We start from the raw sequence: 53,570 nt of genomic DNA on the forward strand, positions 1-53,570 counted from the left end.
GTATCTGACAAATGGAAAACATGAAGAATCTAGTGTCCTTCCAGGAAGCTGACATTATTAACTTAAGGACAGTAACTAGGACAGTGGGTAAAGGATGAAAAGCATTAGTGTTGTTTTAGATTAACATTGTTAATATGCCATGCTGATCCTTACTCATTTCCCAAGAACGGTTCTTGGAAGGAACAGAACAGATTCTTCTTAATTTTAAAGCTTAGCCTTGACAGTCTATAACAAGAGGTTCATGGAAATTCAAGGAATATTAGATCTTTTCAACTAAAAACCACTCCAAAATAATAGGAATCATGCCTAATAACAGCATCACTTTTTCTAGGTGAATGCAGACAGTATTAATAACCAAAAATACAATGGTTAGTTTGTTGCTTCATTTGTATTAAATGATGGATGACCTCATCTAAGATACTTATGTTCTAGGTGTAATCAACTTTCCCAAATACATAATGGCACAGGATAGCCATTCAAGTGAGCCAGGATATTTAAATCTGCTACGGAAGGCATTAAGCTAAAGAAAACTGAGAGTGTTCAGCTCATAACCTGGGTTAGGAAGAGATTCATGATGCAAGCCTATGAAAATCAATGTAAGTATGGTGCTCCATTTTAAGATAGTGGATGGAAGGCATGTATCAAATTTGGTTTCCTCCCAAAACCCCAGTGAAAAATCTTTTTGAACAAAAGACAAAATAACAAGGACAGGGAGAACTAGAAAGCAGACAATGGTGACAAAATTTTGGAAGCCAGAAAGCGAAGAGGACTAATGTAAACCATTCAACCACCCCAAAAAGCTGAATTATAGCCAGTGGCTGGGAGAGCTGAGAACCATAATAATTTATTCTGAAATGCCCTGATCCCTTCCCAACACACCCATATGATTGGACTTTATTCTATAAAGACCCGGACTGGAAGGAATGTTAAGGATGGAGGTACTACACAGCAATGGAAGGATTAAGTGAACAGATGAAAGCTAAATGCTAATCACAGTAATTTTCAACTGTATGGGAGCTGTCACATAATCTAGCAAAGAACCCAAAACTGTTTACCCTGTATTTTGGGACTAGGTTTCTACTGGATGAACTGCACAATCTTAAGAAAGCCTATTATATATAAGTTGAACTTGGTTCTGACAATAGTCTAAACAATTACTAATTATGGAATCTCTAATGAATTCTCTATGAATTAACATAAGTAGGAAGGAGGAAGTGAGAGGAAACCCTGGGTGCTATGAGTGCCAATAGCCCCTAGGCTGGTTTCCCTCCTGGCCCCTGTATCTTCAACCTCTAAAGATAGCTCAAAGATAGGGCAATGACATGCTGACAGGCTTACCCAACTCCTCCTGTAGCAACACTTTTTTTGTGGTAACTACCACAGAAAGAGCTTAACAGCATTGATCCCAGGCTTCATCTCCCACCCAACCACCAGATACCAGGCAGTCAAATCTTTGCCCTTCAAACAAGGGACAGGAAGACCCTTTTCTGAGAAATCTAACCTGTCCAAAAGGGAAAAAAAAACTAAAAATAATGACAGTGGGAGGTCCCCAATTAAAGGGAACCATTACATAGACCAAGAATGGCTGTTTTTGGTTGGGTTGACTTCGCTCCCAGGGAACATTTGGTAATGTCTGGAAATATTTTTGACTTTTTTTTTTAAGATTTTATTTATTTATTGGACAGAGAGAGAGAGAGAGATCACAAGTAGGCAGAGCAGCAGACAGAGAGAGGGAAGCAGGTCCCCCACTGAGCAGAGAGCCTGATGCGGAACTCGATCCCAGGACCCTGAGATCATGACACAAGCCGAAGGCAGAGGGTTAATGCACTGAGCCACCAGGCGCCCCCATTTTTTACTGTCTTAACTAGATGGCTGTGGTTGGTACCCAGTTAGCATAGACCAAGAATGCTGCTAATCATTTTACAGTTCACAGGTCTATAACCTGCAGGCATATATTCATCAATTCCAATAATCCTTTTAGTGTCTCAATCCCAATCATGATCAGACAGCCAAAGGTTATAGGACAACTTAGCAAAGCCTTAAGAGCAAAAAAAGAAAAAAAAAAAAAAAAAAAAAAAACAGACCCAGCACAAAGAAACAAAAGCAGTTTGGAGGAAGAGAAATCTTGCAGCCAAAAAAAAGAAACAAAACCAAAAATTATCACTAATATTTCATATAAGTAAGAGTCCATACATCCATGAAACATGATAATGGCAGGGTTTTTGTTTGTTTGTTTGTTTTACAAAAAGGAAATACTGAGGAAAGAAAAAATGCTCTTGGAAACTAAGGTGGTAACAACAACAACAAAAAGGAATAACTTAGTAGAAAAACTGAGGAAAAATTTTTTTAAAGCTAGGGCAATCTCCCAGAATATAAAAAGATAAAGAGCTAAAAAATAGGAAAGAAAATAAGAGTCAGAATTCAGAGTACAGTTAACTCTTGAACATGGACTGGAACTGCATGGGTCCACTTATATGTGGATGTTTTTTTTTTTTTTTTAAAGATTTTATTTATTTATTTGACAGAGAGAGAGATCACAAGCAGGCAGAGAGAGAGAGAGAGGAGGAAGCAGGCTCCCTGCTGAGCAGAGAGCCCGATGCGGGACTCGATCCCAGGACCCTGAGATCATGACCTGAGCCGAAGGCAGCGGCTTAACCCACTGAGCCACCCAGGCGCCCCATATGTGGATGTTTTAAAGGACAGTGCTATAAATGTATTTTCTTTCTTTCTTTCTTTCTTTTTTTTTTTTTATTTTATTTATTTGAGAGAGGGAGAGAGAGAGAAAGTAAATGGGAGGGAGAAGGAGACAGAATCTGAAGCAGACAGACTCTACACTGAGGGCTGAGCCCAATTTAGGGCTCGATCTCACAACCTTGAGATCATGACCTAAGCCAAAACCAAGAGTCAGACATTCAGCCAAGTGAGCCACCTAGGCGCCCCTGTAAATGTACTTTCCTTATGATTTTCTAAACAGGCGTTTACTCTAGTTTACTGCATTTGAAGAATCCAGTGTATAATACATGTAACATACAAAATGTTTTAATTGCCAATCAAAAATATGCTACTACTAGTTCAATTTTGGAGGGTGGAGGGGGAGTCCAAAAGCTTGACAGATTTTCTACTGCACAGGAGGTCAGCGCTTCTAATACCCACATTGTTCAAGGGCCAACTATATTACTTCCTATTGCTGCTGTAAGCATATTATCATGAATTTTTTGTTTTAAACAATTTGTTATCTTACGGTTTGGGAGATTAGTCTGAAATGGGTTTCCCTGGGCCAAAACCGAGGTGTTGGCAGGGTCTTCCCTCCAGATGCTCTAGGGGAAAATGTTTCCTTGCCCCTTCTAGCTTGTGAAGGCTGCTGCATTCCTTGTCTCCCTCTTAAAAGGACCTGTGACAATACTACACTCACTAGGACAATTCAGAGTAACTTCATCTTGTTGATTCTTAACTTAATTATATATGCAAAGTCTCTTTGTCATATAAAGTAACATTCATAGGTTCTGGAGATTAGCACATGGACCTCTTGGGGCCGGGGACACTACTCAGCCTACCACAATCAAAATATGAGTTATGATAACCATGAAGTAGAATGAACAAGAAAGTGGGGAAAGACAGCAATGCAACAGTGAAGGATGTAAGTTTAAAGACAGAGGGGTTCAGGGCTAAGCAATATGGATAGAAATAGATCCACAATAAAATTTCACAATACCAAAAAAAAAAAAAAAAAAAAAAAAAGAAGATTCAACAAGCTTCCAGAGAGGAGGAAAGAAACATAACAAAAAACAAAAGATCACAATGGCTCTGACCTTGATACCAGCACGGGAAGCACCAATACAATGGAACATGGTCTTCAAAAATTTGGGAAAAAATTATTCCCCTGTTAAAATATTATACCCAGGCACTCAATCAAGTTTAACATTTTTATCTCTTATGGACTTTTTCTCAGGAAGCTACCGAAGATAAGAAACATGAAATATAGGAAAACAGAAGACCCAACACAGAAAGAACAGGGTAAATTACAGGACAACAGTGAAGGGAAATCAGAAAATACAAGGTAATGGGTCCAGATTAGAGCAATCTGACTCAAGAAAATTGAGGGCTGTTCCCACCAACATGTTTCTGCAATTATACCACTTTTTTTCAAAACCAGAGAATGCCAGATGAGCCTGAGCGAAATGGTCATTGATTCCTACTCTGTCCTTCATGCTGAGAAGCCTGCAATAGGTGGGTATCCTCATCTTACTCCCCCCAAAATGTCTAAGAGCCAGAGGTAGGCCATGATGAGCCTAGAAGTAGTCCCCCTTACCACATTACTACTGGTCATCCAGTCACTGGCTCATAGTGTTACTCTATAGTAGGACCAGTTTTCCTTTCCCTTTTATCCACTGAATTCCCAGGAGCTCTGTACATACTCAGGAAAGGTAAAGCCAGAGGCATTATGGTTCATCACCTCTGGGTGCTGTCACTCGGCTGTGGCAATAGTTATTACCTTTTTCTTCCCTGGCCAGCTGTTTGCTTATTATCCATTTTCCACAATGGAATAATATATAGCTAGAGATACATATATAAATTGCAAATAACCATAAAAATAATCAAAATAGTGACAAATGCAAAGGTCAGGATACTACCTCAGAAGGAAGATAGGACGACTACTATTTTTTTTTTAAGATTTTATTTATTTATTTATTTGACAGACACAGTGAAAGAGGGAACACGAGCAGTGGTAGTGGGAGAGGGAGAGGCAGGCTTCCCATAGAGCAGGGAGCCCTATGCAGGGCTTGATCCTGGGACCCTGGGATCATGACCTGAACCAAAGTCAGCCTCTCAATGACTGAGCCACCCAGGTGCCCCAGGATGACGACTATTAAACAGAAAATAAGTGGGGTGCCTGGATGGCTCAGTGGGTTAAGCCTCTGCTTTTGGCTTATGTTATGATCTCAGAGTCCTGGGATCGAGATCCGCATCGGGTTCTCTGTTCAGCAGAAAGCCTGTTTCCACCTCTTTCTCTGCCTACTTGTGATCTCTCTCTGTGTCAAATAAATGAATAAATAAATAAATAAATAAGTTGACTTATTAACACAAAATTAAGTATTGGCAAAAATGAGATATTTATTAGTCTTGTGCACGGTTAGTGGGAACGTAAAATGATGCAGCCACTATGGAAAACAGTATGGCAGCTCCTCAAAAAACTGAAAAATAGAATTGCTATATGATCCAGCAAATCCACTTCTCAAGGACGTACTCAAAAGAACTGAAAGCATGATCTCAAGGAGATACTTAACAACCATGTTCACGGAAGCCTTATTCACAATGGGCAGGAGATGAAGGTGTGAATGGATGGACAAAATTGGCATATACATTACAAGGGAATTTTTAAAAAATATTTTAAAAACCTTAAAAATGAAAAGTTCTGACACATTATAACAGGGATGCATGCTGAGGACATTATGCCAAGTGAAATAAGTTGGTCACAAAATGACAAATACTGCCTGGTTCTACTTATATTAAGTACCTAGAATAGTCTAATTCATAAAGAGAGAAAGTAGAATGGTGTTTCCCAAGCCTCAGTGGGAGGGGGGAGGAAGGAAATAGGTGCTTAATGGACATAAGAGTTTCAGTTTTATAAGATGGAAAGCGTTCTGGAACTGTGTTGGCAAATACAATCAACACTAGTGAAGTACATATTTCAGCATGGTTAAGATGGCAAATTTTATGTTATGTGTATTTTATCACAATTTAAAAAATTGGGGGGGGGGGTGCCTGGAGGGGTCAGGTCATGATCTCAGGGTCATGAGATCTAATGCCACATCCAGCTCCACAGTTAGGGTGGAACCTGCATGAGACTCTCTCTCTCCCTCTCCTGCTCACACACTTTCTCTCTCCCAGATAAATGAATAAATCCTTAAAAATTTTTTTTTTTTTTTAAGTGAGGATACTGGTTGGCTCAAGAGGGAAAAGTAGCACTGTAGTGGTTACTTTTATGACAATTTGGGTAGGTCACAGGGAGCTGAGATGTTTGGTCAAACATTATTCTAGTTGTTTCTGTGAGGGTATTTTAGATGAGATTAACATTTAAGTCAGTGGATATTAACTAAAGCAGATTGCCCTCCATAATGTGTGTGGGCCTCAATTCAATCAGCTGACCAAGCAGACTGCCTTCACATTTCATTTGCAAAATCAGCTCTCCCTGGTTCTACAATGGATTGCATTTGAACTCAAACTGGAAGACTGGCTCCCTGGGTCTCCAGCCTATGGGTCCAACCTTCATGTTTTCAGTTTGCCAGTCTTCATAATCACATGAGCCAATTCCTTACAGAAAATTTCTTTCAACATATATACACACCCTACTGGTTCTATTTCTCTGGAGAACCCTAATGCAAGTAGACTATTAGAAAGGCATACAGTAGTCTCCCTTATCCATGTGGGATATGTTCCAAGACCTCCCAGTGGATGCCTCAATCAGCAGACCGTACAGAATCCAAGGTATACTATTTCTCCTATACAGTCATACCTATGATAAAGTTTAATTTATAAATAGGGAATGTAAGAGATTAATAATACCATAACTATAATACACTGTAAAAAAGTTACACGAATGTGGTTCCTCTCTCAAAATATCTTATTGTGCTGTACTCACCCTTCTTTTTAGGATGATATGAGATGAGAAAATGCCTATGTGATGAGAAGTGAGGTGAATGATGTAGGCACTGTGATGCAGTGTTAGGCTACTACTGTCCTACTGACAATACGTCAGAAGGGAGATCATCGGCTTCCAGCCTGCAGTTGACCTCAGGTAAATGAAACCACAGAAAGTGAAGCCGCAGATAAGGGGGAACTACGGTATAGAAAGCTTCTAAGGTATCCATAATGTTCTATTTCTTAACCTGGGTTGTTGTAGAGGGTACACGTACATGGGGTCATTACTCTTTAAACTGTATATACATCTTATGCACTTTGGTACTTATGACTTACCACAACTAAAAACTTTTTTGGGGGGAGCGCCTGGGTGGCTCAGTGGGATAAAGCCTCTGCCTTCGGCTCGGGTCATGATCCCAGGGTTCTGGGATTGAGCCCCACATCCGGCTCTCTGCTCTGCAGGGAGCCTGCTTCCTCCTCTCTTTCTCTCTGCCTGCCTCTCTGCCTACTTGTGATCTCTTGTCTGTCAAATAAATAAATAAAATCTTAAAAAAAAAAAAAAACAACTTTTTTTTTTAATTTCTAAGATTGGGAAGAAATCAAATTATTTCCTGAAATTCACATCTAGATTTCTTAACACTTCCAGATTTTAAATAAGTAACCTGGACCTACTAAGCTCATCTGTATCTGGAGACAAGTGCTAACTTAGTTTAGTTGACTTAAAGTGGATCATGGGTGATAGATCTGCAAGGACTCAATAGGAGAACTTAGGAATGTTCTGAGATTGACATTATTAAAGAGGATTATTCCTCATGCTGCTGAGACACATGTAATCAAACCAATGTTTCATATGGTATTCCCTCACACAGCATATATTTTTTCCCATCATCCATCCTTACCTTATAGTTTCGGGTGAATTCTAATGACAGAAGAACATTTCCAAAGGGCAGAACCCGCATCACTCTTCCAATTCAACTAACAACCTAATAGGTACTAAGAACATAAAACCTGGAGGTGAGAATAAAAAATTATTCTCAGCCCTACAACATGACCAACTATTTTACTTACCCTGGATAACCTCTGGCAACACTTATTAAAACATCTTGAAACTGAGGAGCCTCGCTGACTCAGTCAAGAGAACATGCGACTCTTGATCTTGGGGATCATGAGTTCAAGCACCATGTTGGTTATAGAAATTACTTACATAAATAAACTTAAAAAAAAAAAACTTTTTGAAACCTCTATAACAAGTTTATAGTTCAAAGGCAACATTTTTTAAGTCCTATAATGAACCGGGGAAAACTTGAAATTGTTCCATGTTGCATGTTTGTCAAAAATCAGAATGAAGATGGGGTCCATAGAAAACAAAACAATTGTGGGAATGAGCTAAGCAATTTCATTTTGATATTAAATCAATTGTAAAAGAGAAAACTAGGGGCACCTGGGTGGCTCAGTGGTTTAGGCTGCTGCCTTTGGCTCGGGTCATGATCTCAGGGTCCTGGGATCGAGCCCCGCATCGGGCTCCCTGCTCCGCAGGAAGCCTGCTTCCCTCTCTCTCTCTCTCTCTCTGCCTGCCTCTCTGCCTGTTTGTGATCTCTGTCTGTCAAATAAATAAATAAAATCTTTAAAAAAAGAAAAGAAAAGAAAACAAACCAGAGAATTAGGTCAAGATGGCAGAGGAGTAGCAGACTGAGATGACATCAGGTCACGGGGGTTCAGCTAGTTATCAAACCATTCTGAACACCTACAAACCCAACAGGAGATTGAAGAGAAGAGCAGCAATTCTAGAAATGGAAAATCTACCACTTTCTAAAAAATAGGATGTGTGGAGAAGCAAATCCAAAGCAATGGGAACATAGACTGTGGGGGGAGGGGCTGGCTCCCGGCAAGCAGCAGAGCAACAGAGCACAAAATTTGAACTTTTATAAGTCTGCTCCACTGAGGGACATTGCTCCAGAGGCCAAACGGGGGTGGAGCCCTTGCAGGGACAGTGTGGTCTCAGGTCCCACGGGTTCACGGAAGGACTAAGTGTCTGATTACAGCAGAGCTCGCAGGTAACAGAGCGGGAAAGCTGACTAGAGACTAGACTAGAAATCTTTTTTTAAAGATTTTATTTATTTATTTGAGAGAGAGACAGTGAGAGAGAACATGAGCGAGGAGAAGGTCAGAGGGAGAAGCAGACTCCCCATGGAGCTGGGAGCCCGATGTGGGACTTGATCCCGGGACTCCAGGATCATGACCTGAGCTGAAGGCAGTCGTCCAACCAACTGAGCCACCCAGGCGCCCCACATTCATATATTCTTATCTAGAAAAAAAGACAAGGCAGAAAAACTCACTACAATGAAAAGAACAAGAGGCAGTTCTGAAGGCTAGGGACCTAATAAGTATGGACATTGGTAATACGTCAGATCTAGAGTTCAGAATGACGAGTATCAAGGTGCTAGCTGGCCTCGAAAAAGGCATGGAAGATATTAGAGAAACCTGTCTGGAGAAATAAAAGCACTAAAATCTAACCAAGCTGAAATAAAAAAAGCTATTAATGAGGTATAATAAAAAAATGGAGCCTCTTACTGCTAGGATAAATGAGGCAGGAGAGATAATATAGCGTGATACAGAAGACCAAATGATGGAGAATGAAGAAGTTGAGCAAAAGAGAGACTACTACTGGACCACAAAGGGAGAATTCGAGAGATAAGTGATACCATAAGATGAAATAATATTAGAATAATTGATATTCCAGAAGAAGAAGGGGGGTTTGCGGCAGAAGGTATATTGGAGCAAATTATCGTAGAGAATATCCCCAATATGGCAAAGGGAACAAGCTTCAAAATCCAGGAGGCACAGAGAACCCACCTCAAAATCAATAAAAATAGGTCCACACCCTGTCATCTAATAGTAAAACTTACAAATCTTAGTAGCAAAGATAAATCCTGAAGGCAGCTCGGGACAAGAGCTCTGTAACATACAATGGTAGAAATATTAGATGGGAGCACACTTATCCACAGAGACCTCACAGGCCAGAAAGGACTGGCATTATATATTCAGAACACTAAATGAGAAAAATATGCAGCCAAGAATACTATATCCAGCTAGGCTGTCATTAAAAATAGAAGGAGAGGGATGCCTGGGTGGCTCAGTTGGTTGAGCGGCTGCCGTCGGCTTGGGTCTTGATCCCAGGGATCAAGTCCCAAATTGGACTTCTTGCTTGGCGGGGAGCCTGCTTCTCCCTCTGCCTCTGCTGCCACTCTGCCTGCCTGTGCTCGCGCTCTCTCTCTGGCAAATAAATAAATAAAATCTTTTTAAAAAATTAAAATAGAAGGAGAGATAAAAAGCTTTCAGGACAGGGGCGCCTGGGTGGCTCAGTGGGTTAAAGCCTCTGCCTTCGGCTCGGGTCACGATCCCAGAGTCCTGGGATCGAGCCCCGCGTCGGGCTCTCTGCTCGGCAGGGAGCCTGCTTCTCTCTCTCTCTCTCTGCCTGCCTCTCTGCCTACTTGTAATCTCTGTCTGTCAAATAAATAAATAAAATCTTTAAAAAAAAAAAAAAAAGCTTTCAGGACAAACAAAAACTAAAAGAAGTTGCCAACACCAAACCAACCTTAAAAGAAATATTGAAAGGGGTCCTCTAAGCAAAGAGAGAGCCTACAAGTGGTAGATCAGTAAGGAACAGAGACAATATATAGTACCAGTCACGTTACAGGCAATACAATGGCACTAAATTCGTATCTTTCAATAGTTAGCCTGAATGTAAATGGGCTAAATGCCCCAATCAAAAGACACAAAGTATCAGAATGGATAAAAAAACAAGACCCATCAATATGCTGTCTACAAGAAATTCATTTTAGACTCAAAGACACCTGCAGATTTAAAAGTGAGGGGGTGGAAAACAATTTACTATGCTAATGGACATCAAAAGAAAGCTGGGGTGGCAATCTTCATATCAGATAAATTAGATTTTAAGCCAAAGACTATAATAAGAGGGTGCCTGGGTGGCTCAATTGTTAAGCATCTGCCTTCCACTCAGGTCATGATCTCAGGGTCCTGGGATTGAGTCCCATGTCAGGCTCCTTGCTTAGTGGGGAGCCTGCTTCTTCCTCTCTCTCTGCCTGCTGCTCCCGCTGCTTGTGGTCTCTCTCTCTCTCTGACAAATAGATAAATAAAATCTTAAAAAACCCCGCAAAACTATAATAAGGGATGAAGAAGGACACTATATCGTACTTTAAGGGTCTGTCCAACAAGAAGATCTAACAATTGTAAATATCTAAGTCCAGGATGCCTGGGAGGCTCAATGGGTTAAACCTCTGCCTTTGGCTCAGGTCATTATTTCAGGGTCCTAGGATCAAGCCCCATATCAGGCTCTCTGCTCAGCGGGGAGCCTGCTTCCTCCTCTGTCTGTCTGTCTCTCTGCCTACTTGTGATATCTGTCTCTCAAATAAATAAATAAATAAAATCTTAAAAAAAGAAAAAGAGTCAGTTTTAAATTAATTAATTAATTAAATATCTATGCCCCTAACATTGGACCAGCCAACTATATAAACCAATTAATAACAAAATCAAAACACATCAACAATAATACAATCATAGTAGGGGACTTTAACACCCCCCTCACTGAAATGGACAGATGATCTAAGCAAAAGATCAACAAGGAAATAGAGGCTATAAATGACGCACTGGACCAGATGGATATCACAGATATATCCAGAACATTCCATCCCAAAGCAACAGAATACACATTCTTCTCTAATGCACATAGAACATTCTCCAGAATAGATCACATCCTGGGTCACAAATCAAGTCTCAACCAATACCAAAAGATTGGGATCATTCCCTGGAGATTTTCAGATCACAACGCTCTGAAGCTAAAACTCAATCACAGAGGAAAGTTGGAAAGAATCCATATACATGGAGGCTAAAGAGCATCCTACTAAAGAATGAATGGGTCAACCAGGAAATTAAAGAAGAATTGAAAAAAATTCATGGAAACAAATGATAACACAACTGTTCAGAATCTGTGGGACACAGCAAAGGCAGTCCTGAAAGGAAAATATATAGCAATACAAGCTTTTCTCAAGAAACAGGTCTCAGGGCACCTGGGAAGCTGAGTGGGTTAAAGCCCCTGCCTTCAGCTCAGGTCGTGATCCCAATGTCCTGGGATCTAACCCCACATAGGGCTCTTTGCTCAGCAGGGAGCCTGCTTCCTCCTCTCTCTCTCTGCCTGCCTCTCTGCCTACCTTAGATCTCTGTCAAATAAATAAAGAAAATCTTAAAAAAAAAAAAAAAAAGAAAGAAAGAAAGAAACAAGAAAGGTCTCAAGTACACAACCTAAGCCTAAAGGAGCTGGACAGAAAAATAGCAAAGAAAGCCTAAACTCATCAGGAAAAGAGAAATCATAAAGATCAGAGCAGAACTCAATGAAATAGAAACCAAAAAAACCCAGAAGAACAAATCAACGAAACTAGGAGCTGGTTCTTTGAAAGAATTAAGATTGATAAACCCCTGGCCAAACTTATCAAAAAGAAAAGAGAAAGGACCCATATAGATAAAATCATGAATGAAAGAGGAGAGATCACAACAACACCAAAGAGATACAAACATTATATAAGAACATATCATGAACAACTATACGCTAGCAAATTTGACAATCTGGAAGAAAAGGATGCATTCCCAGAGATGTATAAACTACCAAAACTGAACCAGGAAAAAACAGAAAACCTGAACAGACCCATAACCAGTAAGGACACTGAAGCAGCCATCAAAAATCTCCCAGCCACCAAGAGCCCAGTGCCAGATGGCTTCCCAGGGTAATTCTACCAAACATTTGTTTTTATTTTTTTAAGATTTTATTTATATATTTGACAGACCGAGATCACAAGTAGCAGAGAGGCAGGCAGAGAGAGAGGAGGAAGCAGGCTCCCTGCTGAGCACAGAGCCCGATGCAGGACTTGATCCCAGGATCCCGGGATCATAACCCGAGCCGAAGGCAGAGGCTCTAACCCACTGAGCCACCCAGGCGCCCCTACCAAACATTTAAAGAATTAATACCTATTCTCCTGAAACTGTTCCAAAAAATAGAAATGGAAGGAAAACTTCCAAACTCATCTTATGAAGCCAGCATTACCTTGATCCCCAAATCAGACAAAGACCCCATCAAAAAAGAGAATTTCAGACCAATATCCTTGATGAACACAAATGTGAAAATTCTCACCAAAATACTAGCCAAAAGGATCCAACCATATATTAAAAGGATTATTCACCATGACCAAATGGGATTTATTCCTGGGCTGCAAGGCTGGTTCAACATCTGCAAATCAATCAATGTGATACATTAATCAAAGAAAGAACAAGAACCACATGATACTCTCAATAGATGCTGAAAAAGCAGCTGACAAAGTACAACATCCTTTCTTAATCAAAACTCTTCACAGTATAGGGATAGAGGGAATATACCTCAATATCAAAGTCATCTATGAAAAACCCACCGCAAATATCATTCTCAATGGAGAAAAACTGAGAGCTTTTCTGCTAAGGTCAGGAACACGGCAGGGATGTCCATTATCACCACTGCTATTCATTATAGTATTAGAAGTCCTAGCCTCAGCAATCAGACAATGAAAAGAAATTAAAGGCATCCAAATCGGCAAAGTTGTCTAACTATCACTCTTTGCAGATGATATGATACTTTATGTGGAAAACCCAAAAGACTCCACTCCAAAACTGCTAGAACTCATATGGGAATTCAGTAAAGTATCAGGATACAAAATCAATGCACAGAAATCAGCTGCATTTATACACCAACAGCAAGACAGTAGAAAGACAAATTAAGGAGTTGATCCCATTTACAATTGCACCCAAAACCATAAGATACCTAGGAATAAACCTAATCAAAGAGGCAAAGAATCTGTACTCAAAACTATAAAGTACTCATGGAATAAACTGAGGAAGACACAAAGAAATGGAAAAATGTTCCATGCTCATAGACTGGAAGAACAAATATTGTGAAAATGTCTATTCTACCTAAAGCAATCTACACATTTAATGCAATCCCTATCAAAATACCATCAATTTTTTGTAAAGAAATGGAATAAATAATCCTAAAATTTATATTGAATAACCAGAGGAATGCTGAAAAAGAAAGCCAAAGTTTGGGGTGCCTGGGTGGCTCAGTGGGTTAAGCCACTACCTTGAGCTCAGGTCATGATCTCTGGGTCCTGGGATCGAGTCCCGCATTGGGCTCTCTGCTCGGCAGGGAGCCTGCTTCCCTCTCTCTCTCTGCCAAATAAATAAATAAATTAAATTTTTTTTTTTTTTTAAAGCAAGCAAGCAAGCAAGCATGCCAGCCAAAGTTGATGGCATCACAATTCCGGATTTCAAGCTCTATTAACAAAGCTGTCATCAAGAAAGTATGGTACTGGAACAAAAACAGACACATTCATCAATGGAACAGAATAGAGAGCCCAGAAGTAGATCCCCAACTCTTCGGTCAACTAGTCTTTGACAAAGCAGGAAAGAATGTCCAATGGAAAAAAGATAGCCTCTTCAACAAATGGTGTTGGGAAAATTGGACAGCCACTTGCGGTAAAACGAACCTGGACCATTTCCTTACTCCACACATAAAAATAGACTCAAAGTGGATGAAAGCCCTCTATGTGAGACAGAAATCCATCAAAATCCTTCAGGAGAACACAGGCTGCAACCTCTTCCACCTCAGCCGCAGCAACATCTTCCTAGAAACATTGGCAAAGGCAAGGGCAGAAAGGGCAAAAACAAACAATTGGGACTTCATCAAAATCAAAAGCTTTTGCATAGCAAAGGAAACAGTCAACAAAACCAAAAGACCACTGACAGAATAGGAGAAGATATTTGCAAATGACATATTAGATAAAGGGCTAGTGTCCAAAATCCATAAAGATCTAATCAAACTCAATACCCAAAGAACAAATAATCCAATCAAGAAATGGACAGAGGACATGAACAGACATTTCTGCAAAGAAGACATCCAGATGGCCAATAGACACGTGAAAAGTGCTCCACAATACTCATCATCGGGGAAATAAAATCAAAACCACAATGAGACAACACCTCACACCAGTCAAAATGGCTAAAACTGTAAGTCAGAAAATGACAGATGCTGGTGAGGATGTGTAGAAAGGGGAACCCTCCTACACTGTTGATGGGAATACAAGCTGGTGCAGCCACTCTGGAAAACAGCACAAAGTTTCCTCAAAAAATTGAAAATAGAGCTACCCTATGACCCAGCAATTGTGCTACTGGGTATTTACCTTAAAGATACAAATGTAGGGGCACCTGGGTGGCTCAGTGGGTTAAGTGTCTGTCTTTGGCTCAGGTTATGATCCCAGGGTCCTGGGATCGAGCCCCGCATTGGGCTTTCTGCTTGGTGGGGAGCCTGCTTCCTCCTCTCTCTCTGCCTGCCTCTCTGCCTACTTGTGATCTCTGTCTGTCAAATAAATAAAGAAAATATTAAAAAAAAAAAAAAAGATTCAAGTGTAGTGATCCAAAGGGGCACGTCTATCCTAGTGTTTATAGCAGCAATGTCCACAACAGCCAAACTATGGAAAGAACCGAGATGTCCATCAATAGCTGAATGGATAAAAATGATGTGATCACACACACACACACACACTCACACACTCACTCACACACGAAATACTATGCAGCCATCAAAAGAAACGAAATCTTGCCATTTGCAACTGCGTGGATGGAACTAGAGGGTATTATGCTGAGCGAAATAAGTCAATCAGAAAAAGAAAATTATCTTATGATCTCCCTGCTATGAGGAAGTTGAGAGGCCATGTAGGGAGTTTGGGGGGTAGGGAAGGAAAAAAATGAAACAAGATGGTGTTGGGAGGGAGACAAACTATAAAAAAGGCTCTTAATCTCACAAAACAAACTGAGGGTTGCTGGGGGAAGGGGAGTAGGGTGAGGGTGGTTCGGTTATAGACATTGGGGAGGGTATGTGCTATGGTGAGTTTTGGAAAGTGTGTAAGCCTGATGATCACAGACCTATACCCCTGGGGCTAATACATTATATGTTAATAAAAAATAAAAAAATTTTTCAAAAACCCACAGCAATTAAAAAATAATTTAAAATAGAAGCTATGAAATTTCTGCTATGTACAAAACTCTCATGAATAAGTAATTTGGATTAAAGATGAAATTAAAATATTTGTGTTTTAAACAAATAAATAAAAATAAAAATAAAAATAAAAATAGAAAGAAAAAACCAACAAAACAAAATAAAACGCCTAAAATTGTTGAAAAAAAGAGTATGGGAAGACATCCAGCTGGCTCAGTTGGTAGTGCATCCAAGTGCCGGTCTGAGGGTCACTGAGTTCAAGCCCCACGTTGGGTGCAGAGCCTACTTAAAAAAAATTAAAATTTAAAGATAAATAAACCAATTACAAATATAGGAATTTTAACATCCAATTTCTGGAGATAGAATTAGGCACATTTAAATCCAATTTGCAATTAGGTACATATAAATTAATTTGCATGGCAAAATACAGAATTTCAGAAGTACTTAGGCTAAAGAAGTTACAGTAAGGACTAATTTATCCTTTTTAAAATTTTTTAAAGGCTCCCAGGTGGCTCAGTCAGTTAAGTGTCTGACCCTTGATTTCGGTTGGAATCATGATCTCCAGATTGTGGGAGTCCGCACGGAGTCAACTTATCCCTCTTCCTCTGTTCCTCCCTCAGTTGCACTCTCTCAAATAAATGAAAATCTTTTAAAATTTATTTCAAAAATATTAAATACTCATTATAGAAAACTCAGAAAATATTAAAAAATCATTTAGAAAAACCCACTTGTAATTCTACTTATGGAGGAAAACTCCTATTGTCTTTTGTCAGAAAGTATAGCTAGCTCAAGAGTGTATAAGCACAGGCTCCTCCACACACCCACAAGCTCTTCCTCTAGGCACTTGGTAAGTCCACTGCTACTTTCTGTCAATCACCTGTGCTCTAGGCATTTCCACAATATAACCTGTGAAATAGATAATATTACTCCCACTTAACCCTAAAAGGAAACTTGAAACTCAAAGAAAAAATAACTTGCCAGAAGCAAGCAATAGAACCACATTCGAAATCAGATTTGGCTGTTTCTTATTTGCTACACCTAATACGGTCCTCAAGTTAGAAAATTCTCTCTTGACTAATCTACACAGTTGAAGTAAAATCTACTGCCTTATTTAAGGCTAATGATATGATGTGGTTTACAAAGAGATAGAATTTAGACTCCAACAGTAATTTATCCCAAAGGTTTTATTGGACAGTTGAATGTTTCCTACTTCCTGCTGAAAGTGTCTCAAATGATTGTTATTTTATATTAAAACTCAAAATAAGCAAATATCTTTAACTACATAGGACAGTAGTTTAAACATGTAACAAAAATAGTCTGAGAAATATTTAAGATACATTCTGTTCTTCATACATTCAGGTTGATTGATCAAGCTCTTTTCCTTTTGGTAATGAATTTTTCCTAAATTCATTCTTGTGCCACAGACTGACACATTTAGGACCTGTTGGAATATATACCTGAGCTTTTGGTATGATCTGTGGATATACAGTAGAACAGAAAGTCTCACAAACTTGAATGTTTTATACATTGGGCTCATTAAAAGCATGCTCTAAAATTCCACACAACCTGAAGTCCATCATTAAAGAAACTAATAATTAAATAAATCGTGGTTCATTCACTGATATATATGCCGCCATCAAAGAATACCTAGGCCCTTCCCTTTGGTGCTCTGCGGGTAGGTTTGTGGTAGCTCCTGTGGCTGTTGGTGCAGTAGACTGTGTGGGCTAGGGGAGGGAAAGAGTGGTCTCAACTAGGTACAGTAACTGTCATGGTCACTGTCATAGGGGCCATGGCCCAGGTGTCAGAGATGCTCAATTGGCTCATGGAGGTCTCTGATGAGGGTAGCACGAACTGTGTGATCAGAATGGTTCTTATAGGTAACTTGAGCCAAGTGGTAAGGATATTAAGAATTACAGGAACTAGATTTCTCACGTCAGAGAATGGAGCTGCACAGAAAAGAATGGAGTGATTTGGCACTGAAGTATCAAAGTGAATTTGTTTCTTTTAGAGAGAGATGTCAGAAAAAGTCAAGATCATGAAAGAGAACACTGAATAACTGTTGCAGGTTGAATCCTAAACAAAATGGTAAGAAATTCCACAAAAAATCCTGGACTGGATAGATTTATAAAGGACATTACTGGCACAACACATGTGAATGGGGTCTGTGGACTAGATAACAGTGTATCAATGTTAATTTTTTGAGTCTGATGGTTTTATTATAGGGTTATGTGGAAGAGCATCTTGATTTTTAGGAATTATACACTGATGCTTATATAGCAGGTGGGTGACTTGGAATCATGTCTGCAATTTACTCTTGAACAGCTCAGAAAAAACAAAACATACTTTGTGTATGTAAAGAGAAAGAGAAAATGATAGGATAAATGTGGCTAAATGTTGATAACTGCGAACTATGGAAGGGGAATACAGACATTCTTGTGCTATTATGACAACTTTTCTGTTAAGATTGAAATTTCAGGGGCTCCTGATGGGCTTAGTCAGTGGAGCACAGGATTCTTGATCTCAGGGTTGTGAGTTCGAGCCCCATGTTGGATGTAGAGATCACTTAAAAATAAAATCTTAAAAAAAAGAAAAAGGATTGAAATTTCAAAGTGAATAGTAAAAACAAAACAAAACAAAACAAAACACATAGACATTCTTTATACTAATTTGGAATAAACTCTAAGGCATATAAAGTTTTTAAAAGCACAGAAAAATTTTTATTTTATGATGCTATTTGTATAAAGAAGGGATGGTGACATACACATGTAATGAGTGTATTTATCTTACTATACAGAGTACCTGCAGAAACATACCAGGATCTGATCTACATTGATTTCTTCCACAGATGGAAAATCAGTAGCTAGAGAAGAATGAGAAAGGTTTTTTACTTTGAAACTTTTCAGTTTTGTCCTATGTGCAATTAAATAACTTAAAAAAAAAAGGGGGGGGGGAGCTTTAATCCAGTGGTTGCCAAATCCAAGTACCAGGCTGCTTACTTTGGAAGCATCCAGAGAAAATTTATAACTAGATTAGCAGGTCTCAATTCCAGAAATTCTATTTCAGTGAGTCCAGGTTAGGGGTTAGGTACCACCAAAATTTCCCTAATTACAAAATATAACATGGTGTGGGAATTGGTCCTTTAAACAAATCATCCAAACCTGATTCTTTCTAAACCTAAAACTCTAAGTAAATTAGGAACTTAGAAATACTTTTTTTATAAGTACTTTTTGTCCAATGGATGACAAAATCATAATCTAGGGAAAGGATACCCCATAAGTGAAATCAGAAAACCAGGTTTCACAATGAACCCTCAACAGAAGCCAAGTCATACACCTCATTCTGCCATGCTGATTCCTTATTAAGGACCAAAAATATCCTTGAAGCTAAGGTCACTTCAATGTTACTCTGCATAGATAATACATTCAAATACTCTGCATTCTTCAGAAGGAACATCCTACATAAACATGTGTCAAAATTACATAGTTATTTTTAGTTAAAAAACAATCAGATGGCACAAGTAGATACAGTATCTGTAACATTCTAGGTCTCAAGTAGAGTTCACCAGGGTTCATTTTATTATTTATATCTCAGTAGATATCAACTGTATTTTCTTATATGCATCAGATGTTACATAAGAATGTAATTTTTAAAAATTAAAGCAACAAATAACAGTGAGTTTAGATGCTTGGTCCTTATGGTTATAAAGTAAATAAAAGAAAACTAAGCATTACCATGCCAGCAGTACATATTTATTATTCTTGAATGGCCAAAAGACTTACAAGGCCCATCATTATTAATATAACCACAGATATGAAATATCACTTAGTGACATGGAGTGAAAAGGACAGTTTTACACATATTAAAAAAATACATACACATACACACACACTCTCTGTCAATTGCTCACCATACACTGCTACAAAAGCAGGAGGCATCAGGCTACAGGAGTTCCAATATACATAACACGTTGAAATATCTCAAGCTTAAAAACTGCATGTAAGTTGCAAAAATAAAGTTTCTTTCTTCAAACATTTTGATCAGAGCTCAAGCAATGCAAATAATGAACACCAATGATTTCTGTACTACTTAACTCACTTTAAAACATAAAAAAGGTCAACATTTGCAAAAGTCCTGAAAATGTAGAGGTTATAGGAATGAATAATGCATTTCATCCAAGAGAAAGTCTACAGTAGATCTGTCTCATCCTGGCTTGTAAATATTTAAGAATCATAATTTACTATACTCAAACAAAGTTAAGCCAGAACAAAATGATAAAAAGAAAAATCATTACTTCAACTGTGGCATTATTGCCCTTAGTTTCTTTAGACAATTTCACTAGTGCAAGAGCATCATTTACCTGAAAGATCATGAGTCACAATTAAAGAGCACTCATACAAAACTATTTCCTTTTTTCTTTAAAAAGTGCCACATACTATACTTCTCAATTAAAAAAAAAAAAAACTGCACATACACTAATGAAAGACCGTTTGCCTCCATCTCTTGTCAATGAGGAAAGGCCAGAGTGATTCTTTGATTCCAATTCTAAATGGTGTTCTCTGGCCAATGCCCAAGGTCTCTAATTTGGTGCAGTCGAGCTGAGCATTTCTTGGACGTTGTGCTCCTAAGACGGGACTGTCAGTTATCTTTAAAGAAAAATAAAAACAAAAAAATTAAAAATAAATACATCTATGTTGCAGTTTTATAGTCTCTATTTCACTTTGCCCTTAACTGCAAATCTGATCTGATCCCTGGAAAAATACAAATAATCAAGATAAGACTTTTCCTATAAACTTCACCAATACCCATGGGCTTCCTTGTACAGGATAGAGATAAGTAACAATATAAACCACCAACTTACAAGTTCACTTTAATTAGTACCAAAAAATGAAGTTACCCAGTATTTCTAAAGCAACATGGAAAGTTTTATCAGTAATACAAAATATAAAAAAAAAAATACAAATATAGTGACAGATCTGGGCTTTCAACCAGTGAGGTTTAAAACACCATGTACTTACAGGTCGTAAGTGACTGCTGGGAAGGTTGAAGGCATCTGCAATTGCACATGCCATTTCATACTTAGTCATCTGTTCATTGCCAGACCAGTGAAAGGTTCCCTTAATTGATGGATCCTAATAACGACATAAAAATTCAAAACAGTTTCAACTTTTTGAGTTGAGTGGAACAGACTGCACAAAAAAACTAATTTAGAAGTGCAGGAACTAAAATGCATCCCTCCTTTCTAGAATGCTGCCCAGGAGATATCTAAAATCAAATTCCTATAAATATACCCAGCTAAGCATGAGAAACAATTTCTAGAACTTAGGCTTAAGAATTTTTTTTTTAATAAAAATATAAATGGCTCCAAATTTTATTTAGTGGGAATCATAAGAATGATTATAGATTTTTACAGAAACACAGGCCAATTTAATGAGTATTTCTAATTATCCTCAGCTAAATCAAAATGTAACGGAACCATTTTGCAGTATGAGCTAATTAGTCACGATATCCTTAAATAGTTCCATAGTACCTATTTAAAATATACATTTTTATATGTTAAAAAACTACAAACCATTATTAACATCTTAAAATCAATCACTCTCACCTTTCTATTAATATTCTAGTCAGAGACAGAGTCCATAGTGTATGAAAAAAAAAATTCAAATACAAGAGCATAATATTTTTACTATTCACAAATATAGCCTACTATCTGCAAACTACTTTCGTTTGGTCGCAGTTGTAAAAAAAAATTTTCATAAACACTTTTAGTTATTTATTTATATTATTATAAAGATATATATTATTATGTATAATAATAAAGGAAACAAAAACACTTGGATTTTCACTTGTTGATGGCAATTAAGAACTCCTCCTTCCAAAGATTCTCACCAGCATTCTCTTTTCTGCTAACTGGCGACATACAGTAGCTACATCTTTGACATGTGTAGGGAACCTCTGCTGCCAGTGGTCCATGTTAGCTGACTTGTTACTGAACTGCACTTTATCAAACATAACAGTTACAGCACTTTCTTCAAGCTTTTCAACTTCTCCATACAGAACAGGAATTCTCAAAACAGCAGCTCCTAGGAATTAATAAAAACAGGTAATTTTTAAAAGTTGACTGGTTCTTAAATCTTGATATAAAATGAAAGTACATAGATTTAAATAATACTGCCACAGGGGGATGCCTGGGTGGCTCATTGGGTTCAGCATTTGCCTTCAGCTCAGGTTATGATCCCAGGATCCTGGCATCAGCCCCACAACATCAAGGTCCCTGCTTAGCAGAGAACCTGCTTCTCCCTCACTTTCTGTTGTTCCCCCTGCTTGTGCTTGTATACCCATGCTCTCTCAAATAAAAAAATTAAAATTAAAAAAAAAAAAAAAATACTGTTGTAGAAAACCAAAATGACATAGTTCACCTATAATAACGCCCATTTAACAAATATTATACTGAATATTTTTAAAGGTCTCTGTCATTTGGGGTATTTTTATATATTATTATTATTTTTAAAGATTTTATTTATTCCTTTGACAGAGACAGATCAGAAGTAGGCAGAGAGGAAGGCAGAGAGAGGAAGAAGCAGGCTCCCCGCCGATGCGGGACTCAATCCCAGGACCCTGAGATCATGACCTGAGCTGAAGGCAGAGGCTTTAACCCACTGAGCCACCCAGGCGCCCCTTTATATATTATTTTTAACAGTCATAATAAAGAAGAAATTAAACTGATATGACAACTAAGTGCAATGAGTGATCCTTAACTGGATCCTAGATTAAAAAATAAAAGGCAATGAAGGGTATTATTGGGACAAGTGGGAAAATTCCTACATAGATGATATATTACAGTATAACACCATATTAATGTTAAATTTCCTGAGTGTGATAACTACACTGTAATTATGTAAAGAAAAATCTTCTTAGAAGATAAAGAGCATAGGGGTGCCTGGGTGGCCTAGTCAGTTTAGTGTCTGACCCTTGGTTTCAGTTTAGGTCATGATCTCAGGGTTGTGAGACTGAGCCCCACATACAGCTCTGTGTTCAGTGGGAAATCTGCTTAAAGATTCTCTCTCTTTGCTCCTCCCCCACCCCAGAATCAATCAATCAATCAATCAATCAATCTTTTAAAAAAGATAAACAGCATGGTGAAATATTTTGGGGTGAATTTCAACTAATTCCCAACATGTTCGGTGAATAACACACACACATACAACCATGACACATTAACAAGTGGTGCATCTATATAAAAGTTATGTGAGTGTTTCACCACATTATTCTTGGAACCAGTGATTAAGGAATTATGAGCTTTCAGATTTTATGTAGGTCCCTACTGAGCAGTTACAACAGACTTTGAATAATGAACACTTTAACTGAAAGTTAAACTTTTTAATTAAATTAACATACTGGATAACCACGTATAGATATGTATTCAAGGATGATTCCTGCAGGATAATTTATAATACCAAAGGGGGGAAAAAAAAAACCCACCTGGAAATGCCATAAGCATGGAATCTACACTACAAGATGCTTCTCAAAGACTGTACAGTCTAAGGCAGTGCAAGGAATCATTAAATCAAGTACTATGCAGCCACTGATAGGAAAAGATAATCCAGAGATGACTCAATATGTAGTGAAAGACAAATATTCAAGGGACCAGATTATAAAACGAAATCCTCCATTTTTAGAAAATTCACAAAAAATGCTTTCATACCTAACCACATTTGGTGCTTCCCAGAGGCAAGATTATAAAAGAACTTCTACCCTTTACAATTTTGATTTTATTTTTTTTTCCAGTAAGAGTATTACTTTTTATATTTGGCACATATATGTGTGTGTATATACACAAACACATATAAGGGAAAAGAAGAGCCATACAAACAGAAATTCAAAACCTCGGGCACCTTGGTGGCTCAGTCCGTTAAGCATCTGACTCCTGATTTTGGCTCAGGTCATGATCTCAGTGTTGTGAGATCAAACCCCGCCCTGGGATCCACACTGGGTATGAAGCCTGCTTGAGAGTCTCTCTCTCCTTCTCCACCTGCCCCTCCCCCTAACCCCCTTGTCTCTCCAGATCTTAAAAAAAAAGAAATAAATAAATTTAAGAATTGTACAAAAAATAACAAATACCTCAATCTAGGAGAAATGATACAGACCTGTTTTTTGAAAGAATATTACAAATATTTATACTATAAGAGTCTTGTCTTTTATACAATAACTTTTTTTTTAATCTAAGCTCTACGCCCAATATGGGGATTGAATTCACAACCCCAAGATCATCAAGAATTACATACTCTACTGACTGAGCCAGCCAGGTGCCCCTATACATGACATTCATGTATATACCAATACTGGAAAAAGTCTGCAAGGATTCATAAATTCGTCATGATTTCTAAAATTCTTATTTTTCATTTTTATTAACTACATTCTCTAATTTTTCCTCCAATGATTTATGCTAATTTTTTCAAAATTTTGTATGTCTTATATATAGCATACCATATATATGTATATATATACATGTGTGTGTGTCTGTGTGTGTGTTTTCTCAGTATCATAAAAGGAATCCTCAAAACAATCAAAACTATCAGGAGCTAAAGAAATTTGTCTTACCTAAATTGTTCTCTAGGACAGCCTTTTCTCCTTCTAATTTTGTTTTGCCATACAGATTTAGGGGACTTGGTACGTCTTCCTCTCTATAAGGTGGATCTGTTCCATCAAATACATAATCTGAACTAATGTAGATTAGAAATGCTCCAATTAAAGCTAAAAAAAAGACAGACATAAAAGAAAATAATCTATCAAATTATTACATAACATCACTCTGCACTGGCATTTATAATAGCTTATTCATCATATATAAATCTCTTCTAAGCGATCTAGAAACCTTTGACCTTTATAAACTCAGCAATTATTTAATATTTTGCAAAGATTTTATAAAGTCATCATTACCTGCTTCCTTTGCTAAATTTCCAGAAGCATCCACATTAAGCTGAGAAGCAGCATCTGGCTGATTTTCCACAACATCTGGCCTTCTCTCCGCTGCACAGTGTACTATGACATGGGGCTGGAAGGTAAACATTGATGTATTTTTAAGCCAAAGGAATAAAACAGGGGAGCTACAGCCTCCCAACAGTGACTCAATTCATAAAAAAGGTTTGCTAAATCAATATTTCTTCAAGTAAATAATCGCTGTAATTTTTAAAAAAATTTTTTTTAGAATTGCTATAGTAGTTTTGCCATGCTTCCCTTTTCCAAATTTCAAACTTCCTTAAAATAAATGTAGGTGGGGTGTCTAGGTGGTTCAGTGGATTAAGCCTCTGCCTTCAGCTCAGGTCATGATCTCAGGGTCCTGGCATTCAGCCCTGCATCAGGCTCTCTGCTCAGCAGGGAGGCTGCTTTCCCCTCTCTCTCTACCTACTACTCTGCCTACTTGTAATCTCTCTCTCTCTCTCAAATAAATAAATAAATCTTTAAGAGATAGACAGACAGACAGACAAATAAATAAATAAATGTAGGCCCTGAAAAGGAAAGAGCAATTTAGTAATCCCTAGGCAAAACCAGATAAACTCAAGGTCAACAACTATTATTATTCTTTTCTTTTCTTTTTTTTTTTTTAAGATTTTATTTATTTATCTGACAGAGAGAGAGATCACAAGTAGGCGGAGAGGCAGGCAGAGAGAGAGAGGAGGAAGCAGGCTCCCCACCGAGTAGAGAGCCCGATGCGGGGCTCAATCCCAACCAGAGCCAAACGCAGAGGCTTAACCCACTGAGCCACCAGACGCCCCAACAACTATTATTTTTCAATCAAAATAAGCTTTATTCTCTAATTTGGATGGGAGAAAAGAGCTAACATTTATACAATAAATATGACCTAAATAATAATTTGTGTTAAAAGAATAACAATTTCAAATTAAATTCATAAATTCAAATCTCTTATATCAACCATTTAAAGAATGTTAACTATGGGGAGCCTGGGTGCCTCAGTGGGTTAAGCCTGTCTTTGGCTCAGGTCATGATCTTAGGGTCTTGGGACTGAGACCCACCTTGGGCTCCCTGTTCAGCAGGGAGTCTGCTTCTCCCTCTTTCTATCTGCCTGCCCCTCTGCCTACTTGTGATCTCTCTCTGTCAAATAAATCAAATCTTAAACAACAACAACAACAAAATGTTAACCATTTATTATGTCACCTATATACTAACCCCTGTGCAAGGAGCAAGGATTTCATAATCTACTGGAAAAGAAGGGTATGTAAAGAGACTGTTTCAGTAGTATGTGACATACATCAAGAGAGAGGAATGGGGGCACCTGGCTGGCTCAGTCAGTAGAGGATGTGATTCTTGAACTTGGGGTAACAAGTTCAAGCCTCATATGCAGCCTAGAGCTTACTTAAAAAAATAATTATAATAACTAAATTGAAGATATAGGAATGCACAGGGTCTTTTGTTAAGGAGGGGTATCTACTTCCCAGAGAAGATGAACCCAAGTGAAGATTCGGTAAAAGTACTGACAGGCAGGGCTAACACACAAACATGCCAGACTATCTCCATCCTTAACAACTGCCGAGGAAGCATAATCTTAGAGTTGCTTTAAAACTTGAACGTGCATAATCTGGGGGTGCATCTTACAATGTCCTGGGCCCCACAAAGACTTACTGAGTTAAAATTTCTAGAAATGAGATCTAAATAATGAGTTCTCCAAGTGACTAATGCAGGTGTCCCTTGGACATTGTTGAAAAGAACTTTAACTCTCACAATTTGATCAGAGGTAGAACAAAAGTTAAATTTTTCAGTAACTTTACTACAGCACTGGTCAACAAGTTATTTAACCCGAGCCTCTGTCATCTCTAAAATGGAAATGATAATACCTACTTGGCAGTGTTACGGGTTTACAGATAATATTAAACAGGCATTTGTACAGAAAGTCGTATTTAAAAAGAGAACCTCACAAACATAAGCTTTTTATAAAATGCTTTTTTTAATTCCCAAGTTTTGTCAACCTGTGTTTCGACACAATCTTTTGAACGGCTGCATATATTTTGCCATGCTAACAGAAAAAAAAAAGTGCACTATACACTTGGTCGTGGAACATGGGTTTGAGTTACGAGTCTATTTAGATGCAGATATTTTTAAATAAATAAAATACCATAAATGTATTTTCTCAGTACCATTTTCTTCTCCACAGCTTATTTTATTGTAAGAATACAGTATATAACACATATGCAAACTATGTGTTAATCAACCAGGCTTCCAGTCAATAGTGTTAAAAGAATACCAATTTCAAATTAAATTCATAAATTCAAATCTCTTATATTAGCAGTTGTTTTGAGGAAGTAAAAAGTTATACACAGATGTTCAATTATGCAAGGATCGGCACTCCTAAGGCCTGCACTGTTCAAGGGTCAACTGCATACTCTTGTTGCTTAATAGGTTAGAGCTTAAGTACAGTAACTCTCTTGAGAGCAAGAACATTTTCTAAATCATCCAGACAACTGTTTAATATAGTTCATAGACAATTCTTAGCATAGTTTATGTATGTGTTAAACAGACAACCATACCTGAAAATCATGAATGATGTGATGAACCGCTTCAGAATCCAAAAGATTAACCTGTTCAAATTTTGGTCTTGCTCTTCTAAAACCACAGCCAAAGGCATGCCAATTATTCTGCTTAAATTCTTTATACACAGCTCTGCCAAGAAGCCCAGTGGCGCCAGTAATCAGAACCCGCCTATTGGGAACGTTAACTTCCTCCTAAAAGTTGAATAGGAGAACAAAGGATTAGGTATTTTGAAAATACTCTCTCTACAAAATTAGTCACCATTATTGTTCAATAAATACTTCCAGTCTAAGTAGTTTGCTTCGTGTCCCATATTTATTAGACAATTCTTAAGTTAGAACAAGATCAAGCTGCATCAATAATTATATCACTTAAGAAAACGTTCTACTGGGGCACCCTGGTGGCTCAGTCATTAAGTGTCTGCCTTCGGCTCGGGTCAAGCCCCACATCAGACACCCTGCTGGGTGGGAAGCCTGCTTCTCCCCCTCCCACTCCCCTTGTTCATGTGCCCTCTCTCGCTGTGTCTCTCTCTGTCAAATAAATAAAATCTTTAAAAAAGAAAAAAGAAAGGTTTTATTCATCTTATCCAAGAAAAAGAACCTAAGGTGATACTGTAAGGATATACCTAGTTAAATAGATTTATAGTTGAATAAACAGCAATTTTATTACGTTCTCCATTTTATAAAAATGTACAATTAGTCTGAAGCTTATGAATTTTTTACGCCCTGATTAACTATTTGGCTGTATTCCACCAGTATGTTCACAAGTTGACAATTTTGGTCTTCAGTTTGTAATCCCAAGTTTTCTTCCAAATCTCATTGATTTATCATATTCTGATAGGTCTGAATTAGAGAATTCACATTTCACAGGAATTTATGTGGAGGAAAAATACATGTGGTCTTAACAGTAATAATAATCCAAGTTTAAGCAAACTGGTAAATGTTCCTGAGTTAACTCTAAATTTACTTTAACAGACAAGTTAAAACTAACATTGGTGGGGAAAGCCCTAACACAGAAGATAATGGAAAAAAGAAAAAGAAACAAATATTTTAAACTAATCTATGTTCTTACATGGCAAAGAAAAAATTCCTTACACAATGAAATTAAAAGGAACAACTATTTAGGAAAAAAAAAAAGTTGTTTCCAAACCAGTTTAAAAACTTCCATTCTTGGGGCGCCTGGGTGGCTCAGTGGTTTGGGCTGCTGCCTTCGGCTCGGGTCATGATCTCAAGGTGCTGGGATCGAGCCCCGCATCGGGCTCTCTGCTCCGCAGGAAGCCTGCTTCCCTCTCTCTCTCTCTCTCCCTCTCTGCCTGCCTCTCTGCCTACTTGTGATCTCTGTCAAATAAATAAATAAAATCTTTAAAAAAAAAAAAAAAACTTCCATTCTTCCCAAAGATGGGTAACACCAAATTTCCCAAACTCTTGAATAAAATCAACATTTACTATTTTAAAAACCACCAATAAATAGTTTTATTGGGGGGGGGGGGGCACCTGGGTGGCTCAGTGTGTTAAGCCTCTGCCTTCCGCTCAGGGTCCTGGGATCAAGCCCAGAATACAGGCTCTCGGCTCAGCTGGGAGCCTGCTTCCCCCTCTTTCTCTACCTGCCTCTCTGCCTGCTTGTGATATCTGTGTGTGTGTGTGTGTGTGTGTGTGTGTGTGTGTGTGTGTGTGTGTCAAATAAATAAATAAAATCTTTAAAAAAAAGAGAGAGAGAGAAAAGAAAAGTTTTATTAGGGGCACTTTGCTTGCTGCATCAGTATAGCATGTGACTCTTGATCTCAGGGTTGAAAATTTAAGCCCAGGTTTGGTGTGCAGCCTACTTTAAAAAAATTATTATATTTTATCAGTTCACAGTCTTTTTACTATAGCTATGGTCACCTATTCTGAGATGTCAGAAACTTCAAAAAGGATGGTACCTGGGTGGCTCGGTGAGTTAAGTGTCTGCCTTTGGCTGGGGTCATGATCCCAGAGTCCTGGGATTAAGTCCCACATGGGGCTCCTTGCTCAACAGGAAGTCTGCTTCTCCTTTTCCCTCTGGGGCTCCCTTGCTCATGCTCTCTCAAATAAATAAAATCTTAAAAAAACAAAACAAAAACAAAAACACTTTAAACAAGCATACAATAACTAAAGATCTTTGATAGTCCTTAGTTTAGCAGAATAATTTAGCACTATGTTTTTAAAAAAAAAAAAAAAAAGGCGGCCACCACAGGGCACCTGGGTGGACAGTGGGTTAATGCCTCTGCCTTCAGATCAAGTCATGATCCTGGGGTCTTGGGATCGAGCCCCACAGAGCCCCACATCGGTCTCTCTGCTCAGTAGGGAGCCTGTTTCTGCCTGCCTCTCTGCCTACTTGTGATCTCTGTTTGTCAAAAAAAAAAATAATAATAATAAAATCTTAAAAAAAAAAAAAAAAAAGGAGACTACATAATGGTAAACTCTTAAAGATATCTTTTCCTTAGTTCAACCATTCCAAACTTTTTAAAAATTGAAGGAAAAATTATCTAGGCTCTCTGTTGTAAAACCTGGCCCCAAGCCAACTGATCTATGAAAACAAGGATTTCAGACAGCAAAATATTTTCTTTGAATTTTGGCAAGAAAACAGCCCTACAAAGACTGATTTGTAAAGAAGAGAGAACATGCCAAGTCTAGTAGATACAATCAGAAAACAATTTACACAGGATAAATACCATAAAGATCCCTGAGAAAATATAAAAGAGCTATGATTTGGTTTCTTCTGAGTTTCTCACTTTTTATAACTTCACATTAAAGAAGCAAAGGCATATGTTACAGTTCTTAGTTGGTGGCTCCTAGGGTTCATTATGTGTAAGAATCATGCAGGAGGCTTTCAGATTTAGTACATCTGGGATAAATCCTGATAATTTGTATTTCTAACAAGTTCCCAGGAATGTGCTGAAGATGGTGATTTGGAAACTGCCCTCTGAGAAGTGTAATCTTGAACTCCAGGAAAAGTCCAAGGTTTTCCTAAGAAACATTTATCTTATTCAAAGAAGCCAAAAAATGTCATCTACCTTTCCAAAAGCGACACCTTTCCTTCCTTCCCTTTTCTCCCGTAAAAGGAAAACAAGAGTTAAGTCAAAGAACAAGTATAATGTATTACACAAAGGTTACTGAACAGTGGATTCCAATCTCTGCGTACTTCACTGACTGCGTAAAGCACCCTTTTTCCTCATTTTAACATCCCTGTTAAATGAATGAAACAGAGATGCATCTTCTTACTATGTCATACTCTGGCAGTGTCTTTTGCTTTTTAGTGCATCTTAAAATCAGAGCCCAGATAATCAAGTACATTTTAGACTTGATGAAATATAGAATTAAATTACAAGGACAGCAAGGCTCTTAGGGAATTTAATACACTTAACTTTAAAACAGAATGTGGTTGCATGGAAAAAAATACAATCTTTTGTCCTTAAAGCCTGGGGTAATTTGTAAGGTCCCTAGAAGAAAAGAGGTAACAGTCTATGGTAACCAGTGAACAGATGTCAGTGCTCGAGAATTTTCTTTATTAAAAAAGCAGAGATCTGAAGTGCAAGCATTTCTTAAAACGGAAATGATACTGCACAATCTTATATCTGAAAACTATCCAGTATTATGTAAGCCTACATCATAACTTCTGATCATAAGAATAGCCTTATTAAACATGCAGGGCAAATACTATTTCCAAACTGAGGAATCTCAAGCACTGAAACATCAAAGTCTTTACCCATATATAAACGGAAAAGGTTGGGCCCAGACTTGTTTCTAGCTTCTATGGTCCAGCCGTAGAAGACAAAACTGAGTTTTGTCTTAATCCTTTGAACTTCTATTTGATTTCATAATGATCAAATTTTAACTATTCTGCCATGAAATATGGTACTGAAAAGTTACTGAAATTTCTACTGATCAAATTCCTCATTAATAAAAAGAGGAATGTGAATAAGATGACTAAGGCTCTTCCAGCTTTACAGTTTTGTAATTCTAACATTTTCCATATTATACTTAACACAGAGGGGACTGAAGCGAAAGGAGCCTCGTTTATTTAAGTCATTTTTCCTCTTTTCACAGAGTTCTCTCTAGAGACTCAATGAGCACCTTCTGTCACACTACAGGAGCCAAGACAAGATTTTTGTCATTTGGTGGTTGGCAAATAAAATATGCCTCACTCTGAAATTAAAAAAGACTCCAAACAAAAATATTTATTTTTTACTTTCTATATATAAACAGAAATCCACCTCAAGCTTTTAAAAAGCACACTGTTTTCAGGGGTTTTTGTTTGTTTGTTTTAAAGATTTTATCTATTTATTTGTCAGAGAGAGAGCGTGCAAGCAGGCAGAGTGGCAGGCAGAGGCAGAGAGAGAAGCAGGCTCCCTGCTGGTCAAGGAGCCCGATGTGGGACTCCCTCCCAGAAACTCAGGATCATGACCCAAACCAAAGGCAGCAGCTTAACCAACTGAGCCACCCAGGTATCCCTTTATTTTTATTTTTAAAAGAAAAGGACTATTCCTCTAAAAAATTACTTTGGACTGTTACTCCATAAAATACTTTAGTCTTGCAAAACTCAGGAATATCCATGCACTTCAAAGAACTCAGAATGAAGAAACTGTAGTTAATCCAAACAACAACAGAGAATTGAAAATACTGTCTGCCTGAAAACTTAACTTGTATGTATATACTATGAAGTATCACTTTAAGTTACTCTGAATGTATTTGCCTCTAACTACATAAACTCTTAGAAGTATAAAACTACAAGTGAACAGATTTATATAGTCACTCAAAGAATTCCTAAAAAATTAAATACATATAAATAAACATAGAGGTACCAGTTTCATTATGCTACCTAATCAAATGACACCAAACTATAGGTAATTATACAAATGGCTCTTTCAAAATGGTCAAACACTACTCCGGGACAGTGATTTTCACTTTAGTACACTTGCATTAACTTCTAAAAATGTCTCAGAGGGGCGCCTGGGTGGCTCAGTGGGTTAAGCCTCTGCCTTCGGCTCAGGTTATGATCTCGGGGTCCTAGGATCAAACCCGGCATCAGGCTCTCTGCTCCGCGGGGAGCCTGCTTCCCCCTTCTCTCTCTCTCCCTGCCTCTCTGCCTACTTGTGATCTCTGTCAAATAAATAAATAAAATCTTAAAAAATAAAATAAAATAAATATGTCCCAGAAAAAGAATGAGACATCAGTAACATTTAAATAGAGATCTTCTTAAAATTTTAGTGGTAAATGAGGCGCCTGGGTGGCTCAGTGGGTTGGGCCGCTGCCTTCGGCTCAGGTCATGATCTCAGGGTCCTGGGATCGAGTCCCACCCACATGGGGCTCTCTGCTCAACAGGGAGCCTGCTTCCTCCTCTCTGCCTGCTTGTCATCTCTCTCTGTCAAATAAATAAATAAATAAATAAATAAATAAATAAATAAATTTTAGTGGTAAATAAAATACTTTGCTATTTTTAGAACCTCTTAGATATGGCAGTTTCCTCTTCCTTTCTTTAACTGATCCTCTCACACAACATTCCCCTGGAGGCAGATCTCTGAGTAGACATTACTGGACACTAAGAGACTCAAGATTCCATGACTATCTAGGTGACACTGGTCTAACTGCTACTGTCACCCTATCTCTACCCTTCAAGACAGTCTTAACAGGTACCACCACAGTCACCTTCTCCAATGTAAGCAGTAAGGCAGTCCTCATTCTCACGAGTGAATTTTTTTTTTAAGATTTTATTTATTTATTTGACAGAGAGAGATCACAAGTAGGCAGAGAGAGGAGGAAGCAGGCTCCCTGTTGAGCAGAGAGCCCCATGTGGGTGGGACTCGATCCCAGGACCCTGAGATCATGACCTCAGCCGAAGGCAGCGGCCTAACCCACTGAGCCACCCAGGCGCCCTCAGGAGTGAATTTTAATTCTACATGTTTTGAGAGAGCAGAAAATATGTGTCAAGATTTAGGGTGGAGGCCCCCTGGCCAGCTCAGTCTGTACAGCTTTACACTCTTATCTCAGGACTCTGAGTGTGAGCCCCACTATGGGTGCAGATTATTTTAAAATTAAAAGAATCTTAAAAAAAAAAAAAAAGTAAGATTTAGGGTGTATCGTTTTTAGTGAAATCATGAAAACCTATTTTCATTAATCTACTGAACTCCTACTGTGAAACATTAAGCTTTACACGCATACACACAAACACACACACACGCGTATGTATGTAAACAATATGTAACATTATGCATTCAGTACTTTGGGGGACACATAAGAACAATACATAAGTTTTCATAGTCCATCTCGCCTACCTTTACCCCCCCCCCAACACCAAACTGATTAGAAACACTAAATATACTCTTGGAAGCATAAAAATTCTGCAGTATCAAAAACAGCCATCTCCCACATCTCTTATTTCCGTAAGACATATCGGTCTAGGCATTAACATTCTTCTTTTCGCCATTGCTAGATACATTCTGTGGACTGAATGCTGGGAGGCCCAGAAATGAAACACAAGCAAGCATGGAGACAGAGACGGAAGACGTCTGGGATAGTTCTCCCACCGTAACAATCTTCCTTTATGTAACCTCCATAGTGATTCAGAGCCCGAGAAAGTGAAAGAGATTTGTATCTGAATCTCGGCTCCAAGCTTACTGAATGAACTTGGCCGAAGGCTCATCCTGTAAACCTCAATTTTCTCCTCTGTAAAATGGAGCAAAAACAGTATCTCACCGTTAGGACGATTAAATGATGCATGTAAAGTGCCTGACCTAGTGCCTTGCACTAAGATTTCGGTAACTTGTCACCTCCAAATCCGCTATTTCTAAAACACCACTTTCCCCTTGGTTCTCAGATAAGAACTGGTAAGATCGAGAGATAGGAACAAAGAATGAAGAAGAAATTCAGAGATAAAACGAAACCGAAAGAGCTCTGAAAGCCCCTCTTCGTTTCCGGGAGGGAAGACCGAAGACACCAGAGTGAAACCAGACCCCCTCGCTTCCTGCCGCAGGACTGGAGGAGCAAACACCGACGGGGGTGCACGGAGGTAAACAAACTCGGTGGCGCCGCCCTCTCCAACCAGAGCTAGGAAGGAGGTGCTGGGGCGACTCAGAGTCAGGGGCTGGGATTTCTGCAGGATGCGCAAGGTAGATCACCCGAGCCCCCGCGACCTGGCTCGTCCCCCTCTGCATTCCCGATTCCTACGAGACCCCCGCCCGACTCCCTCACCTCCACCAGCCGGCAGCTCCCGGGAACAAAGTGGATGGAGAGCTCGTTCTCCCGCCCCACCATGCCCGCCGTCTTCGCGCCGCCGCCGCAGCGACCGCCACTTCCACCAGCCCAGGATCGCCGCGGGCCGCAGCTTCGTCGCCCTCGGCCCGCCTCCCTAGGTCTGGGCCGGCCCCCGCTCTCCGCTTCCGGCTTCCGCCGCCAAGGCCTCGCCCGTTGATTGGCCACGCTCAGCCGAGGCCCCAGAAAGGGGGCGGGCGCGTTCAGTACGCTCCCAGCCCACTCGCCAACTCTTAAAGGAATACACCAAACAAAGGCCTTGGCCTTAGGCAGTGAATACAAGTTTTGTGTGGGGAGGGGTTGTTTCTGTACTTTTTTTCTCTCTTTGCCTTTGTTCTGGACTAGGGAAGGACTGAACTGGATCGCCTAGGGTTTCAAGTTTCCAGAGTGCCCCGTGCGTAAGAGCCAGCTGCGCACGTAATACATCAAGTAGGAGAAAACATTTTAAAGCCAGGGGGTAGGTTTGGGGAACACCAGGAGGAGGGAGGACAGTAGACCTCCCATCTCTGCAACATTAGGAGGTGGTTTTTTGTTTTGTTTTGTTTTCCCCAGAGATTTAGAAAGACAGAAGAATAAAAATACAAGTGTTGGCATCTGAGTCATTAACACCTCAACAACCCATTTGTCTTTCTGGGATGCTAAAAAGTGGTACGTGTGAAATTCTAAATAAGTCAAACTATTTTTAACCTGTTAAAAATAAAAAGCTGGGGGGGTGGGGGAGGAATTATCCGGGAGCCTCTTCAAAATAGATTCTCGGACTGTACCCGTAAACATAACGAGAACCTGGGGTAATAGACCCGGGGACTGTACATTTTCGTTAGCGGAAGGAACCGGACCCCACCGACCCCCTTGGAGAGAAGCACTCGCGTCAGGAACTGCCCGGTCCGGCCCCGCGAGCTTGGCCTCCGCAACCACCGCAAGTTCAAGAAACCGAGCGGAGGAGCGCTAGACCCTCCCCCACTTGCACGGCTTCCTAAAAGCACGAATCGGAAACCACAGCCCCGAGGGCCGAGAAAGACCTCGCAGGCAACTGGTTTCCCTCCCAGCTCAAAACCGCAAGATCCGCGTCCATTGGGACGCCTGTGGAATTTGCCCAGGAAAAAACCCGCCATGGGCCGTGTAGGCTCCGCGGGCATGCACCCAGCAGTCCCGAGTGTTCTGACCCAGACACGCCGGACACGGGGCTTGAGAGTCGCCCACAGGCGTGACCGCGGCTTGGATTTTTCTGAAAATCTGAACAAAAAGGCCTTATTTTCATAATCCCTTTCGGTTTATTTCAGAGCTAAAGACTAAGCAGCCTTTTGAAAAAGTTTTTCTTTGTCTGAGCCCAGTGAATTTCCTTTCTACCCAACCCCCCTCCTCCCAGCAAGAACTCATTTCTTAATTCGAGTTAACAGTCTTTCTTTGGAACGGTGGGGGAAGAGAGCCTGAAGCCTCCCAACCCCCCACCCCGCTTTCCAATTTTTGTTTTTTCCCAAACTGTTACTGTTAATCAATTTAGCATTATTCAGAGAGTACTTGAGCGGGCTACCCCAGCATTAAACATTCATAATCTGCACACAAAGAAAAGGTGAGTGTCCGTGGGTGGGTAGGGGAGGCAAATTCAAGATCCTCCTAATCCTCTTTAAAAACTGGGATTTTTGTTGTTAATTTCTAGTAGCGACGTGTGATGCAACCTGATCGTTCTGATTTTTTTTAAAAAGTGTACAGTGCGAATATTTAAGGACATGCATATGCAATTACTATTTTATTTTTATTCTCAGAGCAGCCTTGTCCAGAGTTAAGAACAAGAGTTTTCTTGCCTACCTTAGAATTTGGCGTGATACCTCCCAGGTAAAACCAGAGTCTAGTTGTGTAGTTTTTATTCATTCTCTTTAAAGATTAAAGTTTCTCTGTGAACAAAAATGCCACCGCTGTACATACAATATCCAAGTTCCTGTGGTGGCTAAGTCTATAAATTCAAAGAGAGCAGCCTGGAGCTAAAGTTATGTTAGCAGATTCAGTTCATGCTAAGACAAAGGCAGGAGCACACAATTAAAGATAAAATCCTTACTTATATAGAACCTTCACGTACGTCACTGCATATAATTTGGTAAAGGAAACTGCTGTTCTGTTTTGCATTTTTTTTTTTTTTTTTGTCAGTTAATGAGACTTAGCTGAAAACCTGGTCCCCAGGGTCAATAATTAAAACTGGTTTATCCTTCCATGTCCCAAAGTTACATGTTTTAAAGAAATGAATGACACCCGCTTCTTTTTTTCTTTTTTTAACATACCCTTTTGGTTTTTACCATTCACTGGGATGCTTTTTAAAGACACTAACTCCAAAATGCTTCATTTCTTGAACAGCTAGCTCTTACCTGTTCCATGTCCTCCGGCATTTCAGGCATAATTCCAAAATTATCTCAGGAAAACTGATTTGGGGTGAGTCTCAGCCTCTGCCTTTTCTGCCTGGGTCTTTGTTCTGCCTGAAGAGAGCGCAGGCACGCAAAAACGTGAGCTTCAGCTTCACTCGACCTTTTAAATTAGCATTTTGATTCCAATCCCAGAATCTCATGCAGTTTTCCACATTGCAGTAAACTGGCAGCTGATTCCCCCTGGCAGTCTTGAAAATACCCAATGAGAAGTTTCATGTTTAATTGCATGTCAAGTTAGGGTCCATTAGCAAAACTATTGGGAGAACCAGTTTATTTAAAAAAAGAAGAAGAAAGGAAGAAACAAAAAAACTTCCTTTGAAGACTTGTTTTAATTTTCTCTTGCAGAAGAAAAGCAAGAGCTCACAGTTGGAAAGCACGCAGATTTTGCAGTTGATTTCGTGTCCTGAAATATTTTATTCAGTTATGCCGTATTGCAACAGCATCTAAGTAAAAGTTTTTCAGTGCTTTTCTACCCAGTGCCTTCTAATTATCTCAAAGCACAGTAAAAGGCACTGGTGGTAACAGCACCCAATAATTAAAATGCAACAGGTCATTTTTATTAACATTATGCTGCCTTCGCACTGAGAAAATGGTAGGTGGAGCAGCTTTAAGTGAAGATTTCTAGATGAATGATTTGCAAACCTGCATGCACTATAGAAACTATGAAACAAAAGTCATTCTGTAGGAGTGAAGCCCTGTAATCTTACTTTTAACAATTTCTAGGACAATGAATACACTCCATTAAATTTTGAACCACTGTTCTGGACTATGGCTTTGTAACAATTTAAGAACAACAACAAAATGCCATATAGGTAGAACTGAGAAAAATACCCTTAACTCTTTATATTCTAGACACTTAGAGCACACAGCACATAGTAAACTCTGAGACACGCAGAAAATCTATAAGTCATGGAGAACTGCGCAATTTAAAAAAAACTGATACATTTTACCAAAATAAGAAATTTGTATCCAGACAGTATTAAGAAAATGACTAAGCAAATCACAAACTGGATTGGGGGGGATCTTTATACACACAAATGAAAAGGACTCATAGTTGGAATATTTAAAGAACCCCTACTGAAACTGCTTAAAATCATAAAGTTGAGGGGGGCCTGGAGGGTTCAGTTGGTAGAACACCTGACTCTTGATTTCTAGGGGTGGAGGGTGGGGAGGTGGGGGGAGGGGGGTGAGTTCAAGCCCCATGTTGGGTATAGAGATTATTTAAATAAACAAGTAACTTTTTTTTTAAAGATTTATTTATTTATTTGACAGAGATCACAAGTAGGCAGAGAGGCAGGCAGAGAGAGAGGAAGGGTAGCAGGCTCCCCACTGAGCAGAGAGCCCAACTTGGGGCTCCATCCCAGCATCCTGGGATCAGGACCTGAGCCGAAGGCAGAGGCTTTAACCCACTGAGCCACCCAGGCACCCCAAACAAATAACTTTTTTTAAAAAATGCATAATGGACACCTGGTGTCTCAATTGGTTAAGTGATCCACTCTTGGTTTCTGCTCAGGGCATGATCTCAGGGTCTCAGTGCTCAGCAGGGTGTATGCTTGAGATTCTCTCCCTCTCCCTCTGTTCCTCCCTCCACTTACTCACGTGGGGTACGAGCCATGCGCTCTCTCTCTCTCAAATAAATACATGAAATCTTTTTTAAAAATTAAAATGAAAAAAAAATTTAAAGTATAAAGCTGAGCAAAAATCAAATAGCTGCACTAATGCTTTCCCAAAGCTTGATTTGAAACTGAGTATCCTTTAACCTCTCTTCCACAAACCTCCCTCCTCCCTCTGCAAACCTCCCCTCTTCTGTTTTCAGCCTTTTGTTTCAGGAACCCAGTACCACCCTGGAAACTACTACAGAGGCTAGCAGCACATTCCCAATTCCTGTCTAAACTGGCGAGATTCTCTTTTTTCCCTATAAAACTCCCAGCCCCCTAGGGGGGCTTGCAATTTTTGAAAGCCATAGCCTGCTGCACTTTCCTTTGCCTGGCAAAGCAATAAGGTTCTTCTTTATTCCAAACTCTATCTATATGTTATATTTTGGCCCCTAAGCACAGAGGCCAGTGATCAACAGCACAACTCAGTAATTTTTTTAAAAATTATTTTTTTTAATGGACACATTTCAATAGATAACTTCACAAAGACATAAGAATGGCCAATTATCACATAAAAAGATGCTCAGCATCTGGGAAATGCAAACTAACCTCATACTGAAACATTGTCATTAGCCAGGCCCCAAGACTTGACTTTTACGGCTCATCTATGCTTACTTGCTGACCTTTGTCCCACATTTTTCCTTAAGCTCCTCTTTCCAGCTTAGCTCAAACAAAAGACCTGCAGGAGCTGCATAGCACCCACACTGTGATGGAAAGTGAAACTATCCTTCAAGAAATAATGAATGACTGAACAGAGTTCCCCTGAATACCACCCAGAGCAGTTTGAGCTCAAACCCTGGCTCACACCTGCACAGATGGGCCATGGATTGACCTATGAAGTGACCCAACAGTTAGCTTTTCCTCATTATAATACTCTATTATTATATAATACTATATGAAATCTCTACCCAGGAAACAGGAATACAAGCCTCATTTACTCAACATATATGAATAGGATGTTTCTTTTAGGTGCAGGTAGCGACCCTATGCCTGCCTCTACATGCAATGACCGGGCTCCCTTCTGAATATTCTTCCTAACCCTAAATAAAAGGAACCACATTCACCCTTGCTTGGGGACTCTAGGCGTTGGAAGTTATTCCCTGTGATCTCATTTGCTGCAAATAAAGTTTACTTTGTGTGACAACTCCACCTGGTTGTGACTCACCAAAGAGGGAACTTATGTTAGTTCAGTTACAACACCATTACATACCTATCAGAATGGCTAAAATGAAAAAGACTGATAACTTCATATGCTAATGAGCATTTTTGGCAACTAGATTGCTTATTCATTGCCAGTGGGAGTATAAAATGACACAACCATTGTAGAAAACTGTTGGGCAATTTATTATAAAGTTGAACCCTTAACTTAGTAATTTCATTTCTGGATGATTACCCAGGGGAAATGAACATAGAGACTTGCACAAGAATATTGATTGCAGCTTAATTCAAAATAACCTAAAACTGGAAATAAGCCAAATATAGAACAGATAGATTGTGGTATATTCATAGTATTGGAATATTACTTAGCTATACAAAGAAATGAACTGCATGAATGAAACTCAAAATCATTGTGCTGAATTAAGGAAACTAAACACAAAAGAGTATGATTCCATTTATGTAAACTTCTGAAACAGTTGAAACTAATCTATGATGAAAGACACTAGCTTGGGGGAGGGGAGACAGATTGATTGTGAACGCCATAAATGAACTTTCTGGGGTAATGGAAGTATTTTATAACGTTTTTAAAGTTATGTTGATATGAAATATTTTATAACTTTTTTTATGTTGTGTTGATTAGCATATGGGTAACAAGGGTATACATGCTTATCAAATTATAAGAGTTAATATCTGGGGGTGGCTGGCTAGCTTGGTACAGCACATGACTCTTGATCTCAGGGTCATGAGTTCAAGCTCATGTCGGATATATAGGTTGCTTAAAAAATAATAAATATTAAAAAATATATATATTGCAATTGAATTTTTTAAATAGAATTAAGATCTGTTCATTTCACTGTCTATATTACTATATATAATTTATAACTCAGTTTAAAACAGTAACAGACATGTTTTGGACCGTTTGGGTCACAGCCTTAGACTCAGTCAACAATTCCCAGGATAGAAGTTTGAAGTAGTGTTAACTACTTCACTGGTACTGTTAGCTAGGATGCAATAGAAAGTTGTTTAGATCAGAGGCCTGAAAGCTATTAGCAGAAGGGGGGAAGGGGAGTAGGGACAGATCAGTACTTCCTGTTGACACCTGGCTAGGTATTTTCTTGATAGCCCGGAGCAAGAGCCATTCTGAACTAATCTGGAGCTAAGGACTTGCACAGAAGTCCCCCTGAGTTGTCTTGAAGTTACTTTAGCTCATTGTAATACTAAGATCTCCTCCAGTGGGTGGGGTTTTCTGCCATTTTTTTAAAACATAACAATGTATGCTCTAGCATGTTGGAGTGCTAGGCATGTGTAATTGAATCAAAGTGCCTAAGTAATAGAATATGTGTATGTTCCTTAATATGCATGCAAACTCCCTGCCCACTAATACACTGAATAAAAGCTTCCTTTACCAACTCATGGGGAGCTAGGTAGTGCTTTGAGAGCTATTCCTGTCTTCTAAAAGTAATAAAAATTTCTTTGCTTTCAGCCCTTCTCTGGGTTTTGTTCAATTTAGTGCACCTGGAGAGGTGAACCCCATGAGTTCAGTTACAGTATAAATGATGAGCTAAATGGACAGTATTTAAATTTTTAAACTCATTAGGACCTAAGAAATCAAAATCTTTTTCCTTGATAGGGTATGCACACATTTTTCAAGTTTAAGAAATATATCCCTAAGTTATAATGATACCCCAAGGGCAAGAACAAAGGTTTTTGTTTTTCTTTTTTACAACCTCCTCTCACCTCCACACTCCTATCCTTTTTTTTTTTTTTTTAAGATTTTATTTATTTGTCTGAGAGATAGAGACAGAGAGCACAAGCAGGCAGACTGAGAGAGAGAAGCAGGCTCCCGGACACTGAGCAAGGAGCTGGATTCAGAACTTGATCTCAGGACCCTGGGATCATGACCTGAGCCAAAGGCAGCGGCTTAACTGACTGAGCCACCCAGGCGTCCCCACTATCCATTTTTAAAATTGCCTTTGATTCCACCATCTCAGCTGTTCCTGAAATGCCAATTGAATATTACCCCCACCTTAAAAGACCACCACAGATGTGAGTCAAAGCCAATCAGCAAGGGTCGTTTATTGCAGGTTCGAACCTGGACCTCTGCGCCGCTCGTTGCCGATAACGCCAAGAGGTCCAGAGCTGGGTCGGTGCAGGATTTTTAATAGACAGATACAAACAAGTTTCGGGTGGGGCTGAGCTGATTGATTGATAGTTTGAACAGGCATACTTGGCGTCAGTGGATTGGGTCAGGGGACCCCGCGCGAAAGCAGACAAAGAAATCTTACAGAAGCAGAACTGGCCGGTTAGCCCACGCATGCGAGAAAAGCACTATCAGGATATTGAAGGCCTGGTTACTATCAAGTAAAGACAATTGGGAGTCTCCTGGTGGAATGTTACATTCCTGCTATCAAGCATCCTTGTTAATGAGATTTAGGTTTAAAAGAAATTTAACTTTATTTACTTTTCCTTCTACCTCCACCTCCTTCCGTTTTTCATGGAGGGGAGGGTGACATTAGGGCTTGAGGAACTGAGTTCTGTGTCCCTGGAAATTGGGCTATTAATAAGGTAACTTCTTTGTTTGTAAATCTCAAGGACATTTGCAAACCAAGGGAGACTCCTACCTTGCAGGACTGTGATCTCTGCAAGTTAACTATTTATTGTTTTATGGCAGTCAGGGGTGCCTGAGGAATGCTACACATATGGAGGGGAGCGGGTGAAGGGGGGTGCAAGGCGCCAGCTTTTGCTTTGTCCTCAGCCAGCCTCCTGCTCCTTCATTCCTATCTCTGTGACTCCTATACTCACATTAACGGCTCTGTCGCAAACTCTCTCTCTAGCTATGGTTTCCTCTCTAGCTATGGTTTCCCATAGCTAGACATCTTTACCTCTGGTAAACATATGTTTCTCTGGTATATCAAACTCACATGTCCAAGGAACAAAAAGTAAATTTAATATTAATTAATCATCTTGTCTCCCAAAACCTGATCTTCCTTGTAACCCCCCAGGTTTGTGAGAAAGATACTTTAATAATAATTAACTAATAGACTCAAATTTAGATATGGGAATTTATTAGGTAATAAAGATAAACTAAAAATAAATCATTAGGGGCACCTGGGTGGTTCAGTGGGTTAAGCCTCTGCCTTTCACTCAGGTCATGATCTCAGATCCTGGGATGGAGCCACATTGGGCTTTGCTCAGCAGGGAGCCTGCTTCCTTCCCCCTCTCTCTCTGCCTGCCTTTCTGCCTACTTGTGATCTCTCTCTGTCAAATAAATAAAATCTTTTTAAAAATCGTTAAAATAATAAACTGGATTCCTACTTCACTTATACTAAAATACGTTTTCAACAGATTTAAAATTTTAAGATTTGGGGAAAACTACTAGAGAAAAATGTGTCAAGGTGCCTGAGTGGCTCACTTGCTTGGGCATCTGCCTTCGCCTCAGGTCATGATCCCAGCGTCCTGGAATCGAGCCCCGTATTGGGCTTCCTATTCGTGCGGGAGCCCTGCTTCTCCCTCTCCCAGCCTTTCTCTCTCTCTCTCTCTCTCTCACTCTGTCAATGGATGAATAAAATCTTAAAAAAAAAAAAAAAGAAGAAGAAGAAGAAGAAGAAGAAGAAGAAGAAAATGTGCACAATAATCTCGGAGTGAGGCAGCCCTTTATGAGCGTATCATAAAATTCAGAAACCAGGGCGCCTGGTGGCTCAGTGGTTTAAGCCGCTGCCTTCAGCTCAGGTCATGATCTCGGGGTCCTGGGATTGAGTCCCACATCGGGCAGCCTGCTTCCTCCTCTCTCTCTCTGCCTATGGATAGATAAAATCTTAAAAAAAAAAAAATTCAGAAACCAAAAGTAAAAATATAGATTTTTGTAAATCTCTGCATACTATTGTTGGTATGCAACAATAATAGTGATCATTAAACTAGTCGAAAGACAAAACTGGGAGAAAATATATATGATGCATGAGAAATCCAGAGCTAGTTGCCATGCTATATAAGGAAATTGGGGAGAGAACCTTAATGGGGGTTCTCTCCCAAGAACCCCTTAATGGGGGTTCAACCTTTTAAAGTGCAGAATTCAGGGCGCCTGGGTGGCTCAGTGGGTTAAGCCACTGCCTTCGGCTCAGGTCATGATCTCAGGGTCCTGGGATCAAGTCCCGCATCGGGCTCTCTGCTCAGCAGGGAGCCTGCTTCCTTCTCTCTCTCTCTCTCTGCCTGCCTCTCAGTGTACTTGTAATTTCTCTCTGTCAAATAAATAAATAAAATCTTTAAAAAAAATAAAGTGCAGAATTCAATGGTTTTCAGTATATTCAGAGTTGTGCAACCATCACCACTATCCAAGGGACACTGCCAAATGCTCTGAAGTGGCCACTGGACTTGGCAGGTTAGTGGAGGATTGATATAGAAGTTCAAGTAAAGGATGAGAGAAAGGACTGGAAAAAAAGGACGTGGAACTCAGTATTGTAGAAAACTCTTCCAAACACTGTTTCTGTGACGAGGTAAAGGTGTGGAAGGGTGGAGGGTTCTATACGATCCAAGGAGGACTGTGACTTTTGTTTGGCCTTGTTTTTTGTTCAGTTTTAGAAGGTCTATTACTAGAGCACGTTTGTAGGACAGTGGGGGTGATCCATCAAATAGGAGGTGTTACAGGTTGAATTGTGACAATGACATGTTGAAGTCCTAATCCCCAGCACCTGACACCATGACCTGGTTTAGAAATAGGGCTGTTGTCCAATTCACATTTACAGAGACAAATGTAGAATTCTCCTGAAAGGAGGGGCACCGAAAGTCTCATAGCCCAGCCTGCCATCCGTGGAGTGGAGAAGGATCATCCTCCCCTTCAAATTACTGTCTTTCAAACAATAATATAAGGTACTACAAGGAGTAAGAGAATAGAAGGACACAGGGTTTCAGATTGGAAAATTTAATAGAGGGAAAATGAGGAAGTCCTGACTGCTTCAATTTTCAGTTAAGTATGTGGTAATGCCATGAGTTGAGGGTAATGAGGCAGGAGGGATACATGAGTCATAACTTTGAGGGCAGGACTGAACTAAAATTGTACCGATGTAACTTTTTAGCTAACGCAGGAGGATTTTTTAAACTTTTTATTATTAAAATGGTCAAGCTTACTGAAAATTTTAAAGAGCTTAATGAACATCGTTATATTTTCTACCCAAACAATTGTTGGTATTTTACTCTAATGGCTTTCTCTATATAGAATTTATTTTATTAAAGATTTATTTATTTATTTTAGAAAGAAAGAGCACACAAACAGGGAAAGGGGCAGAGGGAGAGGAAGAGAATCTCATGAACTTCCATTGAGCAGGTAGAGCCTGACACAGGGCTCAGGGCTTGATCTTACTACCCAAAGACCATGATTTGAGCTGAAATCAGGAGTCAGTAGTTTAACCAACTGAGCCACCCAGGCACCACTCTCTCTATATATTTTAAATTAAATTTGTTTTCCTGAACCATTTCAAAATAAGTTGTAGACATCATGACATTTTACTTTTTTTTCCTAATGTCATGACATTTTACTTTTTAAAACATCAGCATTCATTTTCTAAGAATGAGGTCATTCTCTCATATGACTACAATACCACTGTCACACTTAAGAAGATTCACAATTCCATAACATCGTCTATATTTATGGGGTGCCTGGGTGGCTCAGTGGGTTAAAGCCTCTGCCTTCGGCTTGGGTCATGATTCCAGGGTCCTGGGATGGAGCCCCTCCTCCCGTTGGGCTCTCTGCTCAGCGGGGAGCCTGCTTCTTCCTCTCTCTCTGCCTGCCTCTCTGCCTACTTGTGATCTCTGTCTGTCAGAGAAATAGATGAAATCTTGAAAAAAACAACTCATAACATCATCTATATTTAAATTTCTCTAATTGTATCAAGAATGTATTTTATAGCTTTTTTTTAAAAAAATCCATATATCACCAAAGTTCCCACATTTTGTTTACTATTTTCATCTTCTTTTTAAAAGAGCTTTAAATTCACGGGAAAAGTGAGTAGAAGGTACAGAGATCCCTCATATTGGCGGTCCCCGTCATACTCCACCCCTCACACTTGCACAGCCTCCTTAGCAACAACCAAGCAAGAGTGATACGTTTGTTAACAGTGATGAACTTACACTGACACATTGTAATCAACAAAAGTCCACAGTTTACATTAGTAAACTCTTGGGGCTGTACATTCTGGTACATTCTGTGGGCTTGGACAAATGTATAATGGCATATATCTGTCTCTGTGGTGTCATACAGCGCATTTTCACTGCCCTAAAAATCCTCTGTGCTCTGCCTATTCATCCCTCTCCTCCCCCCCCTGCCCCCCCCCCTGCCAGCTCCTGGCAACCATTGATCTTTTTGTCTCCAGGTTTTCCCTTTTCCAGAGTGTCGTATAGTTAGAATCACACAGTACACAGTCTTTTCAGATTGACTCTTTTCACTTAGTAATATGCATTTATTTCCCCCATGAGCCTTAATAGCTCATTCTTTTTAGCACTGATTAATATTCCATTGTCTGGATGCACCAAAATTTATTTAAACATTCACCTACTCAAGGATGTCCTTGGCTGCTTCCACGTTTCGGCAATTATGAATAAAACTGCTATAAACATTTGTGTGCGGGTTTTTATGTTAACATTCATATTCCCCACCCCCATCACATTAGCTTTTTGAAGAAACAATACCAGTTACCTGATGATTTTCTTCAGGGATTCATATAACATTCCACTAAGCCTTGTATTTTCTGTAAAGTGACTTTTTTTTTTTTTGAGACTTGATTAGATTGATAGTGCTGTGCATGCATATTGTATCATATCAGGAGGCACCTGACAAAAGGTCATCCTAATATGAATGGTGTTTTACCATTTGGTGTGGTGGTCCTGCCTTCCTCCTTTTCACCCTCCTTTCCTCCTTCCCTCCCTTTCTCCTTTCCTTTCTTTCCTTTAGTAATCTCTGCATCCAATGTGGGGCTCCGGTTCATGACCCCATGCTCTACCGACTGAGCCCGCCTCGTGGTACATTCTTTTATCCTTTGCAATTAATAAATAATCTTTGGAATCCTACTTTGGGACCTGTGAGTATCCTGTAACCTAACAACATTCGCCTAATTGCCTCCACTGATATTCTTCTTCTAAACTTGTGATTATGTTGGAGGGAGCAAAGTCCCTAACACTTAATGAAGTCACCTAGGGAGAGAGTGAGGGTAGCTGAAGAAGAGAGAGTGGGTGTGGCTAAAGAAGAGAAGAGAATCCAGGTTCAACTCCTTACTCTAGTAATTACAAACCGGATACAGGACAGTGCAGCAAAGGAGCAAGAAAAGCAACAGTTAGGTGAAAGGAAAACCAAGTACATGGCATCAGCTCTCTGGACAAAGCATTTCAAGAAAGAGGAAGTTCTGTTAGCGTAAGATGAAATTAGAGAAGTGCCCATTGGATTTGGTAAGATAGAATTCACTGGAGAAATTGGCAGGAGCTTTGCAGAGGACTGGGGACAGAAATCAGACTACAGTGAGTTAGGATGAGAAAGACAAGGGAGAAAGAGCTATAGCATGTGCTTTTTTTAGAGTTGGATTTTTTATTAAGATTTTGTTTATTTATTTGAGAGACAGAGCGCTTGCGTGTGCACACAAGGTAGGGAGGTGTAGAGGAATAAGACTCCCCACTGAACAGGGAACCCCACTTGGGTCTCAGTCCCAGGACCCTGAGATCATCACCTAAGCCACAGTCAGATACTTGAAGGACCGAGCCAGGCACCCTTCAGAGGTGGCTTTAAATATCTCTAGCACGTGCTTGTCAATAAATATTGTTTTTCACAAATTGTATACTTACTTCTCTTCCTTTGGTCATTTCTTTCAACATGAGCTTTGAAATACAGTGTAGTGACAGAAGATTTTGAAATATTAATCTTTGTATTTTTTAATTTCTTACAGCTCCCTCCTAATTTTCTCCTACTCACTTTGCAGCATTCATAGAGCCAGGAGGAGAATTAGGATGGTTCAAGTGAAAATACACAAATACAGCAAATATTTGTCCTGCTATTGTTATTCTCTAGAATCTAAAGCTAATGAGGACTCTGAAGTGGAAGGGGGCTGACAGATCAGTCCTTTCTACCTGATTGAGGGAGAAGAGATAAACATTATTGTGACTGAGATGGGAAGAGAGAGTATTGGAGCCACCCTTGGTATCTTAAGAGTCTCCAGAAAATCAGTTGACAAAATTTGATTTGTGATTAAGGCTCCAGTGACTCCTAAATTGAAGGAATATTAGACTTGGGGTCTCAATGAAAGCTTTTGTAAGGAGAATGAATGTCTCCCACATCTTTGGGCTTTGGGGTCTTCTCTTTTACTTTGCCACTACTTTGGGGGCCCCCACCCTATTTCCAGGAGATAGTCCCATAAAGTCATGAATAGCAATAAGAGATCTGGAGTGAGGGTTTCCAGGGATGGTGAGGAAGGAGGTCAGGGCATCCCACACTATGGTGCTCTCTTGGCAGTAGTGTGAACATGGACAGGTATTCAAGGTTAAGGGCTAACATGGATATACAGGGCCTGAGTGGAAGTAGACATGGCCCTCAGTTCTGAAGCCCAGGCTTCCTATCACTTGGGTTTTTACCTGTCAGCCTCGGCACACACAGGCCAGGTCCTGTATGTTCCCTGGGAGGCAGCAGGTCAAAAATCTTGAAGCAAAACTTGAAGGGTCAATAAAAAGTCGAAAGGTCAGCTCTTTCTTTCTAAAGAAACCTCATCCACACCTTCAGTACACACTGGCCTGGCACTCCCTCAGAAATGTAGGCCATTCATTTCACAGCTGATTTCTGAAAGGTCTAAAATTTCTCCCTTAAATATCCTCCTCCTTTGGGGAGAACTGGGACTGTGATGATGATGAGGACGATGATGACGTCGACTTTTGGCAACACTTTGGAAAGCGAACACCATTGGCTGCTCACTCATGTAGTCCTCGATGTAATCCGTTGCTGGTTGTTTATTATCCTCCATGTCTCCATCCTCATATTATGAAAGCTGTGCTACTTTTGCTTCAGCATAATTAAATCAGTTTGTAACTTTATGTATGCCTAAGTGTGACTGTTTCTCGCTAGACTGAAAGCTCTGTGAAGACAGGAGCCATCTTCATACATTTCTTTGGCCTCTAGCATAGTAGTTATTTAAAAAATCTTGGTAGTTGTTAAATGACTCTAACACTGGCAGATCTCACCGAGCCATAAGAAACAGTTACCATCCACACATTCACCATTCCCAGATGTGTCCTTTTGTTCAGGGCCTTCTCCCAAGCCACCTATATATACAACGTTCTGCCTGATGTCTCCACCCCACCTCAAACTCAGTGTGTCCCAAACCGAATGTGTCCACCTCACTTGACAATGTGCTCTTTCACCCACGTTCTTTATCTCAGGGAACAAGCTCATTCACCCATTGTCCAAGCCAGAAAGCCTTTAATTCTTCCTCAGGCTCATCTTCTGTTTTTACCTGCCTTACTATTTTTTTCTTCTAAAGCAACTAGACATCGTCTAATGGATACTAGGTCCAAGTAAATATTATTGGATAAATGATCTGACTTCTGGTTTATTTCCATAGAATTAATTTCCCACTCAGCGGTCAATGCAACATCTCATGTTGATCCATTGCTCTTTAATGGCTCACTATTGTCACAGGTTAAAAATCGAATTTCATAGTATACATTTTTCTCTTTATCATTCACACAATCAGATCCACTTATCCTTGCAGTTCAATTTCTTGCCACTTTTCTCCTGGTGATACTGAATGTTGTTTATCAAAGGGGGCAAACTCTCTTACTTTCCCATTTGATAATACATTTCCATTGAATCCTCATATCTCTGATCTTCCTGACACTCCTACCCATTTCTTCAGGTCCTAGCTTAGTACTTACCTCCTGACCTAACCTGGAAGGGTTGGAAACTCCTGCTAGATCGCTAAGCACTTCGCAAACCAAGATCTTAGTTAACACTTAGCTAATCAAAGACCTACATTGTCTTTGCTTCCAAACAATTTTGTAGGGGGCATTCTTACACTGAAGTCTTTGTATAGATAGCTTAAAGACAAAGCCCTGGGAGAAAAATTTCTGGATCACAGGGCCAATGATTTTTTATTTTAGCAGATACTGTCCAGTTGATTTTTATATAGTGATAGACCTATAGTGTATCATCATTGATCATTGTTAATCTGATACAGAAATGCTGGCATTTCATTTTACTTTGCATTTTCTTGGATGGTAAGTCAGATTATCCTTCCCAAAATAAAGAACCCTTGCATTTCTTCTGGGTTCTATCTGCATAGATCTTGCCTACTTTCGGACAGTTGGTGTTATCCTTAATTTATAAAACTCTCTAATCAGAAGACATTTGCTTTGTCTGTCATATGTGCTTGTCAGTTGACCATGGAATTTTTCTCCATTTGGATTCTTTTAGTTTTTATGAAATCACAGCTATGTTTCTTGGCTTCAATCTTCTTTAGAAAATCTCTCCATTTTGAGATTATGAAGGCACATTATTATGTACTATGATTATAGTGAGTTGTTTTTTTTTTTTTTTTTTAAGATTTTATTTATTTATTTGAGAGAGACCATGAGTTGGGGGAAGTGGAGAGGGAGAGAGAGAAGCAGACTTTCCACTGTGCAAGAATCTTGATGCGGAACTCGATCCCAGAACACTGGGATCACAACCTGAGCTTCACTGAGCCAGGAAGGCTCCTGTGTTTTTTTGTTTTTGTTTTTGTTTTATTTTATTTATTTATTTATTTTTAAAGATTTTTATTTATTTATTTGATAGAGAGAGATCACAAGTAGGCAGAGAGGCAGGCAGAGAGAGAGAGGGGGAAGCAGGCTCCCCCGCCGAACAGAGAGCCCGATGTGGGGCTCGATCCCAGGACCCTGAGATCATGACCTGAGCTGAAGGCAGAGGCTTAAACCACTGAGCCACCCAGGCGCCCCATGTTTTTGTTTTATTTTTTTAAAATATTTTATTTATCTATTTGACAGAGAGAGAACACAAGTAGGCAGAGTGGTAGGCAGAGGGAAAGGGAGCAGCAGGCTCCCCACTGAGCAGGGAGCCTGATTCGGGGCTTGATCCCAGGACCCTAGGATCATGACCTGAGCTGAAGGTAGACTCTTTCTTAACCGACTGAGCTACCCAGGCACCCCCCCTTCCTTTTTTAAAAAATTTATATCAGTAATTTATTTTTGGTTTGAAAGTGACACAAAAGATACAACTTTTTCCTCCTATATGGAAAGCCAGTTATCCCCAAACAACTTATTGAGTAACCTGTATTTTGTAGACATTCCACCATTGATTATTTTTCTCTTTGTGAAGTGGAAGTAGCTCTCATTGGCTAAGGGTGGAGCTGAAGTCTGAGGTTTGAGAAAAATTAAAAATGGGGAAGAGGGGTGCCTCGCTGGCTCAGTCAGTAGAGGATTCGACTCTCTTAAGGTTGTGAGTTTAAGTCGCACGTTTTGTGCAGAGCCTACTTTTTAAAAAAGTGGGAAAGAAAAAGAAACAGAATTATTAGGTGATTTCAAGAGCCAGGAAAGGTTGGAAAGCAGGACCTTGCCATGGCTATTTTGATATTAGACTATTTTATTTAGTAATTTTCAACAGCCTGGGTACAAAATCACAAGATGCAGACAGTTCAGTTTGTGCGTGTTGAATTTTAACAGGAACGTGAGAGGAAAGAAATGGAAAGATAGAGCAGTGAGCCATGACATCTAAGTAGTAAAGTGAATTAAACAGAAGGTGGTCTGGTAAGAATTTTAGGATCAATTATGTCATATTTGATGTTATTTATTTTGCCCACAAATCTGTAATTTGGGCAGGGCTCGGACCAGTCCATTCAATACTGCTCCACATCACCAGGGGCAGTTGGCTTTAAGGCAGGGAATCAACTGAAGGAGGCAGGATTCCAAGAGTGAGTGTTCTAGAACACCACCGAAATGGTGTAGCATCTTTGCTGACTGTGGTAAACAAAATAATGGCTCCCTCAGAGATGTTCAGATCCTAATCTCTGGAACCTGTAGCTATTACTTTACATGACAAAAGGAATTTCACAGAGGTTGTTAGAGACTTTGATGATTTGAGTGGGTCCAATATAATCAAAGGGACCTTAGAAGAGGGAGGAGGGAGTGTCAGAATAAGAAAGGCGTGACAACAGAAGCAGAAGTTGGAGAGTTATGCCTTGAAGATGGAGGAAGGGGCTATGGGCCAGGGAATGTAGGTGGTCACTAGAACTTAGAAAAGACAGAGGGCACCTGGAGGCTCAGTCAGTTAAATGTCCAACTCTTGCTATCAGCTCAGGTCATGATCTCAGGGTCATGAGATTGAGCCTTAAGTGGGACTCTGTCTAGTGGGGAGTGTGCTTGAAATTTCTCTCTCTGTTCCTCCCCCTGCCCTTTCTCTCATATCAATCAATCTGTAAAAAAAAAAAAAACAAAAAAACAACAACAAAAAAAAAACACCAAAAAAATTTAGAAAAGACAAGTGAACTGATTTGTCCCTGGCACCTCCAGAAGGTAGGTAGCCCCACCAATACCTAGATTTTAGCCTTATAACATTCATTTCAGACTTCTGACCTCTAGAATTGTTGGATAATAAATCTGTGTTCTTGAAAGCCATTAAATTTGTGTTGATTTGTTAGAGTGGCAATAACACTAATGTAGATGAGTTAGCTACTGAGCTACTGAAGTTGAATAGTGCCACTTCCACTGTAGTTATAGGCCCCACCCAGACTCATGGGGAGGAGAGACTACCATCTATCTCCCAATGGAAGTGTGTCAAGGTCACACTGAAGAAAGGCATGTTGGGTGGGAGATAGTAGTATAGACCATCTGTGGGGTGCCTGGGTGGTTCAGTCGGTTAAGCATCTAACTTTAGTTCAGGTTATGATCTCGGGATCTTGGGATCGAGCCCTGTGTATCAGGCCCCACACTCATGGGAGAGTCCACTTCTCCTTTTCCCTCTCCCTCTGCTCCTGTTCTCTTAAATAAATAAAATTAAAAAAAAAAAAAAAAGGAAAAAAATATTGTCAGCAATAAGAGGAAAACTGAGATCAATTTGATCACTTAAGGCCTAGATCAGAAGCCTAGTCTTTAGGAGCTGAGTGTCTGTAAATCTTCATTAGGTCTTAACCATAAACACTTTCTAATATGTGGCCTTTCAAGACTTAGAAGCTTTTCAGAAGTTACTGAGGTAGTGTTAGCAAAATGCTAGGAATACACTTTAATAAAACTGTTCCAGAGATCTACTATGGTACTCTTTTTAATGAGATGAAGATATTTATATTATACTTGAAGGATTATAATGTTGGGGATGATGAGGATTAGGAGAGGACAAAAAATAAAGTTTGGGACTCAACCTTCTCAGTCTGAAGCCATCACAAACGTGGTATTAAAGATTCCTCCTAACAAGCTGTTCCATTTTCTTCATAATCTCAAAAGGGAAGAAACTGTTAGCTTCATATTGTTTATAGTCATTTTTGAAAACACAATTTTAACAAGGGCATATTTTCTTCTCTTGAGAATTTTCTTTCATTAATGATTAAAAAAATTTTTTTTAAGATTTTATTTATTTATTTGACAGAGAGAGAGAGATCACAAGTAGGCAAGAGGCAGACAGAAAGAGAGGAAGGGAAGCAGGCTCTCTACTGAGCAGAGAGCCGGATGCGGGACTTGATCCCAGGACCCTGAGATCATGACCTGAGCCAAAGGCAGCGGCTTAACTCACTGAGCCACCCAGGCGCCCTGATTAAAAAAATTTGTGAAACCCTCCTCACAAAACTCAAATTAAAAAACA

At 39.5% G+C, this 53,570-nt stretch overlaps 1 protein-coding gene and 1 long non-coding RNA gene across 5 annotated transcripts; one reads left to right on the forward strand and one right to left on the reverse strand.

Moving 5' to 3' along the window:
* Window positions 1–18,424: 18,424 nt before the first annotated feature.
* Window positions 18,425–37,785, reverse strand: MAT2B (methionine adenosyltransferase 2 non-catalytic beta subunit). 4 transcript variants are annotated; one of them, XM_082724547.1, is made up of 8 exons: window positions 36,894–37,785; window positions 29,190–29,347; window positions 27,271–27,465; window positions 24,668–24,782; window positions 24,329–24,481; window positions 21,617–21,810; window positions 20,746–20,859; window positions 18,425–20,373 (listed from the first exon to the last, which is right to left on the reverse strand). In XM_082724547.1, the coding sequence occupies exons 2-8, from the start codon at window positions 29,232–29,234 to the stop codon at window positions 20,203–20,205; spliced, it is 987 nt and encodes a 328-aa protein (XP_082580673.1). In that variant the 5' UTR covers window positions 29,235–29,347; window positions 36,894–37,785; the 3' UTR covers window positions 18,425–20,202. The 4 variants fall into 4 exon arrangements, with proteins under 4 accessions (XP_082580673.1, XP_082580672.1, XP_082580674.1 ...); XM_082724546.1 differs by lacking the exon at window positions 36,894–37,785 and adding an exon at window positions 34,477–35,364; XM_082724548.1 differs by lacking the exon at window positions 29,190–29,347.
* LOC309861541 lies at window positions 35,098–36,739 on the forward strand. The gene is made up of 2 exons (XR_014310007.1): window positions 35,098–35,184; window positions 35,358–36,739. It is a non-coding gene; the product is annotated as an uncharacterized lncRNA (long non-coding RNA).
* Window positions 37,786–53,570: the final 15,785 nt, after the last annotated feature.

Source organism: Mustela nivalis (assembly GCF_964662115.1).
Source record: "Mustela nivalis genome assembly, chromosome: 3".
NCBI classification, from domain to species: domain Eukaryota; kingdom Metazoa; phylum Chordata; class Mammalia; order Carnivora; family Mustelidae; genus Mustela; species Mustela nivalis.

Excerpts from the sequence above, each read along its gene's own strand:
- MAT2B (XM_082724545.1), bottom strand. The coding sequence starts at position 34,539 with ATGGTGGGGCGGGAGAACGAGCTCTCCATCCACTTTGTTCCCGGGAGC. Across the intron at positions 27,466-34,476 it reads GGAGCTGCCGGCTGGTGGAG|GAGGAAGTTAACGTTCCCAA; the intron begins GTGAGGGAGTCG and ends TTCAACTTTTAG. Across the intron at positions 21,811-24,328 it reads TGTCCTAGAGAACAATTTAG|GAGCTGCTGTTTTGAGAATT; the intron begins GTAAGACAAATT and ends ATTAATTCCTAG.